At 39.4% G+C, this 72,089-nt stretch overlaps 2 protein-coding genes and 1 pseudogene across 2 annotated transcripts; all 3 read right to left on the bottom strand.

Moving 5' to 3' along the window:
* Window positions 1-23,075: 23,075 nt before the first annotated feature.
* On the bottom strand, window positions 23,076-24,820 carry LOC148551031 (uncharacterized). Its single transcript, XM_088494339.1, has 4 exons — window positions 24,782-24,820; window positions 24,575-24,682; window positions 24,091-24,462; window positions 23,076-23,243 (listed from the first exon to the last, which is right to left on the bottom strand). The coding sequence occupies exons 1-4, from the start codon at window positions 24,818-24,820 to the stop codon at window positions 23,076-23,078; spliced, it is 687 nt and encodes a 228-aa protein (XP_088350465.1).
* A 1,537-nt stretch (window positions 24,821-26,357) lies between these two features.
* Window positions 26,358-29,782, bottom strand: LOC148551032 (uncharacterized; annotated as a pseudogene).
* Window positions 29,783-49,802: 20,020 nt separating this feature from the next.
* LOC148551033 (uncharacterized) lies at window positions 49,803-50,404 on the bottom strand. Its single transcript, XM_088494698.1, has 2 exons — window positions 49,927-50,404; window positions 49,803-49,822 (listed from the first exon to the last, which is right to left on the bottom strand). The coding sequence occupies exons 1-2, from the start codon at window positions 50,402-50,404 to the stop codon at window positions 49,803-49,805; spliced, it is 498 nt and encodes a 165-aa protein (XP_088350824.1).
* Between the last annotated feature and the right edge of the window lie 21,685 nt (window positions 50,405-72,089).

The raw sequence follows: 72,089 nt of genomic DNA on the forward strand, positions 1-72,089 counted from the left end.
AAGATTCATCTTAAAGTATATCTAAAGTATTAAAGAATAACTCAAAACCATAACATTATAAAGGGTAATCTAACTTAGGGAATTTTCTAATCTAACAGTCTCCGCTGTCCCACAGCCTTCACCAACCTATCCTCTATGCGATCCCATTGCTGCCGCCTTCCGAACCTCCTCAATCCCAGTAGAATACACAAATAATATCAATGTAAGTAAAGCACAAGTATAGGCATATATGGCAAGTAATTCAAGTAGGCAACTAGGCATGTTATACAATTAGACAAGCAATTACAAGTCGGCAAAGCAAACAAACATATAGCAGATGCACATGATGAATGCCTATCCTATTGGCTGTGATATCACATTGTCGGTTCAACTGCCAACCCGACACATCTCCATAGAGATGTCACCCTTCGGAATCATGATTAGGAACCCCTGAGATATGGTGCTCGGAACACCATCCAAAATTTTGTGCTTGCACACTCTTTCCACGGACCTCACATCTCAATGTAAGCGGGATTCACCACCGTCCTTATGCCGCCTCCACGACCTCAACAGGCGGGATTAACCACTGTCCCTGCCAAGCGCATAGCGTCTCATAATTCTGAATATAAAGCAGTAATTTAGTGGTTTTCAGAAAACATTTTTCAGTATATCATGGATCATCACTCCATTCTGAGTCCTCGACTCAACTCAACCACTATCAATTTAACATTTTCATTCTGAACTCATCAATTCCTCAATTTCTCAATTCATATATCATTCTTCCTTCTCACTCCACCAAACTCATCCTCAGTACACCAAAATCCTAAGCCTCCATTCTCTAACTATTCAAAGAAATACCAAATAAAATCTTCCTAGGACCTTTCCCAGGTTTGATATCCAAAAATAAGCCTAAGAGTCTTAAAATGGTGCGACAGAAGTTTACAAGCTTGTTGGAAAGGTGAAACAGTTAAAGACAGAAGTTTGGTTGAAAGACAGGGCATGTGCGTACGCACAGGGGTGTGCGTGTGCATGCCCTAGGAGATTTTCAAGATGTGTGCGTACGCATAGAGGTGTGGGTACACACATGTGCAAAAATTTATAATTCTGTTCACTCGTACGAGGGGTGCTAGCGCCCTCAACAGAATGCACCTTCCAACGTGTGCGTGCACACAGCTTGCAAAACTTGGTTAGTTATGTGTGCGCACAGGTCGTGCTAGCGCTCTCCACAGCAAGCCTTCCCCTGTGTGCGCTTACACACAAGGCTGTGCGTGCACACAGCTTGCAAAACTTGGTTAGTTATGTGTGCGCACAGGTCGTGCTAGCGCTCTCCACAGCAAGCCTTCCCCTGTGTGCGCATATGCACAAGGCTGTGTGTACGCATAGGTTCAAAAGCTCATAGGGGTGTGCGTGCGCACACAAACCAGAAATCACAAAATTCTGCAACATTGCAGAATTTCAGATTTTGACACCAAACTTTCAACAATCATATCTTCTTCTACCAAATTTGGATTTCCACGAAATTTAAATCATTTTAAAGCTGGTTCAAATATCTTTCATTTGATATAAATGCATTAAATCTCAAGCACGGTAGCACAAGATATGGTCCATGGAAATTCATCAAAATTTCAGTTTTACCAAAAGTTCACAATTCTCAATTTTCCAATTTCACAACCACAACTAAACCACCATCTCATCAAACTCCCAAAACACATCAATTTCACAATTTTCATACCCCAATTCACCACTCCACCTTATGAAATCAGCAATCCCCATTATCAAATACATAACAATACATTCATGTTCAACCAACACATTAATCAAACATCATTCCACTATTACCAACAATCATCATAATCAATTTCAATCTCAATCCTCAATACCATACTATTAACATCAACCTTTCAATTCATCAACAACCCAAATAATCAAATCATCATACCTCATCTTACAACAATTCCAACAACCAATTTAATTCAATCCTATCCTATGGGTCACTAGCTTAAGTGTCCAGAAATATTATATATTACATAGAGGAAACCGAAACCATACCCTAGCCGATTTCCAATATGCCAAAACCCCGAAACTGAGTGCAGTTTAAGCTTACAACCACAATCCGAGCCACCAATCAACTTTAACAAGCATCAACTCAACTTCAAAGGCTTCCAAACTCACAATAATCAAGCTATATACACAAAATTTATAACTAATCAACCTAGGGTTCATCATAATCATTATTTCACAAGTGTTCGAGAACAACTCACCTTACCCAACAGTTTTAGAAGCAAAAACCCAATAGGAATCAAAGGCTAGAGTGTAGCTAAACACCAAAAATCACAAAATTCCATTCAATACAAAATCCTAAAATTTCAAAATTTTGGAAGGAAGAACTGAGAGGGATTTCGTGATTTCCTTACCAGTTTCTTGGGTGAGTTTTGTAGAGCACTTCGCGAGGATCGCATGGCCGCAAACGGTGCGCCAGTCGAAGCTCCGTAGCCCAAGTTATGAGCTTGGGAAGATGAGCATGAATAGTAACAATGGGGGTTTCTCTTATTCTTGTTTCAGCTGGTGTATGAGTTGTGTTTAAGTGGGTTGTGTGCTGAATTGGCCTTTAATGAGAATATATATATATATATATATATATATATATATATATATATATATATGTTGGGCTTGGGCCCAACTTGGGCCCGGTCCAACTCGTTAGCATTTTTAGTCCATTTGGCCCAATTTTGGGCAAAACCTTTAAAATCAATGCCCGGTTTTCCATTTCTAATATTTTTATAAGGTTTTCCACTATTTTTAATTGTTCTCGCACAATACCGGGTAGACTTAAATCGGTTCGACCGGTTCGGCTGCTGGTTCGCGATTTTACTCGATTTTTCGCAGAAAATACATTTTCTGACACAGAAAAATCTACTGAGTCCAAAAATCATATTTAAATCCTCAAATTCTCATTCTAAATTTTCGGATCCTATTTTGGGCAATATTAATCATTTAATTAGACGGTTAATTAGTCTCGGTTCTTACATTCACCCCACCAAATAAGAAATTTTGCCCTCAAAATTTAGTGATTACCTGAGAACAACTCAGGGTAATCCTTTCGCATCTCGGACTCCAATTCCCAAGTATGCTCTTCAACTCCTGCTCGGTTCCAAGCAACTTTAACCAATGAAACTTCCTTTCCTTGCAGCTTCTTCACACTAGTGTCATCGATACGCACCTGTGTTACTTGAAAAGTCAAGTTCTCCCTCAACTCGACCGACTCAGGCTCTAACACATGAGCCGCATCCGACGTGTACTTACGGAGTTGTGACACGTGGAATACGTTATGCAAGTTAGACAAGTGGGGCAGCAAAGCTACTTGATATGGAACCGGCCGAATTGCCTCAGAATCTCAAATGGTCCGATGAACCTCGGATTTAGTTTCTTGGTTTTAATCGCTCTTCCAATTCCAATTGTCGGTGTAACCCTCAGAAATACATGCTCTCCCACTTCAAATTCCAATGGTTTCCTTCTCTGATCCGCATAACTTTTTTGTCGACTCTGTGCCATTAGAATTCTCTCTCGAATCTTCTTAATCGTCTCAGTAGTCTCTGCTAACAAATCAGGACCCAATACACTTGCTTCACCAGACTCATACTAACAAAGTGGAGATTGGCACTTTCGTCCATACACGGCCTCATACGGAGCCATCCCAATGCTCGCATGAAAGCTATTGTTGTACGCAAACTCCATCAATGGCATGTAATGTTCCCAACTTCCAGGTTGATCCAAAACACACGCCCTTAGCATATCTTCCAATCAAACTCCAAAATCATCTCTAACCCAACCATTGGTAAATAAATCAGGTCATGCACGAAATCTCTACCCTCAAGCTTGAAACCTACTCGCCTACAACTTGACCTAGTTACCACCGTTTGATGCGGAGTATGTACATGCAAATCAAATGCTAATTATGACACTTTCAAGCCTAGTTCCTCAACCTTAGCAAACGAAATAAATGAATGCGAAGCTCCAGTATCATATAAGGCAACCAAGATTTTATCACCAGTTAAACAGTTACCTCTCATCAGAGGATCTGCTTTAGCAGCATCCATAGCGTTCACAGCAAATACTCGCCCTTGGTATTGACTCTGACCCGCATTCGGGTTCTTCCCACGAGTACAATCTCTCTCAATATGATTAGGCAAACCACAGTTGAAGCAACCACCTATACCAATCTTGCAAGATTCATATGGATGAAAACGCCCACAACGCACATAAGTCAAATCTGGAGAAATCTTATTCTGATTCCCTCTTCCTTTTACATACTGAAACTGATTATAAGTGTTCTTTCTGAAGCCTCCTTGACTTTGAGGTGCATGTCCTCCTCTCTTGAAATTCTGCCCCCTCGGCTGAAAGTACTTGCCATGTCCCGTACTAGTGTTTCCTCTATGAGTGTCCTTTGACGAAGCTACTATCTTTTTATATTCTTCAATAACTCTCGCCTTGTTCACTAGATCGGAGAAAATCCGAATCTCCAAAGGAGCCACAGCAGTCATGATGCTGTCCTTCAAGCCCCTTTGATACTTGATGCACTTCCAGCTTTCATACGTCTCCGAAGCACCCTAACACACCCTAGAGAACCTACAGTGCTCCCCAAATCGGCTAGTATAGTCCGCCACAGACAAGAAAGCTTACTTCAGCTGCATAAGTTCCATCTCCTTTGCTTCCCTTGCAGACTCAGGAAAGTACTTCTTATAGAAGGCCGTTTGAAATACATCCCAAGGGATGTCGGCATTCTGAAGATGTAACAAGCGGCATTCTCCTTGCCACCAATGCTGAGCCTCCCCCAAAAGCTGATATGCGGCAAACTATATATACTGGTTGTTCGGGACATGCTGTGCTTACAGCGTGTGCTCCATGGCCTGAAACCAGTTATCCGCTTCTGTAAGGTTGGTTGAACCTCGGAAACTTGGCGGATAAACCCTGAGAAAAGTAGCCAAGGTCATCGGAGTACCTCCCATGTTATTATCATTTCCTTCCGCATTGTCATTGCCGGTTCGCAAGATTTCCCATTGCCACCATGAATTTGGCATGGTTATCGGCCGGTTGCTCATTCCTACTCTCTACTTGTGAACGTGTACGTCCTCGTCCACGAGTGGCCATTAGGGTTCCTGTCAACACCAAACAATCGATATCAAGGTGATCAGTCTCAATATCAAAAGCCTAGTGCTTCAATTATCCCAAATAGGTACTCACAAACAAGCATGCTAAGCAATATCAAATGGATAGCCTAATAGCATCAAAGAAAAGACACACAAAGTATGCAATGAAGCACAATCAGTCCATCCCTCAGGCTTACGAGGACGAACCGCTCTGATACCACTAAATGTAACACCCTAATTACCCTAAGCCTTACCTCGCATCGTGAAGCCAAGGTTAATCAAAGGTTACGACAAGTCTAAAGCTTATACATATAATATGTGGAAGAAGTAATTATTCTAGAAGCCCGATGAAGGATACAGCTCAAAAACAGGATTTAAAAAGCGCAAAACGTACACACAAAGCTACTAACTTAACGCACAAGATATAGATATGATATAACAAAATATAAGAGTATAATAGCATAAGGATCTAGCCACAGCTCATAGAGTTTAAGCCGGCTAGCTATATACAGAACAAACAGAAATCTGAAAGTTAAAACAGCTTATACAAATTTTTCTCTCTCAAAATAAGCCTCTAGGAAAAAGTAAGATACAAAAGTGAGAGATATAAACAAAATAATAAAAAAGACTACAAAATGTATCCAGGATCCTCCGCTTCTGTCCCCATCAAAGCAACTCACCGAGGTGGGTTGCGACCTGCATCTGAAAAATAACAGAATATGGTATAAGAACCGGAGGTTCTCAGTATGATAACAGTACCCAGTGATGTAAGATATAAGACTCTGGGACGCCAGAGGCAAACCTAGAACTTCGTATCCATCATAATATTCATCTTAAAGCATATCTAAAGCATTAAAGAATAACTCAAAACCATAACATTATAAAGGGTAATCTAAGTTAGGGAATTTTCTAATCTAACAGTTCTCCGCTGTCCCACAGCCTTCACCAACCTATCCTTCATGCGATTCCATCGTCGCTGCCTTCTGAAACTCCTCAATCCCAGTAGAATACACAAATAATATCAATGCAAGTAAAGCACAAGTATAGGCATATATGGCAAGTAATTCAAGTAGGAAATTAGGCATGTTATACAATTAGGCAAGCAAATACAAGTCGGCAAAGCAAACAAACATATAGAAGATGCACATGATGAATGCCTGTCCTATTGGCTGTGACATCAGATTGTCAGTTCAACTGCCAACCCGACACATCTCCATAGAGATGTCGCCCTTCGGAATCATGATTGGGAACCTCCGAGATATGGTGCTCGGAACAGCGTCCAGGATTTTGTGCTTGCACACTCTAGTGATCCGAAGGGATGCAAGGGGGATACTCTTGCCACGAACCTCACATCTCAACGTAAGCGGGATTCACCACCATCCTTACGCCGCCTCCGCGACCTCAACAGGCGGGATTAACCACTGTCCCTGCCAAGCGCATAGCGTCTCATAATTCTCAATATAAAGCAGTAATTCAGTGATTTTCAGAAAACATTTTTCAGTATATCATGGATCATCACTCCATTTCGAGTCCTCGACTCATCTCAACCACTGTCAATTTAACATTTCCATTCTGAACTCATCATTTCCTCAATTTCTCAATTCATATATCATTCTTCCTTCTCACTCCACCAAACCCATCATCAGTACACCAGAATCCTAAGCCTCCGTTCTCTAACATTTTAAACAAATACCAAATATAATCCTCCTAGGATCTTTCCCATGTTTAATACCCGAAAATAAGCCCAAGAGTCTTAAAATGGTGTGACAGAAGTTTACAAGCTTATTGTAAAGGTGAAACAGTTAAAAACAGAAGATTGGTTGAAAGACAGGGCATGTGCATACGCACAAGGGTGTGCGTGCGCACGCCCTAGGAGATTTTTAAGATGTGTGCATACGCATAAACGTGTGCGTACGCACAAGTGCAAAATTTTATAATTCTGTTCGCTCGCACGAGGCGTGCCAGCGCCTTCAACAGAATGCACCTTCCAACGTGTGCGTGCGCACAGCTTGCAAAACTTTGTTGGTTATGTGTGCGCACAAGTCATGCTAGTGCTCTCCACAGCAAGCCTTCCCCTGTGTGTGCGTACGCACAAGGCTGTGCGTGCACACACAAACCAGAAATCACAAAATTTTGCAACATTGCAGAATTTCAGATTTTGACACCAAACTTTCAACAATCATATCTTCTTCTACCAAATTTGGATTTCCACGAATTAAATCATTTTAAAGCTTGTTCAATTATCTTTCATTTGATATAAATGCATTAAATCTCAAGCACGGTAGCACAAGATATGGTTCATGGAAATTCATCAAAATTTCAGTTTTACCAAAAGTTCACAATTCTCAATTTTCCAATTTCACAACCACAACTAAACCACCATCTCATCAAACTCCCAAAACACATCAATTTCACATTTTCATACCCCAATTCACCATTCTACCTTATGAAATCATCAATCCCCATTATGAAATACATAAGAATACATTCATCTTCAACCAACACATTAATCAAACATCATTCCACTATTACCAACAATCATCATAATCAATTTCAATCTCAATCCTCAATACCATACTAATAACATCAACCTTTCAATTCATCAACAATCCAAATCATCAAATCATCATACATCATCTTACAACAATTCCAACAACCAATTTAATTCAATCCTGTCCTATGGGTCACTAGCCTAAGTGTCCAGAAATATTATATATTACATAGAGGAAACCAAAACCATACCTTGGCCGATTCCCAATATGCCAAAAACCTAAAAATGAGTGTAATTTAAGCTTACAACCATAATTCGAGCCACCAATCAACTCCAACAAGCATCAACTCAACTCCAAAGGCTTCCAAACTCACAATATTCAAGCCATATACACACAATTCATAACTAATCAACCTAGAGTTCATCATAATCATAATTTCACAAGAGTTCAAGAACAACTCACCTTACCCAACAGTTTTGGAAGCAAAACCTCAATAGAAATCAAAGGCTAGAGTGTACCTAAACAACTAAAATCACAAAAATCCATTCAATATAAAACCCTAAAATTTCAAAATTTTGGAAGGAAAAACTGAGAAGGATTTCATGATCTCCTTACCAGTTTCTTGAGTGGGTTTTGTAGAGCTCTTTATGAAGATCGCGTAGCCACAAACGGTATGGCGATCGGAGTTCCATAGCTCAAGTTTTGAGCTTTGGAAGATGAGCATGAATAGTAACAATGAGGGGTTTCTCTTCTTCCCCTTTCAGCCGGTGTATGAATTGTGTTTCAGTGGGTTGTGTGCTTAATTGGCCTTTAATGAGAATATATATGTTGGGCTTGGGCCCAACTTGGCCCCGGTCCAATCCGTTAGTGTTTTTAGTCCGTTTGGCCCAATTTTGGGCCGAGCCTTCAAAATTAACGCTCGGTTTTCCATTTCTAATATTTTTCTAAGGTTTTCCACTGTTTTTAATATTTCTCGCATAGTACCAGGCAAACATAAACCAGGTCAACCGGTTCGGCTGCCGGTTCGCAATTTTACTCGGTTTTTTGCAATTTTACTGAGTCCAAATATCATATTTAAATCCTCAAGTTCTCATTCTAAATTTTCGGATCTTATTTTGGATGGTTAATTAGTCTCGGTTCTTACATGTACCGCGTAGGCGGGCATGGTCTGTGTACACGAATATGTCAAAATTTCACTCCTGCGCACATGGGGCATGCATGCGTACGCAAAAATGCTGTATTTACACTCAATCATACACGACTAAAGGTCTGTGTACGTGGGGATCCCTTTCTGTTTTCATGAGCACATGTATGCGTACGGTGCTCGCGTACGCGACTTTGGCATTTATACACCCATGCATAAGCGAGCATGGGCATGCATGCGCATGACCCTTGTTTTTATTAAAAGTGTGTTTTTAAGTTTTTAACCTATTCTCTAGCTTTCCAAACCTCTTTAACACCTGTTTAAGGTTCATTAAAGAGTCTTTAAGCTTTAGATCAAGGGAGAAAGTGTTGAAGGATTTAGGTAGATAATTGATAAAAAGATTGAGAAGTGACTAGTCGAATTATTAAAGTAACAAAGTGATGAATGAAACATAATGTGTAACTGATAATGATGACGATAAATATGATGATTTAGAGATGGAATGAAACATGAATTCATGATAACAATGACAATGATGAATAACGAATTAAAAGTTTAACTTGACTTGTATAATTGAGACAAAGAGTTGACCCTCTATCGTAAGATGTGACCAGACACTTTAACTCCTCCGGTTCTCCCATCGGCATGCACACACACACACACACACGCACGCATGCACGCATGCACGCACGCGTGCACACACACACACACACACAGATATATATATATATATATATATATATATATATATATATATATATATATATAATTGACCTTAGGGTGTCACCTCCCATGTATAAATTTGAGCTTGGAATTTTGTCTCCCGCAAAGATGAGCTTGGGATCTTTTCCATGGATATTGTTGAGCTTGGGGATGCGCGTGCAGAGGGACTGCCCAAGGTTAGCTACTAGAACATGTAGGGCTGGCTGTATAACTGACAGTTGAGCTCAAAAGCCATAGAAAAGGCATATATCATACGAATTTGTGTGTTTTTTTCTTGAATGTGTATTACTTTGGTTTGCCTAACTTCTTAGACATGCTAAATTTCTACTTGATTACTTGCTATACATAAATCCTATTTGTGCATTCTTTGTTTGATTTTGTGAGGGGGGAAGGGGGTTTCCACCAGTGTTAGGAGGCTAAAAGAGGTAAATGTGAAGAAATAGAATAGAGCTAGGAAGCCCATAGTTAGAATACCAAACTTTCTGGTTTAGAATTAATATTAAGTTTATATCCTCAGTTCTCATTCCATACATATTTCTGCTGCTTTTCAGATGCAGATCGAAAGGCACCTCACTGAGGATCCTGGAGGCCTTTTTGGAAGTGAAGAACTATACACTTTTGGCATTTTTGTATTTTGATTATGTGGTGTGTGTGTCTATATATATATATATATATATATATATATATATATATATATATATATGTATATATATACATGTATATATATATATATATGTATATATATATGTTCTCTGCCTTGTATTTTGTATTTTGTCCCTCTTAGAGGTTGATATGGAGAAACAGGTGTTTATTTTATGTCTTGGGTTGTATATATGTATATGTTTACATACTCTGGCCAGCCTTAGCTTTGTAGGTCGAGTCTGGAGCTTAATATATGTATTTTTAGAACTCTGATCTATATCTACATATGTGTTTAGCTTCCTTACGATATTGCTTATCCATTTATGCCTATCCTTGCGAGTGTGCATCGATTTTCTGTTTTCGATTTTCTTTATCTTCTTCTTCAAGGCTCCTCATTATGATTTTCTTTCAACTATATTTGTTTGTACGCTTTTTTCTTTTAGAGGTTGTAATACCATGCCACCTCTGCTTTACGATTTAAGCGTAAGGCTTTGTGTGGTAGGGTTTAACAGGTGGTGACGTCGGCGGCAAGCTTCGGAGGTGGCCACATTGACTGCTGCTGTCAGAGGTGTGAGTAGATAAAGAGATAGAGAGAGAGAGAGAGAGAGAGAGAGAGAGGGGAAAGAGAACGACTTTGTAAAGTGAGGGAAAAAGTTTTCACGTTTGAATTTATCCTCAAATTAACCATCGGATTAATCTGCTGGTAACATCTTTTGCGTGCCCGAAATGCAACGTTTTACTAAACAACGTTATCGTCAGATCTAGCCCTTAGTAAATCTGACGGTAGTGAGCGCGTCAAAATTTATTTTCTCCCCAAATATTACCATCGACATTAGCGTCAGAAATAATGTTCTGACAATAATAAATTAACATGATGAATCTATTGCCAAATTCGACGGTAAGTACGATAGAAAACTCACCGTTAACATCTAATGCTAAATCCGACAGTGAATCTGATGATATTCAGTGTTTTTATTGTAGTGCCGGGTTGCGATTTGAGACACCTGAGTAAGACACAAGGATTGTGGTTTGTCCCACTTGCTGCAGGTTAAGTGGGGATGGTGGCCTCATCCCGCCCACAGTGAGGATGGTGGTGTTATCCTACTCACGAGAAAAATAGAATTGATTAATTGATAAAGAGATTAGGATTAAATTGATTAATTGATAAATGGATATCTGATGCAAAATTTTTCAAAACCACAACTCGGCAAGTGCACCGAATCATATCAAGTAATATCACAGTGAGTGAGTTATCGTTTTTACGAGGATTAAAGGACTAAGCAACAATGATTAATTGACTATTCTAATTAGATAAATCAAGAAACAGAAGAATGAATGAGGAATTATAGAAATCGTATAAACAAAGACAATAAAATAGCAAACAATGAGTGAATGATGACAATGATGGTGAGGATGTTAAGATTTTAGAGATGTTCACTCTCTAGGTAAACAATCCTTATGTTCCTTTATTTGAGGCAATGCAGAATCAATCACGACACATCATTATTAATCAAATTCCAATTCCTTGGCAATTAAATTTCTCTTTAACCTAATTAATTGCTAATTCCTTAGTCAATTATTTAAGAAAAGAGGTTAAGAACAAAATCAATTTAATTTCAAATAAGATTTAAGAATATTCCTAAACAATTGAAATTTACAAGAAAGAATGATTTCTAAAAGTTTTCTAATCCGAATTTTATGTCACTTACTTAAACTAGAGCAATTGAGAATCCCAAAGTGTCGCACACTCTTTGAAACACTATTCCTAGTTATATAAAAAAGTAGCGAGAAAGAGTTTTCAAGCTAATTCCAATATTACTTTTTCCAAAATAATATTTAGATCCTAAAATGAAATTAGAATGTTTTCCAACAATTCTAAATCTTTAGGGATGAAGAACGAAAATTCAGTTATGAAATAGATCAAAGCATAAACCTAAATAAAGTAAAACATTTAGATTAATAATTCATAAAAAGATGAATAGAGCTCCTAACCTTAATAAAGGAGATTAATTTCTCACGGTGGAATGAAAAGAAAACTGTAAAGTGTGGTGTTTATGGTGATGTCTGTGGATAAAGTTTTCGGACTTACTAAAAATTAAAAACTAAACCTAGAATTTAAACTAAAACTAAATCAAAACAAAATCAAATCTAATCCAAATCAAATATTTTCTTAATGACTCTTAATTAATTAATGATCTTCCTTGTAATTAAAATTCAGAACTTGATAAGCCTTTTTGAAATCATGAGCTTGAAACTAAATCTTGGGCCAACCAATTAAATGTTTGCAGAATTAAAGGATTAGTAAAGGATTTAGAAGGATCAGTAAAGGATTTAGAAGGATTACGAAGTCCCTGGGAGTGGTCCATAATGCAAGTGTGAGGTGCAACAAATCTTGCGTGAAGCACAAGCCCAAAATGGAGGAATTGGAGGCTTTTGTGATGCTATGTGAGCCGCTGGATGTGGTGCTTGAGGCACATCATATAGTGCATAAAACGCATGAAGGAAAGTCAGGCCCTGAAGGTAAGGATGGAGGCTACGTGAGGCACAAGGAGCTGTGTTAGGCAGAGATGTTGCTGCGTGAGGCGCAAGGTTGAGGGCACTTGAGATGGGACTAGATTCAACTTAAGAGGAAGCTGCCTTAGACGCATCTCCACTATAAACTATTATATATCGTTGAAAATTTATTGAAGTTGTATTTCTAATGTCATTGGGATGGCTTCATTTCGACCTCTATAGATCAAGTTATACTTGCAAGAGTAGGAAAAGGTCAGGGTTGCCAATTCTCTTTGAACTTCCCTTGACTTGTTTTCAATTCGTGGTTCCCTGGAAGGTTGCTTCCTTCAACCTTGGCTTTCTTGTCCTTATCTTTTTCCTTATTCTTGCTCATGTTCAACACTTTCCTATACATACCAAAGCTCAAAGCAACTTCAAGAAATATTGATTAAAAGCACTAAAATCTTAATTAAGAATAAGGAAATCTCTAACTTTATTGAAAGAAATACAAAAGAAAACAACTAAAGATACTCATGCATCAATAAAGAATGGGGGTTAATAGGTTTAATAAATTAGGAAATTGCTAAAATATGTTGATATTGATTAATTGTGGCCTAATGGCTGAATTTACAAGTACGAAGGTTTGTCCCACTTGCGTGGCAAAGTCTGGGTGTTATCCCGCTTTAATGTTGAGTGGATATTTATTTTGAACAAGGACAGAGGTTTGTCCCGCTTGCATATTGATGTGGCACTACCTCCAGGTGAAGGTGTTAGGGCACTCTACCTCAGAGTTATTCCTCCTGGGGATGCAGTTGCAGTGAGAAAGTGGAGAAGGTGATAAGGCACTCTCCCTAGAAATATTTTCCCCCACCACATCTTTTGATTTTCGGTTGGAAGTGGGAAAGGTGGTAGAAAACTCTCCCTCAGAATATTTTTTCCACATTCTCTTTTGATTGTCGGTTGGGAGTGGGAAAGGTGGTAGGCTACTCTCCCATGGAATATTTTTCTTACATCCTCTTTTAATTGTGCATGCTGAAAGTGGGGAAGGTGGTTGGGCTCTCTTTCTCAGAATATTTCCCCCCACATCTTTCTCTGGTTGTAAGGTGGTTGGGCACTATCCCACATCCATGGAAAGGTGGTAGGGTACTCTCTCTCGGAACATTTTTCCCTGAGTATACCTCCAAGAGAAGGAGGTAGGGCACTCTCCCTCAGAATTATTCCTCCTAGGGATGCACAATAAAGAGACTGATCCAGGAGATGTCAACCAGATTTGTGTCGGGTTTGGCAGAATAACCGACACGTGGGCTCACGGCTAGTAGGACAGGCAGGCATCATGTGCATTTGTTTGCTATTGTTTGGGTGTGTATATTTTATTTGGTTTGTCTATCTAAATATTTTATTAATTGCTAACGTATTACTTGCTATACTTGCCCTCTAATTGTGTTTGCTTTGTACTATGTATTGTTTGTGTATGATTTTACTATTGGGACCTGAGACATGGGAATGAATGAGATCGGTGGTAGTTTAAAATATGTTAAAACTAGAAAATTAACCCGCATTGATTAATGTTTGTGATTTAAATTATTGAATTAAGCATTGGATTGAATAATTGGATATTGAAGTAATGTTGAGATTTGATTGTAAATGATTGAGGCTAGAGACGATTAATGATGACTGAAACTTAGTGAATAACCATGTTTAGATTAGAAAGAACCCTAGACTTGAACCTTGAATTTTGGGAGATTAAGATTTCCTAAGGGATTCATGTTGATTTACATATTCTCTCTTTGGAATTATTACCCTACAAGGAACCTTTGGGTTCTCACCTGTTAGGGATTTGTTGATTTACAGATATAGGACATGACGCACCTCAATGAGTGTGTTGGACTCTTGATGTAGCGAAGAAGTCATCTATTGGAGTTTATTTTGCATTCTGTTGTGTCTTTTCTCCGCTATTGAGTATTGTATTATGTATTCCTCTTAGAGGTTTTATTTTGGAAAAGCAGGTTATTTTTTATATTCTTTGGGTTTGTATTATGTTCTAGCCGGCCTTTTCTTCATTGTTCGAGACTAATACTTTATGTATTTTACCTCTGGATCTTACATATATATAAATATATATTATCTCTTTTGTTTCTATATATCGATGCTTTCTTATTTTTAATGCAACGCTTCGCGTGTGATGACGATTATCGCTTTTGTTTATCCTCTTTTCACATGCCCCTAGTTATATCATTATTCTTTAAAATACTATGTATGTAAATTTTTTATTTAGGTGTTGTAATGCCTCATCACCTTTGACTTATGACTATAGTGTAAGGCCTTGTGTGATAAGGTGTTATATTATGGTATCAGAGCAGTTCGTTCCTGTAGAGCCTGAGGAATCGACTGACTATGCTTCTCATATCTGGATAATGTTTGTGTGCTATTTACAATATCTGACTGACAAATATAGAATAATTGTTCATGACCATGCTTTTGGGACTTTGAAGTACTAGACTTGAGATATTAAGACTGTTCACCTTGATATCAATTGTTTGGTGTGAATAGGACCCGAATAGCGTCTCATGGACATAGACGAGGACAGAGAGATTATGAGGGACCCAGACTGGCAAACAATCCTGTTGACTTCATGGCTGCTTTGGAGAACATGGCTATCGTTATGTAAGCTACTGCTAAGGTTTTGGGATAGCAGGCCAGAAATGGAAACAGCGGAGGTAATGGAGCTAATGGGGGAAATGGAAAGCCAATGACTTTGGCCACATTCTTGAAGGTGAATCCACTAATCTTCAGGGGTACTGAAAGAGCGGAAGATTGATGGTTTAGAAGTTATGGTAAATACTCGTTGCAAGTATAGTTACTAAACCAAGCAATCAACCTTTCTTACAAACGTTTTGGTTGTCACAAGTAACAAACCCCTTAAAATTGATAACCGAGTATTTAAACCTCGGGTCGTCTTCTCAAGGAACTGCAGGGAAGTATGTTCTTATTATTGGTTATGGAGATTGTAAATTCAGGGTTTTAAGAATGAGGAACAAATATGACAAATGATTTAAATAGCAATTAAAATAAATAAATACTGTAAAGCAAACTTTTGGCAAGGTATGAGAAATTGGAAGTCCAAATTAGTTACCCTTCTCAACAATAAAGAAGACTAAATCTTAATTCTACTTAGTTAACCTTTGCTGAAGCGAAGGAAAGTCAAGGGATTAATTAGTTTGATCTTCGAATCCTATTTATTTCCTAAGAAAAGATTGGGATTATTGAAGTTCAATTCAATTGGCAAGATAACAATTATCAATTATGCTGTTGAATTGGATAACTCCTGAGTTACTGATTTCTTAACCAAAACCAAAAGGGAAAAAGTAAATCTACTGAAATAAAAATGTCTTCAGATGGGAAGCAATAATCATGTAATTAAAAGAAAGCAATAATAACTGAAATACCTCAAATAACATTAATAAGGGAAATTATTATCCAACATGAAGGGTTCATAAACTAAATTGGAAAAATAAATAAAAAAAAAGAACCTGGGATTGAGAGTTACTCCTAAAACTAAGAGAAGTCCTAAACCCTAAGAGAGAGAGAGGAGAGAACCTCTCTCAAAACTAGATCTAAATCATGGAAAGTAACTAAATTGGCGAACTCTCCCTGAATGGATGCATTCCCACACTTTATAACCTCTGGTCTATGCCTTCTGGACTTGGATTGGGCCAAAAAGGGCTTCAGAAATCGCTAGAAGCGTTTTCTGCAATTTCTGGTGCGTGGCCTCTGTTACGCGTCCGCGTGGGTCACGCGGTCGCGTCATTCGGAGCTTTTCTTGCCACGCGGTCGCGTCAGTCATGCGACCGCGTCATGTGCGTTCTGCTTAGGCGCGCGGTCGCGTCAGTCATGCGGCCACGTCGCTGCTTCTTTGCGCTTTGGCATGCGTCCGCGTCGCCCATGCGATCGTGTGGATGCATGCCAGTTTCTTCAGAAGCTCCGTTTTGTGCTTTCCTTCCATTTTTTGTATGTTTCCTTTCCAGCCTTTAAGTTATTCCTACCTTAGAAGATCTGAAAACTACTCAACACACTAATCACGGCATCGAATGGAATTAAAGGTGATTAAAATAATTAATTTAAAAGCATAGGAAACATGTTTTTCACATACATCACATAATAAAGAAGGGAAGGTAAAACCATGCAATTAACATGAATAAGTGGGTGAAGGATTGAATAAATCACTCAAACTAAGCACAAAATATATCATAAAATATGGGTTTATCAACCTCCCCACACTTAAACAATAGCATGTCCTCATGCTAAATCCAAGGTAATAAATAAGGTTAAAGTGATGGAATGTCATGCAGTGCAACCTAATCTAAATGCAACTACCTAAATGCATCATACAATTCTAATTTATTCACTCATATATAAAGCTTACAGGTAGTTAAATTAATTCACATTCTCAAGGAGTCATATATGTATATATAGCCAAGCCTTAGATAATCAATAAGCACTTTTACCATTGAGATGGGAGAAAAAGCATTTTATGAACTTGCAAGACAATCAGATAATTCAAACAGAGATAAATGTTAATGAGCTATTGAACCCTCACTGGATTTGTGTTTACTCTCTAGTCACTCAGTGTTTATTGGGTTAATCACTCTATTCCTCTTTTTATTCTTCCTTTCTATAACTTTGTTCTTCATCTAACCAATCAATAATTATAGAATACAGTCATACCAAAAATCATGAGGTCTTTCATTAAGGTTGTAATGGGGCCAAGGTAAAGGTAAGGATATATGTATAAGGCTAAGTGAGCTAATAAGTGAATCCTTAATTAGACTAAGATCTCACCTAACATACATACTTAGTAAAACAAAACTTCTTTACCTATTTTCCCATATTTTCCCACTTGATGTTACATGCTCATGTTTCAATTTTTATTTTTATCCCATGTGCATTGCTTTTATTTTGCATTTGGGAAATTCTTTTGTATCCCCTTTATTAAATACTAAAAAATAACTTTTCTTTTTTTTTCTTTTTTTTAATGCACATGGTAATTTAGTCACTTTGATTTCTCATGAGCATGCTTCCCAAAATTTCTTAATTAGAGTTATTTTATTCCTTTCAACTTTTCTACCTTTTGTTTTTATCATCCATGTTCCCAATAGGTTTCCCACATTTTAAACTATTCATAATTTTCTATCTTAAGTTAACCAAGGATTCAACTTGGGATTTTATTTTGTTTTTTTTTTCTACTTAAGGCTAGTAGTGTGGCTAATAGAATAAAAGAGGATTTAAAGGCTCAAGGGGGCTAACAAGGGTGATGTAAAAGGTAGGCTATTTTGGGATAAGTGAGCTAAAATCAAATAATGGCCTCAATCACTCTCTTGGTATATATCTACATTCTATAATCGGACATATAGATTAAAACAAAGTAAAGAATACCAGAATATACAAGAAGGGCGGAACACACAAGAATAAAAATTATGGTTTGAATGTAACCATACAATTAAGCTCAAAACTCACAGGCTATGTGTTCTCTAGCTCAAAAATCATTTATCACTTATGTATGTCATGCAGGTTTAGTTAAAAATTCTCATTATTCTCAATGTAAAACTTATATTGAATGGCTTTAAAGTTCTAGTGTTTCTCCTTGATGAAGTATTGTTAACTAACATGTAATGCTATATATACAAGGTGTGGATTGTTTTGATTCTGTTAAAGTCTCTAGTTTACTTTCCTTTTTATATTTTCCAATTTAAACTAAGCTATCTTATGCTAAAAAGGGTAAACTATACTAATTAATCCACAATTTCTATAAGTAATAAGTTAGAATTGCAACTAAACTAAGTGGCTAAAATATGAACTAAAAATGCAAAATGCAGAAATAGAATAAAAATAGATGAAAGTAGTAATGTATAAGTACTCAGAAAATAAAATAAAAAATAAAAGAAAATACAGAAAAATATCCAAAATAAAAGAAAAAGAGTCTGTAGTGGTTCACCAAAATAATACGCCAGAGATGGCGACCTCTTGACACTTAAAATGTAGCATCGTCCCCGATGCTCACTCAAGCCGGGTGTGAAGGGGTGTCATCACTGGAAGGGATGGTAGTTGGGGTCTCAGTGGTGGCTGGCTAAATGTCCGGCTGCTGGAGAGGAGGGGCTGTCTAAATGGGGATCTCAGGATCTACAGCCTGGATCTGATGTGGGACCTCTGCCTGTGGGGCAGCCTGCTCGGCCTCTCCCTAGGGATGGGTCTCTGCCTCGGGCGCATCCGCCTCCTCCATAGATGCCTCGGATGGTGTGTCAGGCTCGAAGGGGATGTCGCCGGATCGTATCATCAGCTTCAGGTGCTCATAGCGTCGCTTGTTGTGACACTCCATCTAGTCAAGTCGTCGAAACAAGCGGTGCACCAGATGATAGACAGGCTCTGCGGCAGGTGGAGGTGCAGTGGTGGTGGCAGGGGTAGGTGGTGCAGCAGTGGAGGAAGAGGGACCGGCAGATGGTGTAGCTGTATCATCAGCAGTGGTAGTCAGGAATGGAGGTCTGTAGCCCAAGGCCAGGAAGTTCCTGCTGTGTGGGATAATCTTCTTGCATTCTGTAGCAGGTGGCCTCTCATCAGCATCCTCCCATGGCACGTCAGCTCGACGGCCCAGCTGTGTAACCAGATAGGGAAAGGGAAGAGTGCCTCGGACGTGGACCCTGGCCATATAGTACTGGATAAAGCGTGGCAGGTACAGGTCCTTGCCCTCCATCACACACCAAAGGAGGGTGATCATAGCGGCTGGTATCTCAGTCTCGTGAGTACTCAGCATAATGTAGTTACTGAATATCTGATGCCATAGCTGAGCCTCATCATTCAGGTAAATTCGCTTGATCCCTTTCGGTATGGTGGTGTTCTGACCCATGATCCAAGGAACTGTCGGGTCAAGGGCGATCCTCACCTTTACTGCATCCCAGTCAAATCGCATATAGCGCATATCCTCCTTAGCTTTCTGATAGCCATCTGTCTAATCAGTCTTAGGCAGAAGTTTCAAAATCTCTTCTATTGCCTCCTCAGTAACCAGAATCTGCTTCCCTCTGAGGTTCACTGCATCTAGGGAAGTTTTGAAGTAGTTGCAGTAGAATTCCCTAACCCAAGATGCATTAACCTCAGTCAGAGGTCTCTCCAGAAAGAACCAGAGGGATATCTCACCTTATACTTGCTCAAAATTAATGTTTCTTGGCCCTCAAGTCAAGTTAAGCATGATTCCTAAGGAAGAACATCAAGAAAACACATGTTTAAGCATGTTTCCTTGAAAACCGCATTGAAGAGGGAGGGAGACAGCCATCTCACCTTATTTCCAGCCATGATATGTTATATGGTTATGTAGAGGAAGAAGAGAGGATCATTTTGGTGAAATCGGAGTTTTGATTTGAGTTTTAGTTCAGAAGAAATCAAGCTTTGAAGACTAAATGTTCATGAAAGTTTCTCTCTTTTCTCTCCTGTTATTTTTGGCATAAATAAAGAAATGAGACAGCCTTGGAGGTCTTGGGGGGTGTAAGATGAGTTTTGATTGGTTGGCTTGGAGGTGGGTTAAAATAATATTAAAATATCTCTGGTGTATAACTACTAAAACAAGGTGTATCAGAACACTTGTAAAAACATCTCTAAAAATTCTTTTCTAAGCTACTAGCATAAATGACACTAGTAACATATTTAATATGAGAATAGAGCATGTATGATGAGGCCTTAGCATTGCTAAAGTCATCAGGGAGTGTTGGTGCTAAGCTGCACCAGTAAACTGTGAACTCGGTTAAACCGATTTTCTGTTTTTAACTAAAACTGACCAGGTAACTTTATAATATCATTCAAGAAGCTTCTAATACTCATATAATAATGATATTATACTTTTATCTCTCTTCTCTCATGAATCGAGTCCGGTTCATCAAATTGAGACTATCTACGAAGAACAGAATCAAAACTCCTAACCGATATAGTTTAAAACTAGGTTTTTCGCGATTGCATTGTCGGGCTTATCTCCACTAAGGTCCTGAATTAAAGATAACATAATGATAATGAAGATTGAGATTCTTGACGATATAGCAGAGGTTCTCCCCTTACTGATCTTCTGAAAAAATCCGTACTTTCAGAAAGGATCTCGCGTACTCGAAAACCAGGGTTGTTACACTCAGTATGGTAACAGTGCCTGACACTCGTTCTTGCAACCAAGGGATGTTGTATTGGTAAGATTTTTCTCTTTAATATTACCTCGTTGTGAGTATAGCCTACCAACAACAAGCCTTGGGGTCAAATTTAGAAGAGGGATTTGGTTGTCACAATTTCAACCCCAATAGAAATAACCGAAGTATTCAAACCTCGGGTCGTCTCACGAAGAATGGGCAAACATGCGCTTCGACATTAGTTAGAAATCCGGGGTTGAGAGTTATGAACATAAAAGTAAATGGAAAACTTAACAAACAAGTAATCTTAAATTGCAACAAACGAATTCAACTATGTAAGCAAAAACCAAGCAATTCCAATGAGCAAGCAATATTCTACTCAATTCTACCTTAAGCTAAACGAATAACTACTACTAAGATACGTGAAATTGGAAATCGGGTTTCAAATATGAATGCTAAAAACAACTTTTGGCTAGGCATGGGAATTGGGGTCACAATCATTGTCCAACACTTCATCTTGACAATTATGAGGAACCAAGCTCATTAAGTCTACTCCCAAGTCTTAAGTACGTGATATCTATCCCTAAACTTAAAGTACGTCAAATGGCCCTGGCCACATCAACCCATAAGTCCCAACCTACCTACTAATTAGATTAGTAGTGGGTTGGCGTCAATGAGTATCAAATTGACCACCTAGGGCTCCCAAATCATCAAATCCATTAGACCCAATGACTCAAGTTTACCCAATTCCCTTGACCTAGGCCAAGAGTGTGAAAAACTACTCCATAATCAAGGTAAACAATTCATCAAACACTTGGTAAGTGCTTATGAAAGACATGTTCCAAATAGTAATTAAATTGAATTCTACAAATACCCACTAACAATGATCAACATACAATTAAACAATCAACAAGATTAAACATAGAAATCATCAATGTAACATCAACAAAACAAGATTCACAACATTCATGAAATGGGTAGAATAACAATTAACAAGAATCATAAAACTATCACTAGATGTAAGAAAGATTATAGCAAGGAAATTAAATTGAACAATTAAAACTGTAATCAACAAAATCCAATTCACAAATCAACAAGGAAAAATCAAAATGGAAACTAGATCTAGAGAGGAACAAGGGTTTCTCTCCCTAGAATCAACCAAGAACCAAGAAAAACTCTCAAAATATGTCTATTTTCCAAAATGACTCTCTCCTCCTTTCCCCTCAGAATTCTTGGGTCTTTTCCATGCAGAAACAGCTTGAAATTGGGCCTCCTTGGCCTCAGAAATCGCTAGGCACGATTTCTCTTAATGAGGTCACGTGCAGCTTCCCACGCGTGTGCGCCATGCGTGCGCGCGCGCCGATAACTTTTGTGATCACTACAAGAAAACACGTTTTTTGCCACGCTTTTAAAGCGTGGCGAAAAGCTCAAAAAAGCGTGGCGATAGCTTTTCGCCACGCTTTTTGAGCTACCGCCACGCTTTTGAAAGGGTGACCTATCAAAGGGTGGCGGTTGCTCTATCGCCACGCTTTTTGCAGCCTATTGCCACGCTTTTTGTTTGCCACGCTTTTTTACAAACTGCCACTTGTAAAAGCGTGGCTATAGGTGGGAAATACGGCCACGCTTTTAAAGCGTGGCGATAGGCAGAGATATGGCCACGCTGTAAAAGCGTGGCGATAGGCAGAGATATGGCCACGCTGTAAAAGCGTGGCGATAGGGTAGATCTGGCCACGCTTTTCAAGCGTGACAGTAGACCAAATACGGCCACGCTGTAAAAGCGTGGCGATAGGGTAGATCTGGCCACGCTTTTTAAGCGTGACAGTAGACCAAATATGGCCACGCTTTTAAAGCGTGGCGAAAGCATGGTAGTAGAGGAGATTTGGCCACGCTTGAAAAACGTGGCTACAAAGCTTAGATACAGCCACGCTTCCTAAGCGTGGCAATAGACAGAGATATGGCCGTATGGCCACGTTTTTAAAGCGTGGCGAAAAAGATGGTCAGTAACCTAATTCCCTTTTTAATCTTCATAAATATATAAAACCTAATATGAATTCATAGATAATTTTATAATTTAGTCAATAACCAATTATCAAGTAATCCAACTTTCATAAAATTGTCACCAAAATAAGTGTGTGATCACATAACAACATACACTAACAAAATACCAAAAGTGAAAATCATAACTACTCATGAATTCTTAATACATGAATTAGAATTCCTAATCAAAGTCATCTTCAAAATACCAAAAGTGTGAAATTCCTAATACATGAATTAGAATTCCTAATCAAAGTCTTCTTGTACTTCATGCATCATCATTGCAAGGTAAATTGTTTTGACCTGTGCCCTGCAAAATAAAAAACACAAATGAACAACTACAAATTGATTTGGCTTTCCTGGCCAGAGCACCCCAAAATCCATTCTCGGACTCATTCAGGTTCTTCATGGAAGTATATTCATAGGCTCTTGAATCCTATATTTACAAGTAATACCATTTTGAATAATCAGAATGGTGCACTAAAAAGAATGCGAGTTTAAGAGAAGCAAAGAGAATGTAGGCATATGCTAAACAAGCATCTTCAATCTTCAATGCATTGATATAACATATTCAAAAAAACAGAAAATGCATAATATTTTCAGTAGATGTACGTTATTTTCATCTGCTTTTTGAGCATGACAAGCTTGGAACTATAATTATATGGACATCATCAAAGCAACTAAACAGCAGGCAGAAGCTTTAACATGTAGACTAATATCTAAATGGAAGAAGTCATCAAATGTATTACAGACATAAACAATCATAGTAGAAAAATACAGACATACACAAAAATATTACACTCTAAAAGACCAGAGACATTACTGGTAATAAAGTCTTTTAAGGAGTCAAAATAACAGAGTTCATATCCACAGTCCACTGCACTTTAACTTATCTCCTCTAGGTCCAGGCTGATCTCCATTTTCACATTGCCACTATTTATTCAGAGTTTTAGACCATATTGCAAGCTTTTTTATTTCTAATCCAGCGGTTTCAGTCACTGAATCTCCATTTACTAGCAGGATATTTTTCTTTCTTCACTTACAATCCTAAATTAGTTCTATCCTTAGTCAACTAGAGACCAACTAACCTGGTCAAGCTAAGTAGGACTTCTATAGATAAAACTCCTCCAGCTAGTAAATACAAGACTTGAATAGACTTTATTAAAGTGAAATAGCACTCACCTTTTGTTGAAATTGAAGCCTACTATTTGACTATTTCTCTCTCAATTTTATCTCTTTTTTAACAAAATAAAGAATGTGAATCATGCCACAATTTTACCTACATCATCTTTGTGTGGAATGTGAGTTGCTTCGGAGGAGCGAGGAGTATTTTTTGCTTTGCTACTTGAGGTATCCACAGGAGAATCTTGGGCAGCTTGAACTAAGGCTGTTACCTCTTCATTGCTCATTCCAGGGTTGAGTTGGTGCACCAATATCTTTAATAAACCACACACACCATCCATCTTCTTCTCTAATGATGAGACCTTAGTGTTATATTCAACTTTTATGTGGCGAATCTCCTCATCTTTTTTAAGAGAGCTTCTTGTAATCGAAGCCCCATAACAACGAAGTCGACCTGGTTGGTCCTTTCCTAACACTCCTACAAATGCATCCTCTTCATTTTCTCCTGCTTCTAAGCGGCTCTGAAGTTCAGTCTATCAAAAAGCAACAACCAATAGAGTTCAAAGTCGCATTAACTCAATTTAGATAGAAATCACATCAGAATTCATAATGTACATATCCAAAATACAAATACAAACAACTCACAATTGTGGCTTGTGTTTTAGCATCAATTTCTTTTCCTTTTTTACTTGTACGAGTTGCTATGAAAACTTCAGCCCTTGATGGTTCTTCACTGTTCTCTTTAGAGTCACGCTAAAATACATAGAGAAAAGTTTACATGAAGCATACTAACTAGGCAACTACACCATGAATACATATAAAAGAGAAATCACAAAGAATAAGTTATATTACCAGCTGCTTACGCACTATTCCAAAATTTGTGGATCCCATTCGGTGAGGACATGTTTGTTTTAACCTATTTTCAGTATTCTTAGCAGAGATAGCCTAAATATAAAGAATCAATGAAGAATCAAATTTCTTCCAAAACACTTAAGTTTAGGAACATGAAGAATCAATGATAGTATGCTTGATGGTATAGGAAAAAATAAAAGGCAATGTTACCTTGATGGCCGGAAGACTCCAATACCGAATTAGTTTGCGAAATTGAACCTCGGGAATCTCTAATGGCCGGTTCTTTATCATTTCTTTCTTTGTCTTGTACTTCACGAAATGCTCTTTTTTTATTTCTCTCTTATATTTTTTCCATGCACCACAAAATCCCCGCATTACCCACGGCTTTGAACTTATGGGAAGAATGAACTTTTGCTATGCAACACAACACATTAGAATATCAACAGTTAGCACAAATAACGTGACAAATAAATTAACAAAAAATTATCTATAATGCCATATTTACATACATTGGCATACTCCCACATTTCCTCTTTGAGTTTACTAGGCACACCATGCCAACTAGTATATAACAAAGTCACAAAACGAGGGTTTCTAACTGTTGTGCCCAATAGTTGGTTGAGGTCAGATACAACCTCGTTGGTTGGACCTATAGGCTGCCCTTGAAAAAATTCCACCTCCCGTCGATCATTAAAATCTGTGGCATGAAGCTTTTTGCACGTAGTTTTCCCACGGGTTTTCTTCTTTATTGTGCCTAAGTCCGAATAAAATAACATAATTCAATTGAGAAGTAATATAAGCTCTAATTAGACAATAAAGTAAACAAGAAAAGTACCTTCATTACTAGTTTGTCCTCCACTACCCGCATCATTTGCATTATCATCAAGCTCATTTTCTTCATCTTCCTCATCTTCTTCATCTTCCAAATTTATCCCATGTACCTTAAAATACATGTCAAGACTCATTCCTTTTTTATTTGAAGTTGCACTCATCTCGCTTGTATCTTCTCCGTCATCATCAGAATTTATATTATTTTGATCCATGGCATCAGGTTCAGCAGTCCTTTGATTCCTAGTTTTAGAGTTCTTTTCAACTTCAAACATTGTCCCATTTCCATTATGCGTGCATTCTTGAAAAAGTGCCGTTGGTTGAGCCTTCCTTGTTTTCTTCGAAGTCCTAAGTTGCTCTTCAAATGCATCCTCCACTATTGTGATGGGTTGTTTGCTTGTTGGATCCTTTGGAGCTTGAGCTTGCAAGCTAACCTTCTCATTTTCAGCCATGATCCTTTCTCTCTTAATATTGTATTGTTTGAGCAATTCAGCACTTGACTTCACTTGTGTAACCTCAAAGGAATTGTTTTTTTTTGGGCTTTTTCCTTTCATTTTTTGGCCTAAGGTAAGTATCCGTTTTCTCTTAGTGATCTCCCCTTTTTCCATTCTGCATACACAAAATAATAACAATTAATAAAATGCTAACTAAATAATAATTAAATGAGCATAATCAACTGAAGCAAGTAATTAACTAAGCAAAACAACTAAGGAAAGTGGGTTGTTTAGGATTCTACCAAAAACACTTGTCAAGATGTTTCAGAGTCAAAGTCATCCATGTACTCATATTCGCTTTCCTCGTCTTCCTCACAATATTGTTTGGCAAACATGTTTTGATCCATATCTATAATAGTTGCTCGTAGATCATTCCTCACTAGATCAATTTCACCATTATCATTTGGAAGACTTGGAATCACTTCAGGTTCGCATGGCTCCCTTGCATATATTATGGGAGAATCAGACTCAAGGTCATCACTTACCCTAAATAAGTCTCTTGGAATTGTTTTCATAACATAGTGCTTGTCCCTAACATATGGGTCTTGCACATAAAAGCATTGGTTTACTTGAGATGCCAACACAAATGGTTCTTCTTGGTAGCATTTTCTATTGAAATACACATATGAAAGACCAAAGTTGTCTTTTGCAACTGTATACCACTCACACTTAAACAAGACTACCTTAAATTGGCCATAATAATCTAACTCAAACATATCAACTATTCTACCATAGTAGGCTACTTTTGCTTCAATTGGGTTCTTATCTTTCACACTAGCAAAACTAGGAGTCAATGCCTCTAATGTGACACCACTATTTTGAGTTTTACGTCTCACATCACGGTGCCTTGTATGGAACCTATACCCATTGATAATATAACCTGAAAATCTTTTTGCAACTTGATTTGGACCCCTAGCCAACCCTTTTGCTCAATCAGGCACATCCTTTTTCATGGCACGAATTTTAAACCATTCTGAAAATTGTTGACTGCGGTCCTTGGCTTTCTCCCACTTTGTTCTTCGTGGATTGTTATCATTAACTGCCTCCTCATGCTCTCTGAAGAGATTAAATATTCATAGTCTTAGTTTTTAGTAAGGTTAAATATGATGATTTCAATCTAACAAATGATAATGAATCGAAGAAAATACCTCATGTAGACTTCGATCTTATCACAATTGTTTAGAATGTATGCATGACCTTGTATTTCTGATTTTTCATCTAAAATAAACAAATCTCCCATTCTTCCACCAAGAGGACATCCTTTGCTTGGAAACAAACTAGGAGTTCGCACCTCATCTGAAACACACTCATCGTTGTTCCGAGGGTTTCTATTAAATCTTGTACGAACATCTTCATGCAAATATCTTGAGCAAAAATTGATACACTCATTTGCCAAATATCCCTCGGCAATAGATCCTTCTGGACGACTTCTATTACGAACATACGATTTTAGTGTGCACATATACCGTTCAACAGGGTACATCCAACGATATTGAACTGGACCACCTAACCTCACCTCATTTGCCAAATGAATAGGCAAGTGCACCATTATGTCAAAAAAGCTAGGAGGGAAAATCCTCTCCAATTGGCACAATGTCTCAGCAATCTCTGCTTCTAAGTTAACTACCTCATCCAAGCTAATTACTTTCTGACATATTCGGCGAAAAAATGAACATAATCGAACTAGAGCGATGGCAACATGGTCAGGAAGTATGCTCTTGATTGGTACTTGCAACAAGTAATGCAACATGAAATGAGCATCATGGGTCTTATAACCAGAAATCTTCTTTTCTGTTTCATGCACACATCGAGCAATATTGGAAGCGCTACCGTCTGGTAATTTTGCCGCTTTCAACACACTACAAAAGATTGTTTTCTCTGCTGGAGTCATTGAAAAGCATGCCTTTGCTAACTTAGTTTTTTTTCCATCCTTCGTATCTCTTGGTTGAAGGTTCTTCCTGATACCCATATCTTTAAGGTCAAAACGAGCAGCTGCATGATCTTTCGTCTTTCCGGGAATATCTAAAAGAGTTCCAATTATGCTATCAACTATATTCTTCTCTATGTGCATGACATCAAGGTTGTGTCTAAACATGTTGGACTTCCAATATGGTAACTCAAAAAAGATTGACCGTTTTTTCCAATTTGATATGCCATTCTTTGATCTCTTTTGCTTCTTCCCAAAAGAATTATCCACCTCTCGCAATATATCAAATACAGCTGAACCTTCTAACAACTGTGGTGGAGACCTGAGTTCAGTTTTTCCATTGAAAGATCTTTTGTTATGCCTCCATGGATGATTCATGGGTAAAAACCTTCGGTGATCCATATAAACAGTCTTGTGACTATGTTTCAGATAGATAGAAGAAGTCTCATCATTACAGAATGGACAAGCCAATTTTCCCTTTGTACTCCACCCAGATAACATAGCATATGCAGGGAAGTCATTAATTGTCCACAAAAGGCACGCTCTCATGTTGAATGTTTTGTTTTCTTTCGAATCATATGTTTCGACACCTGACTCCCATAATTCTTTTAATTCTTCAATCAACGGTTGAAGATAGACATCAATGTCATTTCCCGGTGATTGTGGTCCAGGAATAAGTAAAGATAGCATAAAATAATCAGGCTTCATGCTCATCCAAGGGGGTAGATTATACACCATCAGAACAACAGGCCATGTACTGTGTGTACTGCTCAAAGTTCGGAATGGATTGAATCCGTCGCTTGCTAACCCAAGTCTCACATTACGAGGCTCCTTTGCAAAATCTTCATGTCGATTGTCAAATGCTTTCCAAGATTCACCATCGGCAGGATGCCTTAAGGACCCGTCTTTAACGCGCTCATTGTGATGCTAAGACATAGCTTCGACAGTTCTTGTGCACATAAAAAGCCGTTGAAGTCTGGGAATCAAAGGGAAATGCCTTAGAGTTTTCGCAGCAACTTTGCGAGGCTTTCTAGATGAGGTAACATCATCCTCTTCTTCATGATGCTCAATATAACGGGATGTTCCACAGACATGACAAGATGAGTCATTCTCATACCCGTTCCGATACAACATGCAGTCATTGCGACATGCATCGATCTTTTGGTAGTCAAGACCCAAGTTCTTCACCATATTCTTGGTTTTATCAAAAGAAATAGGAATATTCAAATATGGCATTGCTTCTTTCAATAATTCCAAGAGAGAAGTAAATGACGCATTACTCCAACCATGCAAGCATTTTAACAAGTAAAGACGAATGGTAAAGGATAATCTTGTGAATCCTTTACACCCGGGGTATAGTTCTTGGCTTGCCTCGTCTACCAATTTATAAAATTCTTTTGCACATTCGTTAGGCCCCATGTTTTGTCCGTCAACTTGTGTATTATCTCGAAATCTATCACGTAACAACTCATCAATGTTATCATTGCAGTTATATTCACCGCCTATGTCAATGTCAATATCCATAGCAAAAAGTGATTCCCCATGATTAAACCACCGCTTATAACCTTTTACAAAACCGTGGCATATTAGATGATCGTATACGTCATCTCTCTTTAACCAGAATATATTACAACACTTTGCACAAGGGCATTGAATTTCTTCCCCTTGAGGAACTCCCTTTGATGAGAAAGCAAAGTGTAAAAATCTTTCTACACCAACTTGATATTCTTTCTCATGACGTGGTGTATCCATCCAGTCTTTCGACATATCCATCGAAAACCTATATATTTCACGTAGATAGCTAAGTTTCTAAATTGAAGTCCTTACTGTTCGTCTCACTAACTGCAAATCTAGCTTCCTACTTAACTAAGAGACAATATTGTGCAAGCCTCGAAAATAATTTGAAGGCATTAGACATAAAATAACAGAGAAAATTGAATTTTAGCAATGCTTAAAGAAGTGCCTAAAGTGATGAGTGCCTCAGGAAAGCACCAAGTTGCACGCATGACATCAATAATAAATTAATAGATGTATTTAAATTTGCATAAAGCAACCTTAATTACTGTCTTAATCCGTTCCACAACAGCAACAAAATGGTAGCACAGCAGAAGTAGAATTAGAGAGGTAGCAGCGTCAGCGAACAGCTACTCGGCAGCAGCAGATTATTATATTACCACAGGAGCAGCAGAACAAAGAAGTGGCAGTAGTAGTGGATAGATAACTATCGAAAGCCTGAACAAAAATAGACTAAGCCTTAAGTAAATATTAAAATATAAATATGTTTAATATTTTTTAGTATAAATAAATCATTTTTTAACAAATAAATTTTATTAGTAATTATTCACATGTTCGATCATGAGATAAAATGAAACAATTATCTCTCCTCAAGTGGCTCCAAACATCTAACACTATAATAAGCTACATTGAAACCCAAACAAGTAATTAAAAATAGCAAGAGAGTAGAATGTCCTTAAATGACCTAATTCATTTAATAGTATTTAATAGCATTCCCAATTTTAAAATATTATTTTTCTAAATCTATTTTTTCTTAGACAAAAAAGTGAAGGAATAACCATTTTTATCTAAAGCTTTTTTTTCTATATAAAAGAATTATACAACAAAACTTACTTAAGTTGGTCAAGTAATTAATTTATTGTCTATTTAAGTAAGTGTTAAAAATTTGAATTCCTTCTTATATATATAATAATCTATTGGCTAACAACAAATTTTAAAAAGAAATTTGTGACGAATTAGTTCTTACCCTTATAAATTGAAAGATGCTATGAAAAATAAAAAACTATATAATTTTATAAAAAAATAGAATGACATTATAATTATAAATATAAATAAATGATATAAAGGGAAAAGGAAGAAGAACAGTGGAATGTGGATGTATGTGCTCCAATTTATGTGGCGTGGAAAAAAAAAGGAAACAAGAAAAAAAAGAAAAAAGAATAATGAAAGTTTTATGTTCAGTGTGGATGAAGCTACTACTTTGGTCCAGGCTCCACACCTTAAAACTAAGCAATAAACTGCAAAATCTGTGACTAATGGCAGAGAAGACTGAGTAGGGAACGACAGAGACGAAGGCACCAGCAGGGAGGAAGGACCAAAGCCAAAACAGTGGAACCTCTTCAAACTTGTTCTTCTTCTCTCTCAATAGCTTCAGTGTTGTTATTGCTTGTTACTGCAAAAATAATACTTCCAATGTTATTCTATATATTTTCAGGCTTTTTTTTTATAAAAGAAAAGAAAAGGACGTGTGTACTATACTTGAATTAACAATAGACAATATAATAATAGTGCATGATTGAGAAATGCAAATACAAATTCAAATGGCTGTTCAGAATTTCAGATTATATTAGATAATGGCAACACAATGCAAGCATTAGAAACCACATCAAAGTAGGCACACAATATTTTCTATCACAAACAAATGAATAACCTCAATCTCTCAGAATTAGCAGAAATCCTTCTCACTGAAAATATCAATTTAATTTCTATTTACTTTCAGATATCCAATGTTTTAGGCCACAATCCCATGTGCTTTTGTACAATGTGAAATTAATTTAATTATTTACTTAATAGTGAAAAGAAAATGAAAAACAAGATCCATGAATAATTGTTGCAAAAGAATCCAAGTACAATTGCATGATCACACAACAATTTCCCAATGCCAAGCAAATTTAGGCAAACACCCCCCCAAAAGAATCCAAGAATGAACATCATATATGCATGCATAGAAAGTGAGCAGAAGAGAAAATGCAAATTGAGAAATCAGCAGCAGCCAATGATTAAGGATGTAATGAGCATGAATGCATAATAAGCACAAAGAATCTCAACAAGGAAACGAGTTGCTAACACATGGCACAAAGCAGCAACACTTAATAAACAGCAGCAGTAAATAGCATGTTTCCCAGGTTCAAGCAAGCACCAAACAGAATTCATATGACTTAACCAGTTCCACAAACTGAAATCATTGCAGTTCATATAATATGGACCAAGCAACAAGCAGAGCAGAACTCAGCAACAACAAACCAAGAACAATTAATGAAACAGTAACACTTCCACAGCATCTATTTTGGAAAATGAAAAAAAATACAACAAACAGCAATCACAGGTCCAGAATTCAACACCAAAACAGCACAATAAACAAGTTCATCCAGGACAACTTTCAGAGGAAAGACAAATTCATTCCGAACAGCAGCAGTAAACAAAACAAAACCTACATCCACTAACCAGTCCAGATTCTCTAACCACCTAATTCAACTAAACTAAATTAGTTGAACTAAACAAGCTAAACAGAACGAGCTAAACCAGATTAATCCTCAAACAGAAATAAAATCAAATGAGATGAAAGGGGAACCTGGAAAGCAGAGAATTGGAGCAGGGGAAGGGAAGGGAAAACAGTAAAACAGGGTCTCGTAGTGGCTCTTAACAGAATCTTGGACAAGTGCCCCGAGAGTGCCATGCTGAAAAAGAATAAAGGTAACTAATTAGTTCAAATAAACGACATCATATCAAGTATTGATAAGTAAGACGATTGTATGAATATCTTAATATTCATTCACAAAGTCACAATTCACCAATAGAAATGACATCATATAAAGTCAGTAACTTAAAATCTCTTTAGGGGAAAGCTAATAATAAATAAGGCCATTAGAGGTGAAAATACTGTTTAGGCAAAAGGCAACAAACAGTGAGAATTAATGGAATACCAAAACCAGCAAGAAAACACACTTTTTATGTGACTTCAGCATCTTTCATCAGAAGCGAGTTTTTATGCAAAGTGGAGAGAAGAATCCAAAACAAAATACAATTGACGCTAATAAGTAACGTTAAATAGTCCTTAAAACGGGACAGAAAGTTTGAACCATGTTAGATAACATTTATATTTAATAGAAATGAGTTACGTTAGTCCCTTTAAATGAGCACGGGAGTTTCAACCATATCATCTCACAGACGCACACACACACTGGCACATATAATCACTTAACAAGCATCAAGCGAAGAATTAAAAAGAAATAAAAAAAAATGCTAAGATGCTGGTCTTAACAATGCAACTGTTTTAGGCTCCCAGGCCACCATTGTATTATTCAAGACACACAAACAAAGTGATGATGAAATAATGCTCATTCATCATCGTCCATACAAATTAAGTAATACTCTTAACTTAAAAAACACTGATCCACCAAATAAAATTAAAATAAAAAAAACTAGTATAAAATTAATGTTTGGTTCTAGTCAACTTCTATAATTCGATTTATCAGCATAAAACATGGTTTTGACTTCAATCATTCACAACTGCACAAGGAAGAAGATATATTTCACTCTTTCTGACACCAACACGAGTAAATTACAGAAGCCTTGTGTCTCACGTGGCTGAGACATTTCATTCATCATCATCAGCATTCATCATAGTAGGAAAAAGACCATGGAATCCATTATTACCCGCAAACAACATATATTAACAGTCAACATAAGATATCGAAAATCAAAGGAGAATATAGTGAATAGAGTGCACCTTTGTGGCTTTCTCATTCCAGAAAAAAACCACGTACGTCCACAGCATCGCAAGCAACGCGTCTTCAGCATTATCATTTAACCAGGGACATGAAAATGAAAATGAAAAGGAACATGCAATCAGAGAGAACGAATCAGGGGAAAATGAAAATGAAAAGGGAAAGCCCTAAACGTAAAAACAACGGAAAAATCGAGAAAATAAAAAGAGGAAAACCGATCATACCTATGGAATTTGAGGGCTTGGAGGAGAAGAAGAGGGAGGAGCTTGCCGTCGCCCATGTTTGCTGGAGCTTGAAGGTGAACAGAGAGATCCTCACTGATTCGAAGAAGAACAAGAAAGAGAAGAAGGGTATGAAGATTACCAAGATGAAGAAGAAGTGGTTTCCATCAGTGACGAAGGCGAAGGCGAAGGGCGACGGGCGAAGGGCAACGGGCGACGGGCGAAGGGCGAAGGGCGATGGGCGAAGGGCGAAGGGAGGAGCTCGGACGGCGAAGGGAGGAGCTCGGACGGCGAAGGGCGAAGGGCGAAGGGAGGAGCTCGGACAGCGAAGGGCGACGGGTGAAGGGAGAAGGGCGAAGGGAGGAGCTCTTCGATACAGGCGAGTAGGGTTAGTGGCTTCGAAGGGGAAAGAGAGATTAGGGTTGGGGACCGGGTTGGGGGCCGGGTTTGGGCCGGGTTGGGAGCCGGGTTTGGGATCCGGGTTTGGGTCAACCGGTTTGGCCCATCTCACCACGCTTTCAAAACGTTATTCTTGCTCTCTACGGCCACGCTTTTGAAGCGTGGCAAAAAAGAAACTTTTGGCCACGCTTTTAAAGCGTGGCAAAAGTGTACCAGCATATAGCCACGTTTTCTAAGTGTGGCCGTAATGAAACCCTGTGGCCACGCTTTTAAAACGTCCTTGTATCTATCTACGGCCACGCTTTTGAAGCGTGGCAGAAAAAAAACGTAGCCTTTTCTGTAATCAATTGCCACCCTCACAAAAGCGTGGCCGTTGATCCTTTTCGCCACGCTTTTGAAGCGTGGCAAAAAAAAATGTGGCCAAATCTCTAATCTATCGCCACTCTCATAAAAGCGTGGCCATAGACCACTTATGGCCACGCTTTTGAAGCGTGGCAAGAAAAAAGCGTGGCCATAGGCCTTTTTTCTTGTAGTGGATCCACGCGTGCGCGCCAGTTGCGCGTGTGCGTCGATGGAAATCTCCCAATCTGCACGGATGCGTCCATCCTTGCGCACCGCTTCTATCAAGTCCCACCCACGCGAGCGCGTGGAGTGCGCGGACGCGCCGATGCTGCTGCTTCCAATACTTCAATTCTTCATGTTCCTCCATTTTTGTGCATGCTTTCTCCCTCTCTTCTGAGTCAGTCCTAACCTATAACTCCTGAAATTACTCAACAAAGATATCACGGCATCGAATGACAATAGAAGAGGGTTAAAATATGGCAAATTTAAGGTAAAACAAGCATGTTTTTCATCATAGAGCAATATTGGGAAGTGAACACAAAACCATGCATTTCTTGTGAATAAGTGTGAGAAATATTGATAAAATCTCCCAAAATGAGCACAAGATAAACCATGAAATTAGGGTTTATCAAATCTCCCCACACTTAAACCAAGCATGCCCTCATGCTTAAAAATAAAAGGACCAAAGATTATGATGGGAAAGGGTTTATGAAATGCTAAGTATCTAAACGGATGCATGTAACTAATGTAAAGTCATCTACCTACTTGGTCAAAAGTGAATCCATCCTTCAAGAATACATGTGAGCATATAGGGTGAAGATAGTATACAGTTCACGAGTTCTACCAGATTGAGTATCACTAAAAAGTGCATATGACTTTCTGAAAGAACGCTTGTGAAAGCCGGGAACAAGCATTGAGCATTGAACCCTCATCGGAAGTGTATCCGCTCTATTCGCTCAAGTGTCTAGGGTTCGTCACTCAATCTCCTCCTAATCATGCTTTCCAAGATTTGTCTTTCATCTAATCAATCGACAATTACTTAATGCATGCTTACAAGTATCATGAGGTCTTATTCATGGGTTGTAACGGGGCTAGGGTGAAGGTAAGGATGTATATGGCTAAGTGGGTTTAAAATTTGAGTCCTTGATCAACCTCGGATCCCACTAGACACCTAAAACCACCTATACAACTACAATATATTCCTAGCTACCCTTGAATTTCTACCCTTTTGCATACTCATGGCTTCTTTTCAGTCCACCTACTATATGCATTGTTTTTATTACTTTATCTTGGGGTATTATTTTTTTTTATTTTTTTTTATATATGACATTATCAATATCCCCTTTCATTTCTTGGGGTTTCTTAGTGAACTAAAGTGTCAATGCATACGGTGCAATCATTTAACACATGAGTATGTTCCCAAAATCCTAGAGTTTTCAATTACACTACAATTACACGCCTATATATCTACCCGAAATCCCAAAGTATACCCCTCCTGTATGAATAATACACAACCTAACTTACCTAAGCTAATCAAGGATTCAAATTCAGGGACATTCATGGTTTTTCGCTTAGGGTTGTTGGCATGCTCTGTTTAAGAACAAGAGGGTTTATCAAAGGCTCAAAATTGGTTAGCAATGGTAGATATAAGGGTTAAGGCTATTTGGGAAAAGTGGTTAATGAAACAATGGCCTCAATCACGCAAATGCATTAATACACAAAGCAATGGACATATAGAATTAGACAAATCAAGGATCACATTCATGGAGAGAGATATGCACACAAGAATGGAAATAATGGTTAAAAGATGTAACCATGCAATAGGCTCAAAACTTTCATGCTTGTGTTCTTAACTCAATCACTATGTTCCAAAATACATTCTTAAAGCAAGTTTACTGCAAAAAATATTTCAAAATTTTGGTAGGTCACCCAGAACACAGTTTCTTGGAGAGAAAGTTATTGCTTTGACCAAGTAATTCTATAAAACTAACAATCATGAAAGGGTCTTTACAAGAAATAAACTAACTATGCGTGCCATATACTAATATCTATGCAAAACATAACTCCATGGTTATTGAAGAGAAGAGAATGTTACCCATGGAGATCGGTCGAACGACCTCCCCACACTTAGAAATTAGCACGGTCCTCCGTGCTACGAATGATACTTAAGGGACAGTCGGGACCAGAGTTTTCACTATCTCCCCCATCAGAACTTTCATCGCTTGGGTTCGAGGTGGAGGTGAATATCTCGGGCTCCTCCATGCTAGGGGCAACACGACTCAGAAGCTCCTTGAGGTGGGTGTATCGGCGGTGGTTGCGCTGCTCATACCTATCCAGCTTCCGGTGAAGGTCTTCTATCCTTTGATCTGTGGATCTCAGTGGTGGTGAAGATGAGCTTGAGGGACAAAGAAGTGGCGGGACCATGTCGAGGCTTGGTTTGTTCATGGGAAGATATAGGTATTTTCCGCTTGGGACCACATCGCCCTTAGCCGGAACCATGATCTTCTTATCCTTGGCTTCCCAAGAAACACCCGCAGCAGAAACTAAGTCAGATACCAAAGCTGGAAACGGCAGGTTACCTCGGTCGTGGACTTGACTCATTGCTTGCTTGACAAGAAATGGGATGCTCACCGGCTTCTCCGTGAGGATACACCAGAAAAGCAAAGTAAGGTCCGCTGTGATGGATGACCTGTGAGTGCTAGGTAGCACATAGTGGGAAAGGATCTGCGCCCAGGCTCTAGCTTCCACAGAGAGGAAGCGAGCATCGATACTTTTGGGCCTCATCCGCTGGCTACCATGGATCCAAGATGCTTCAGGCTTAGCGATGACTTGGAGAATTGAGTCCCAATTAAATTTGTACTCCACTCGCTGACGCAAGACTTCTTGGTATCCATCCATGTCAATTGGCACTAGTAAAACATTGAGCACCTGCTGAATAGCCTCTTCTGAAACTGAAACTTGCTTCCGGCGCATATACACCGATCGAAGAGAAGAGAGATGGTAGTTAGTGTAAAATTCTTCCACCCAAGAGAGGTTGATTTCCCTTGGTTTCCTCAAAAGAAACTCCCATCCTCGCTTTTCGATACGGGGTAGAATATAAGGAGCAACCCTATCCGGCGGAGCGAGTAAGTGCTCAGGATGATAGTTCCTTGCCGCTATGGACGGGAACCGAAGTTCACAAAAGCGGTTAGGGAACCTTGATGAGTCTCTCGCCGGTTTGCCCTTGTTATCCTCATCAATAAGATCGGGTGTCTTTCCCTTCTTTGATAAAGGTTTGGCTCCTATTGAAGAACGCGCCTTAGAATTCGATCTTTGGGGCACCCTTTTTGCGGCCGGTTTCCTCGAAGCTACCTCCTTGCCCTTTTTGGTGGCCATCCTAAAAGGAAAAGGGAGAAAGGAAAACATTAAACCAAAGAAACAATTTGATGAAAACATGCAAGTGATATGTCATGCCCATGATGAATCTGAATGCAGGGGTTATATCACTCGGCATGTGATGCAAGAGAAGGTAAGGCATGCAAAAGCATAAGAAGAGTAGTCTCAAGCATCTTTAGCAAAAGTAAGTCATGTTCAATTAATATGGGATTGGTAAGTATGAACCTTAAGCACATAAATTAGACTCAATGCATTGAAGAAGAAGCAAGTGAATGAGGAGGGAGCACCAATTTGAAAGTGTATGACTAAAATGTTCCAAAATGGTAGTTGTGCATTTCCTCGAACACTTGGCGTGCAATAATCAAGCAATAAGCAATTATGAAATACTAAACCAATCTAAAGCCTAAAATAGAACATCAATCCCCAAATAAACATCACACAATGGTAAAAGAGTGATAAAAGACTTAGTAATGCAATATAAGTTCAAGTTCAACATCCATGGATAAACAAAGAAAAGATAGAGAAAAGAAGCAAAAAAAAGCAAGAGATGTCATTAACAAGCAAAAGGGAAACTAAGAAAGATAGCAAGAAGCATTTAATTAGAAGAAAGAACATAAGAAAAGGTAAAGGGGGAAAAAAATCAAACCTTGAAGAGTATGAAAAAGCAAGGTTGAATCTTCTTTTGTGAAGATGAGAGAGGAAGTAAGAGAAGTGTAGCGCCACCGGAAAAGATGGTTGTCACCGGTGAGTGGCCGGAGACAAAGGTGGTGGGTTGTGGGAGAAGAAGAAGAGAAGGGAAGTGATGAAGAGAGGGGAAGAGTGAACTAAGAAAGAAAAAGAAAGGGGATGTGAGTGAGAAAGGAGTGAAACGGCGCGAAATATTAATCTGATTCGCGCATATTGCGCGCGCGCGCAGGGTGCGCTGGCACGTCGTGAAGGTGCTGGCTGATGGCGCGTGCGCGGCAATGGCGCGCGCGCGCGAGTGGAGTTGTGCCCCAGGCACAAAAGTGGCATAAACCCGGCTCAAGTCTCTGGTTTTTGTACCAGGGTGACCCAGGGAGGCATGCTCGCGGATGCGCACTATGCGCGAACGCGTGCTTGTGGTATTGAGATCTGGTGCGGGCGCGCACTACGCGCGGACGCGTCAGTTTCGGTATAAAGTTGGCCCAATTGTGGCACAACTCTCTGGAAAATGTACCAGAGACTCCACACAGCCCAATCGGCGCGCGCGCGCACTGTGCTCGTGAGCGTCGATGGTCAACTGGCAATGTTGCGCGCAGGCGGCATGTACGCAAACGCGTGGGTGCCTGGCGCGAGTTGGGCACAAAGTTGGCCCAACTCTCGGGTTTTTGGCCTGAAAAGGGGAATTCGCAACCGGCGCGCGCGCACTGTGCGCTTGCGCGTCGGTGCTCTTTTTTAAAGAAAAAATTTGTGTTTTCTTTATCTCTTTCACAACCTATCTAAAAGAACATTCTACCTATCTAACAGAACCAACAAAGCTAGCATCCCTAAGCACTCAACCAATCATCAAAAGAGCATAAAAGTCAAAGAACTAAAGATACTACAAGATGGTATAAACAAGGAAGATCTTACCACGGTGGGGTGCCTCCCACCAAGCACTTTTCTTTTACGTCCTTAAGTTGGACGGTCCTCTTCTTAAGCTTCATCTCCACTTGGTGCATCCTCCAATATGTACACCTCTAGCTCCCTTGGAGGTTTGCAACCATGATATTTCTTCACCCTATGCCCATTCACCTTGAAAGTTGCTTCACCTTTGGGATCAAACAATTCCACCACTCCGTAGGGCTTCATTTCTTTCACCTTAAAAGGTCCTTCCCACCTAGAACGGAGCTTGCCAGGCATAAATCGGAGCCTTGAGTTGTAGAGGAGGACTTCATCTCCTTCTTTAAAGTCCTTCTTCCGAATGTGATGGTCATGGAATGCCTTAGTCTTCTCCTTATAAATTCGGGCATTCTCATATGACTTGTTCCTCAAACACTCAAGCTCTTCTAATTGTAACTTCCTAGCTTCACCCGCCTTGGCCAAATCCATGTTGCACTACTTTACCGCCCAGTATGCTCGATGCTCAATCTCCACCGGAAGGTGGCATGCCTTGCCATAGACGATCTGAAAGGGACTCATTCCTATCGGAGTCTTGTAGGCTGTTCTGTACGCCCATAGTGCATCTCCTAGCAGGAAGCTCCAATCCTTTCTTTGTGGATTGACCACTTTTTCCAAGATTCTTTTGATATCCCGGTTGGAAACTTCTGCTTGCCCATTTGTTTGCGGATGATAAGCAGTGGCAACCTTATGCGATACTCCATAGCGCTTGAGCAATGCTTCTACCTTCCTGTTACAAAAGTGGGATCCTTGGTCGCTCACGATTGCTCGTGGCGACCCATAACGGCATACAATGTGATTCCTAATGAAAGAAACAACGGTGTTGGCGTCGTCTACGGCCTCCACCAACTTTGACACGTAGTCAACCGCTAACAGAATGTACAGATACCCACTAGAGTTAGGAAACGGTCCCATAAAGTCAATGCCCCACACATCAAATATCTCACAGAACAACATAGGTTGTTGAGGCATTTCATCCCTATGGGATGTGTTTCCTGACTTTTGACACTGATGACAAGACACACATAGCCGGTTAGCATCCTTGAATAAGGTTGGCCACCAGAATCCGCAATCCAACACCTTTTTAGCGGTCCTTTGTGGGCCAAAGTGGCCACCATAGTCGGACGAATGACAAGTTTCCAGAATTGGTTGAAATTCGGATTTCGGGACACACCTTCGGATTACTTGGTCTACACCTCTCATCCACAAGTGAGGGTCATCCCAAATGTAGTATTTGGAATAACTCCTCAACTTGTCCCTTTGATTTTTCGAAAAGTTAGGAGGGAAGATTTTTGCAACCAAGTAGTTTGCCATTGGGGCAAACCAAGGAGAACTAGCTAACATAGCATGCAAACTTTCCAATGGGAATGAGTCATTGATCGAAAATGGATCAGTTTTTAAATTCTCAATGCGGCTTAAGTGATCCGCAACCAAGTTTTGAGATCCACTCCGGTCCCTAATCTCAATGTCGAATTCTTGCAAAAGCAGAATCCAACGTATGAGTCTAGGCTTTGACTCATTCTTTGTCAATAAATACTTCAAAGCTGCATGATCCGTGTATACCACTATCTTTGAACCTAGCAAATAAGATCTGAATTTATCTAAGGCATGAACAATGGCTAAGAGTTCTTTTTCGGTAGTGGTATAGTTGGATTGTGCGGCATCTAGTGTCTTAGAAGAATAAGCAATGACATAAGGAAGTTTACCCTCACGCTGTGCAAGCGCGGCACCCACAGCATAGTTTGACGCATCGCACATTATCTCAAACGGCAACGTCCAGTTGGGGCCTCGCACAATCGGTGCTATGGTGAGAATTTTCCTCAACTCTTTAAAAGCTTTTTCACAATCACTGTCAAACTCAAAATTCACATCTTTTTGGAGTAGCGCAACAATGGCAAGGCAATCTTGCTGAAGTCCTTGATAAAGCGCTTGTAAAATCCTGCATGTCCCAAAAACGAGCGGACCTCCCTCACAGATGAGGGGTGAGGCAAAGTAGTGATAACATCGACCTTGGCCGGGTCCATAGAAATGCCTTCATGAGATACTACATGTCCTAACACTATACCTTGTCTTACCATAAAGTGACATTTTTCAAAATTTAAGACAAGGTTGGTGTCAACACATCTAGCTAGGACCTTGGCCAAGCTCTCCAAACAACAATCAAATGAGACACCATAAACGCTGAAATCATCCATAAAAACCTCTAGACAATTCTCCATTAGATCGGAGAAGACACTCATCATGCACCTCTAAAAAGTGGCGGATGCGTTACATAGTCCAAATGGCATCCTTTTATAGGCAAAGGTTCCAAACGGACATGTAAACGTGGTCTTCTCCTGATCTTCAGGAGCAATATGTATCTAAAATTATCCAGTAAATCCATCAAGAAAACAGTAGGGAGATTTACCTGCCAAGCGGTCTAGCATCTGATCGATGAAGGGTAAGGGGTAATGGTCCTTCCGTGTGGCGGCATTCAATCTTCTGTAGTCATTACATACTCGCCACACATTTTGCACTCTTTTAGTGACCATTTCTCCGTCTTCCTTCTTGACCGTTGTGATGCCCGACTTCTTGGGAACAACTTGAACCGGGCTCACCCACTCACTGTCGGAAAGAGGGTATATGATATCCGCATCTAGTAGCCGGGTGACCTCTTTCTTCACTACATCAAGGATGGTTGGGTTGAGCCTCCTTTGTGATTACCGGACCGGCTTGGCTCCATCTTGGAGAAATATTCTATGCATGCACTTATGCGGGTCAATCCCTACAATATCCGCAAGGTTCCATCCTATCGCTTTCTTGTACTTTCTTAGAACGTCTAGGAGTTTTTCCTCTTCCTCACTTGAGAGCTCACTAGCTATAATAACCGGAAACCCACAGTCTTCTAGGAATGCATATTTCAGATGAGAGGGGAGGGGTTTCAGTTCACTTGCCATCTCAAGATGAGGTTCTTTTTCATCAAGCTCATGGGACTCATTCTTGACAACTTCTTTAAGTTCATCCTCTTGGTCATCTATCTCCTCAACGGTGGGGTGGCATGAATTGTCATGATCTTCTTCTTGTACTTCCACCACCACTTAATCAATTATATCACATCGGAGCATAGAATGTTCTTCGGGAGGATGTTTCATGGCTTCCTCTAAATTGAACTTGATAGTCTTATCTCCAACTCCAAAGGAATATACACCAGTAAAAGCATCTAGCTTGAATTTGGAGGTTTTGAGGAAAGGTCTACCAAGTAGAACGGAGGATGAGCTTCTACCTTCTGTTGGGGGCATCTCAAGGATATAAAAGTCAACCGGAAAAATCAAATCCTTAATTGCCACAAGTACATCTTTAGCTATTCCCATTACTGTGATCACACTTTTATCGGCTAAGGCAAATCTCGCCGCCGACTTCTTCAAAGGAGCTAAATTCAACCGCACATAGATGGAAAATGGCATGATGCTAACACAAGCTCCCAGATCACACATACAGTCATGAAAAGTGTATCCACCAATACAACAAGACACTAAGCACGGTCCAGGATCACCACATTTTCTTGGAATAGGTTCCATCAAGGAAGAGATCGAACTACCCAAGGATAGTGTCTACAATTCCCCTATTCTACTCTTGTGTGTACACAAGTCTTTCAAAAATTTTGCATACTTGGGGATTTGTTGAATAGCGTCAAGGAGTGGTATGGTTACCTCGACCTTTTTGAACACTTGGATCATGTCTAAATCAAATTCCGGTGTCTTCTTTGCTTTCTTCACCATGGAAGGAAATGGAATAGGAATTGATTCATCGATTACGGCTTTCCTCTTGGGTTCCTTGGGGTTTACTCCTTCTTCCTCATGCCTTTTGTCTACCACCTCTTCTTTATATGGAGCTCCAATAACTACCTCTTCCTCATGCATCTCTCCCATGATTCTTGGGGGTATTTCCTCCAATGTAGTCCCCGACCGTAGAGTGATGGCATTGAGACCGCCTCTTGGGTTTGGTTGGGGTTGGGATGGAAGGTTGGATGAACTTGAGGGTTGGGTGGTGTTGTTATTGAGAGTTGGTGGTTGGTTTGACATGTTCATCTTTGAGAGTATGTTGGTGAGGTTAGCCAACTGAGTGTTCAAGGCCTCAAATTGAGCCTTGTTGATCTCATCTCGTTTTTCCATAGCGGCTCTAAGCTCATCAACTTGATTGTTGGAAGATGTAGGAGTTTGGTTTTGTTGTCTATGGTGCGGTGTTTGGTACTTGGTGTAATTGTTTTGGTTTTGGTTGGCTTGGTAGTTGGTGTTATTGTGGTGATATTGGGATGAAGATGGGTTGTTATTGTGGTGAGAAGAAGGGTTGTTCCATCTTTAGTTCTGATTGTTTCCTTGTGAATTATCTCTCCACCCTTGTTGTTGATTGCTACCTTGGTTAGACTTGCTTCGGAAGGTGACGGTTCTACCACACCCTTAAGAGGGTTATTCCTTGCTCTTGTGTGTTGCGTAGATTCGGCGACATCCTTTATCAAATCCCAAGCTTCTTCTTCCGTCTTGTTTTTCGAAAGGGACCCGCCACTAGAGGCGATAAGCAATCTTCTATCTTCCGCACAAAGACCTCCGGTAAAGTAGCTAATGAGCAAGCAAGTGGTCATTCCGTGATGTGGACATGACTCCAATAACCTCTTGAACCGAGACCAATACTCATATATGCTCTCTTGGTCTCTTTGCATTATGCCCGAAATCTCTTTCCGGATGTATTCGGTCTTCTCCGGTGGGAAGAACTTGTCAAGAAACTCTCTTCTCAAGAAATCCCAATTAGTCACAATATCATCCGGTAGCGAATAAAACCATGTTTTTGCTTGTGCTTCAAGAGAAAAAGGAAAGGCAAAAACCATGATGGCTACCTCATCGGCTCCATGCCTTCGAGCCGTGGAACAAGCTACATGAAAATCCTTCAAATGTCGGATGGGGTCTTGACCCGGCAACCCATGATATTTAGGAAGTAGATTTATCAAGCTACTCTTCAACTCAAAGTTTGGATCAAGGTTAGGATATCTTGCTTGTAACGGTTGAAGTATGATATCCGGAGCTCCTTGCTCATGCAAAGTGATCCGGCGTGGCTCCGCCATGTGTGGCTCACCTGTAGGATGCAAAGATGTATTAGCAGTGTCAACAGAAGAATAGGAAGTATCAGACTCCAAGTCACCCTCGGCGGTGTCTAGCAATTCGGTGTTTTCCTCAAGAGAGGCTGAAGTACTAGGCGTGTAGTCCAATCGCCTTCTAGCTTGCCGAGTGTGTAACAAAGTTCTTTCAATCTCGGGATCAAAATTGGCTAAGCTAGAATTCGGTTGAGACCGAGTCATCAAACTTGAAAGTCATAGTACAAATGCAAAAGAAATTTAAACTCTAGCTAAGTATTGAAAGAGCAAAATATCTACAATATTCACATATTCACATAACCAACATCGAGGCATACGTTGCAACCATTCCCCGGCAACGGCACCATAAATTTGACACTCGCTCTTGCAACCAAGGGATGTTGTATTGGTAAGATTTTTCTCTTTAATATCACCTCGTTGTGAGTATAGCCTACCAACAACAAGCCTTGGGGTCAAATTTAGAAGAGGGATTTGGTTGTCACAATTTCAACCCCAATAGAAATAACCGAAGTATTCAAACCTCGGGTCGTCTCACGAAGAATGGGCAAACATGCGCTTCGACATTGGTTAGAAATCTGGGGTTGAGAGTTATGAACATAAAAGTAAATGGAAAACTTAACAAACAAGTAATGTTAAATGGCAACAAACGAATTCAACTATGTAAGCAAAAACCAAGCAATTCTAATGAGCAAACAATATTCTACTCAATTCTACCTTAAGCTAAACGAATAACTACTACTAAGATACGTGAAATTGGAAATCGGGTTTCAAATATGAATGCTAAAAACAACTCTTGGCTAGGCATGGGAATTGGGGTCACAATCATTGTCCAACACTTCATCTTGACAATTATGAGGAACCAAGCTCATTAAGTCTACTCCCAAGTCTTAAGTACGTGATATCTACCCCTAAACTTGAAGTACGTCAAATGGCCCTGGCCACATCAACCCATAAGTCTCAACCTACCTACTAATTAGATTAGTAGTGGGTTGGCGTCAATGAGTATCAAATTGACCACCTAGGGCTCCCAAATCATCAAATCCATTAGACCCAATGACTCAAGTTTACCCAATTCCCTTGACCTAGGCCAAGAGTGTGAAAAACTACTCCATAATCAAGGTAAACAATTCATCAAACACTTGGTAAGCGCTTATGAAAGACATGTTCAAAATAGTAATTAAATTGAATTCTACAAATACCCACTAACAATGATCAACATACAATTAAACAATCAACAAGATTAAACATAGAAATCATCAATGTAACATCAACAAAACAAGATTCACAATATTCATGAAATGGGTAGAATAACAATTAACAAGAATCATAAAACTATCACTAGATGTAAGAGAGATTATACCAAGGAAATTAAATTGAACAATTAAAACTGTAATCAACAAAATCCAATTCACAAATCAACAAGGAAAAATCAAAATGGAAACTAGATCTAGAGAGGAACAAGGGTTTCTCTCCCTAGAATCAACCAAGAACCAAGAAAAACTCTCAAAATATGTCTATTTTCCAAAATGACTCTCTCCTCCTTTCCCCTCAGCATTCTTGGGTCTTTTCCATGCAAAAACAGCTTGAAATTGGGCTTCCTTGGCCTCAAAAATCGCCAGGCACGATTTCTCTTAATGAGGTCACGTGTAGCTTCCCACGCGTGCGCGCGCCGATAACTTTTGTGATCCACGCGTGCGCGCCAGTTGCGCATGTGCGTCGATGGAAATCTCCCAATCTGCGCGGATGCGTCCATCCTTGCGCGCCGCTTCTATCCAGTCCCACCCACGCGAGCGCGTGGAGTGCGCGGACGCGCCGATGCTGCTGCTTCCAATACTTCAATTCTTCATGTTCCTCCCTTTTTGTGCATGCTTTCTCCCTCTCTTCTGAGTCAGTCCTAACCTATAACTCCTGAAATTACTCAACAAAGATATCACGGCATCGAATGACAATAGAAGAGGGTTAAAATATGGCAAATTTAAGGTAAAACAAGCATGTTTTTCATCATAGAGCAATATTGGGAAGTGAACACAAAACCATGCATTTCTTGTGAATAAGTGTGAGAAATAATGATAAAATCTCCCAAAATGAGCACAAGATAAACCACAAAATCGGGGTTTATCAGTGCCCAGCGATGTAAGATATAAGACTCCAGGACGCCAAAGGCAATCCTAGAACTCATATCCATCACAAGATTCATCTTAAAGTATATCTAAAGTATTAAAGAATAACTCAAAACCATAACATTATAAAGGGTAATCTAACTTAGGGAATTTTCTAATCTAACAGTCTCCGCTGTCCCACAGCCTTCACCAACCTATCCTCCATGCGATCCCATTGCCGCCGCCTTCCGAACCTCCTCAATCCCAGTAGAATACACAAATAATATCAATGCAAGTAAAGCACAAGTATAGGCATATATGGCAAGTAATTCAAGTAGGCAATTAGGCATGTTATACAATTAGACAAGCAATTACAAGTCGGCAAAGCAAACAAACATATAGCAGATGCACATGATGAATGTCTATCCTATTGGCTGTGATATCACATTGTCGGTTCAACTGCCAACCCGAAACATCTCCATAGAGATGTCACCCTTCGGAATCATGATTAGGAACCCCTGAGATATGGTGCTTGGAACACCATCCAGAATTTTGTGCTTGCACACTCTAGTGATCCGAAGGGATGCAAGCATGATACTCTTTCCACGGACCTCACATCTCAATGTAAGCGGGATTCACCACCGTCCTTATGCCGCCTCCACGACCTCAACAGGCGGGATTAACCACTGTCCCTGCCAAGCGCATAGCGTCTCATAATTCTCAATATAAAGCAGTAATTCAGTGGTTTTCAGAAAACATTTTTCAGTATATCATGGATCATCACTCCATTCTGAGTCCTCGACTCATCTCAACCACTATCAATTTAACATTTTCATTCTGAACTCATCAATTCCTCATTTTCTCAATTCATATATCATTCTTCCTTCTCACTCCACCAAACTCATCCTCAGTACACCAAAATCCTAAGCCTCCGTTCTCTAACTTTTCAAAGAAATACCAAATAAAATCTTCCTAGGACCTTTCCCAGGTTTGATATCCAAAAATAAGCCTAAGAGTCTTAAAATGGTGCGACAGAAGTTTACAAGCTTGTTGGAAAGGTGAAACAGTTAAAGACGGAAGTTTGGTTGAAAAACAGGGCATGTGCGTACGCACAGGGGTGTGCGTGTGCATGCCCTAGGAGATTTTCAAGATGTGTGCGTACGCATAGAGGTGTGGGTACGCACAAGTGCAAAAATTTATAATTCTGTTCACTCGCACAAGGGGTGCTAGCGCCCTCAACAGAATGCACCTTGCAACGTGTGCGTGCACACAGCTTGCAAAACTTGGTTGGTTATGTGTGCGCACAGGTCGTGCTAGCGCTCTCCACAGCAAGCCTTCCCCTGTGTGCGCTTACACACAAGGCTGTGCGTGCACACAGCTTGCAAAACTTGGTTAGTTATGTGTGCGCACAGGTCGTGCTAGCGCTCTCCACAGCAAGCCTTCCCCTGTGTGCGCATACGCACAAGGCTGTGCGTACGCATAGGTTCAAAAGCTCACAGGGGTGTGCGTGCGCACAAGGCTGTGTGTGCGCACACAAACCAGAAATCACAAAATTCTGCAACATTGCAGAATTTCAGATTTTGACACCAAACTTTCAACAATCATATCTTCTTCTACCAAATTTGGATTTCCACGAAATTTAAATCATTTTAAAGCTTGTTCAATTATCTTTCATTTGATATAAATGCATTAAATCTCAAGCACGGTAGCACAAGATATGGTTCATGGAAATTCATCAAAATTTCAGTTTTACCAAAAGTTCACAATTCTCAATTTTCCAATTTCACAACCACAACTAAACCACCATCTCATCAAACTCCCAAAACACATCAATTTCACAATTTTCATACCCCAATTCACCACTCCACCTTATGAAATCAGCAATCCCCATTATCAAATACATAACAATACATTCATGTTCAACCAACACATTAATCAAACATCATTCCACTATTACCAACAATCATCATAATCAATTTCAATCTCAATCCTCAATACCATACTATTAACATCAACCTTTCAATTCATCAACAACCCATATAATCAAATCATCATACCTCATCTTACAACAATTCCAACAACCAATTTAATTCAATCCTATCCTATGGGTCACTAGCTTAAGTGTCCAGAAATATTATATATTACATAGAGGAAACCGAAACCATACCTTAGCCGATTTCCAATATGCCAAAACCCCGAAACTGAGTGCAGTTTAAGCTTACAACCACAATCCGAGCCACCAATCAACTTTAACAAGCATCAACTCAACTTCAAAGGCTTCCAAACTCACAATAATCAAGCTATATACACAAAATTTATAACTAATCAACCTAGGGTTCATCATAATCATTATTTCACAAGTGTTCGAGAACAACTCACCTTACCCAACAGTTTTGGAAGCAAAAACCCAATAGGAATCAAAGGCTAGAGTGTAGCTAAACACCAAAAATCACAAAATTCCATTCAATACAAAATCCTAAAATTTCAAAATTTTGGAAGGAAGAACTGAGAGGGATTTCATGATTTCTTTACCAGTTTCTTGGGTGAGTTTTGTAGGGCTCTTCGCGAGGATCGCATGGCCGCAAACGGTGCGCCAGTCGAAGCTCCGTAGCCCAAGTTATGAGCTTGGGAAGATGAGCATGAATAGTAACAATGGGGGTTTCTCTTATTCTTGTTTCAGCTGGTGTATGAGTTGTGTTTAAGTGGGTTGTGTGCTGAATTGGCCTTTAATGAGAATATATATATATATATATATATATATATATATATATATATATATATATGTTGGGCTTGGGCCCAACTTGGGCCTAGTCCAACTCGTTAGCATTTTTAGTCCATTTGGCCCAATTTTGGGCCAAACCTTTAAAATCAATACCCGGTTTTCCATTTCTAATATTTTTATAAGGTTTTCCGATTTTTAATTTTTCTCGCACAATACCGGGTAGACTTAAATCGGTTCGACCGGTTCGGCTGCTGGTTCGCGATTTTACTCGATTTTTCGCAGAAAATACATTTTCTGACTCAGAAAAATCTACTGAGTCCAAAAATCATATTTAAATCCTCAAATTCTCATTCTAAATTTTCGGATCCTATTTTGGGCAATATTAATCATTTAATTAGACGGTTAATTAGTCTCGGTTTTTACATTCACCCCACCAAATAAGAAATTTTGCCCTCAAAATTTAGTGATTACCTGAGAACAACTCAGGGTAATCCTTTCGCATCTCGGACTCCAATTCCCAAGTATGCTCTTCAACTCCTGCTCGGTTCCAAGCAACATTAACCAATGAAACTTCCTTTCCTTGCAGCTTCTTCACACTAGTGTCATCGATACGCACCTGTGTTACTTGAAAAGTCAAGTTCTCCCTCAACTCAACCGACTCAGGCTCTAACACATGAGCCGCATCCGACGTGTACTTACGGAGTTGTGACACGTGGAATACGTTATGCAAGTTAGACAAGTGGGGCGGCAAAGCTACTTGATATGGAACCGGCCCGAATTGCCTCAGAATCTCAAAGGGTCCGATGAACCTCGGATTTAGTTTCTTGGTTTTAATCGCTCTTCCAATTCCAATTGTCGGAGTAACCCTCAGAAATACATGCTCTCCCACTTCAAATTCCAACGGTTTCCTTCTCTGATCCGCATAACTTTTTTGTCGACTCTGTGCCATTAGAATTCTCTCTCGAATCTTCTTAATCGTCTCAGTAGTCTCTGCTAACAAATCAGGACCCAATACACTTGCTTCACCAGACTCATACTAACAAAGTGGAGATTGGCACTTTCGTCCATACACGGCCTCATACGGAGCCATCCCAATGCTCGCATGAAAGCTATTGTTGTACGCAAACTCCATCAATGGCATGTAATGTTCCCAACTTCCAGGTTGATCCAAAACACATGCCCTTAGCATATCTTCCAATGTCTGAATAGTCCTTTCCGACTATCTATCCGTTTGTGGATGATATGCCTTGCTGAGACATAGCTTCGTACCGAAAGCCCTTTGGAAAGCTCCCCAAAACCTTGACGTGAATCGGGAATCACGGTTCGACACTATGCTCGATCACACATCGTGCAACCTTACGATCTCCTTGATGTACAATCTTGCCAACTCTTCCATAGAATAGTTTACTCGGATAGGCAAAAATGAGCAAATTTGGTTAAGCGATCCACAATCCCCCAAACCGCATCAAATCCTGATCTAGTCCTTCGTAAATCGGTCACAAAATCCATTGCGATTCCTTTCCACTTCCATTGAGGAATCTCAAGTGGCTGTAGCATTCCCGACGGTTTCTGATGCTCTATCTTTACCTTCTGACAAGTTAAACACTTGGATATGACCGTAGCTACATCACCTTTCATCCCAGGCCACCAGAACATTTTCTTTAAATCATAATACATCTTCGTACTTCCGGGACGAATAGAAAATCCACTGTTGTGAGCTTCCGTCAACAAGTCTTGTCTTAAACTCCCGACACCCGGCACACAAATTCTCCCTTTATATATCCACAACCCTTCATCATCCTTAGTGAATTCTCCATGCCTCTTCTTACCAACTGGTTGAAATAACTGCTGAAGCTTTTGCTCATCTTGCTGAGCCCTCTAAATCTCTGTTTTAAATGTATTGGAAATCTGCAACTGATTCAAACAAGCTCTTCCGGTAACTTCACCAATAACCAGCTTAAGATCCACTAACTCTTCTTCCTTGATTCTTATCGAAGCTATTGTTAAGGACTTCCGACTCAACACGTCTACTACCACATTCGCCTTTCCAGGATGATAACTTAGTTCAAAATTATAATCCTTTAGCAACTCCATCCACCTCCTCTGACGCATATTAAGCTCTTTCTTATCAAAGATGTATTTGAGACTCTTATGATCAGAAAAGACGCTAAACCTCACTCCGTACAAGTGGTTCCTCCAAATCTTCAACGCAAACACAATCACCGCTAATTCCAGGTCATGAGTTGGGTAATTTACCTCATGTGATCTCAGCAGACGCGATGCGTATGCCAACCACATTCAGGTGTTGCATCAACACGCAACCTAAACCCTTCAGTGACGCATCACAATACACTACAAATGGTTTATGCGGTTTCGGTAAGATTAAAACAGGCGCTGAAGTTAACCTTTGTTTCAAGGTCTGAAAACTTTCTTCACACTCCGACATCCACACAAACGGCACCTCCTTCCCTGTCAACTTAGTCGTCGGTAGTGTAATCCGAGAAAATCCTTCAATAAATCTCCAGTAATATCCGGCTAAGCCCAAGAAACTCCTAACTTCTGTCACCGTCATTGGTCTTTCCCCTTCCATCACTGCCTCTACTTTCAAAGGATCTACAGCTATTCCTCCTTTGCTCACCACATGACTTAAAAACTTTACTTCTTCCTTCCAGAACTCGCATTTGGACAACTTAGCATACAATTTCCTCTCCTTTAAGATTTGCAACACAATTCTTAAGTGTTCCTCATGCTCCTTCACCGTCTTAGAATAAACTAAGATCGTCTATGAAAACCACCACGAATTTGTCCAAAAAGGGACGAAGTACTCTGTTCATGTAATCCATGAACACAGCAGGTGCATTCATTAACCCAAAGGACATCACTGCAAACTCGTAGTGTCCATAGCACATCCTAAACATAGTTTTTGGAATATCCTCCTCTTTCACCCTTATCTGATGGTAACCGGATCACAAATCAATCTTGGAAAATACTCCAGCTCCTTATAGTTGATCCATCAAGCCATCTATCCTTGGTAGCGGGTACTTTTTCTTCACAATCACTTTATTCAACTGTCGGTAATCCACGCAAAGTCGCATTCCTCCATCCTTCTTCTTCACCAATAAAACTGGCACTCCCAACGGTGATACACTCGGTTGAATGAACCTCTTGTTCAGAAGTTCCTCCAATTGAGTCTTTAATTCTGCCAGCTCTATCGGAGCCATTATATACGGCATAATCGATACTGGTCCGGCTCCCGGCACCAATTCAATCGTAAATTTAATCTCCCTTTGAGGTGGGAACTCAGGAATATCTTCCGAGAACACTTCCGGGAAGTCTCTAACTACCAAGATTTGATCTAGCTTCTGATTATCACCAAACGCATTTGCAATCAACAGGATATAGCCCTGACACTCTTCTCCACTGTAGTTCACCATTACAGAGTTCAGGTAATACCCCTCAGCTAACACTGCTCCATTTTCTCCTTCCAACATAAACTAAATTGACTGCTCAAAGCAATCCAACAAAACTCGATTCTTTGAAAACCAATCAAACTCCAAAATCATCTCTAACCCAACCATTGGTAAATAAATCAGGTCATGCACGAAATCTCTACCCTCAAGCTTGAAACCTACTCGCCTACAACTTGACCTAGTTACCACCGTTTGATGCGGAGTATGTACATGCAAATCAAATGCTAATTCTGACACTTTCAAGCCTAGTTCCTCAACCTTAGCAAACGAAATAAATGATGCAAAGCTCCAGTATCATATAAGGCAACCAAGATTTTATCACCAATTAAACAGTTACCTCTCATCAGAGGATCTGCTTTAGCAGCATCCATAGCGTTCACAGCAAATACTCGCCCTTGGTATTGACTCTGACCCGCATTCGGGTTCTTCCCACGAGTACAATCTCTCTCAATATGATTAGGCAAACCACAGTTGAAGCAACCACCTATACCAATCTTGCAAGAGTCATATGGATGAAAACGCCCACAACGCACATAAGTCAAATCTGGAGAAATCTTATTCTGATTCCCTCTTCCTTTTACATACTGAAACTGATTATAAGTGTTCTTTCTGAAGCCTCCTTGACTTTGAGGTGCATGTCCTCCTCTCTTGAAATTCTGCCCCCTCGGCTGAAAGTACTTGCCATGTCCCGTACTAGTGTTTCCTCTATGAGTGTCCTTTGACGAAGCTACTATCTTTTTATATTCTTCAATAACTCTCGCCTTGTTCACTAGATCGGAGAAAATCCGAATCTCCAAAGAAGCCACAGCAGTCATGATGCTGTCCTTCAAGCCCCTTTGATACTTGATGCACTTCCAGCTTTCATACGTCTCCGAAGCACCCTAACACACCCTAGAGAACCTACAGTGCTCGCCAAATCGGCTAGTATAGTCCGCCACAGACAAGAAAGCTTACTTCAGCTGCATAAGTTCCATCTCCTTTGCTTCCCTTGCAGACTCAGGAAAGTACTTCTTATAGAAGGCCGTTTGAAATACATCCCAAGGGATGTCGGCATTCTGAAGATGTAACAAGCGGCATTCTCCTTGCCACCAATGCTGAGCCTCCCCCAAAAGCTGATATGCGGCAAACTATATATACTGGTTGTTCGGGACATGCTGTGCTTACAGCGTGTGCTCCATGGCCTGAAACCAGTTATCCGCTTCTGTAAGGTTGGTTGAACCTCGGAAACTTGGCGGATGAACCCTGAGAAAAGTAGCCAAGGTCATCGGAGTACCTCCCATGTTATCATCATTTCCTTCCGCATTGTCATTGCCGGTTCGCAAGATTTCCCATTGCCACCATGAATTTGGCATGGTTATCGGCCGGTTGCTCATTCCTACTCTCTGCTTGTGAACGTGTACGTCCTCGTCCACGAGTGGCCATTAGGGTTCCTGTCAACACCAAACAATCGATATCAAGGTGATCAGTCTCAATATCAAAAGCCTAGTGCTTCAATTATCCCAAATAGGTACTCACAAACAAGCATGCTAAGCAATATCAAATGGATAGCCTAATAGCATCAAAGAAAAGACACACAAAGTATGCAATGAAGCACAATCAGTCCATCCCTCAGGCTTACGAGGACGAACCGCTCTGATACCACTAAATGTAACACCCTAATTACCCTAAGCCTTACCTCGCATCGTGAAGCAAAGGTTAATCAAAGGTTACGACAAGTCTAAAGCTTATACATATAATATGTGGAAGAAGTAATATATTCTAGAAGCCCGATGAAGGATACAGCTCAAAAACAGGATTTAAAAAGCGTAAAACGTACACACAAAGCTACTAACTTAACGCACAAGATATAGATATGATATAACAAAATATAAGAGTATAATAGCATAAGGATCTAGCCACAGCTCATGGAGTTTAAGCCGGCTAGCTATATACAGAACAAACAGAAATCTGAAAGTTAAAACAGCTTATACAAATTTTTCTCTCTCAAAATAAGCCTCTAGGAAAAAGTAAGATACAAAAGTGAGAGATATAAACAAAATAATAAAAAAGACTACAAAATGTATCCAGGATCCTCCGCTTCTGTCCCCATCAAAGCAACTCACCGAGGTGGGTTGCGACCTGCATCTGAAAAACAACAGAATATGGTATAAGAACCGGAGGTTCTCAGTATGATAACAGTACCCAGTGATGTAAGATATAAGACTCTGGGACGCCAGAGGCAATCCTAGAACTTCGTATCCATCATAATATTCATCTTAAAGCATATCTAAAGCATTAAAGAATAACTCAAAACCATAACATTATAAAGGGTAATCTAAGTTAGGGAATTTTCTAATCTAACAGTTCTCCGCTGTCCCACAGCCTTCACCAACCTATCCTTCATGCGATTCCATCGCCGCTGCCTTCTAAAACTCCTCAATCCCAGTAGAATACATAAATAATATCAATGCAAGTAAAGCACAAGTATAGGCATATATGGCAAGTAATTCAAGTAGGAAATTAGGCATGTTATACAATTAGGCAAGCAAATACAAGTCGGCAAAGCAAACAAACATATAGAAGATGCACATGATGAATGCCTGTCCTATTGGCTGTGACATCACATTGTCAGTTCAACTGCCAACCCGACACATCTCCATAGAGATGTCGCCCTTCGGAATCATGATTGGGAACCTCCGAGATATGGTGCTCGGAACAGCGTCCAGGATTTTGTGCTTGCACACTCTAGTGATCCGAAGGGATGCAAGGGGGATACTCTTGCCACGAACCTCACATCTCAACGTAAGCGGGATTCACCACCATCCTTACACCGCCTCCGCGACCTCAACAGGCGGGATTAACCACTGTCCCTACCAAGCGCATAGCGTCTCATAATTCTCAATATAAAGCAGTAATTCAGTGATTTTTAGAAAACATTTTTCAGTATATCATGGATCATCACTCCATTTCGAGTCCTCGACTCATCTCAACCACTGTCAATTTAACATTTCCATTCTGAACTCATCAATTCCTCAGTTTCTCAATTCATATATCATTCTTCCCTCTCACTCCACCAAACCCATCATCAGTACACCAGAATCCTAAACCTCCATTCTCTAACATTTCAAACAAATACCAAATATAATCCTCCTAGGACCTTTCCCATGTTTAATACCCGAAAATAAGCCCAAGAGTCTTAAAATGGTGTGACAGAAGTTTACAAGCTTATTGTAAAGGTGAAAGAGTTAAAAACAGAAGATTGGTTGAAAGACAGGACATGTGCATACGCACAAGGGTGTGCGTGCGCACGCCCTAGGAGATTTTTAAGATGTGTGCATACGCATAAACGTGTGCGTACGCACAAGTGCAAAATTTTATAATTCTGTTCGCTCGCACGAGGCGTGCCAGCGCCGTCAACAGAATCCACCTTCCAACGTGTGCGTGCGCACAGCTTGCAAAACTTTGTTGGTTATGTGTGCGCACAAGTCATGCTAGTGCTCTCCACAGCAAGCCTTCCCCTGTGTGTGCGTACGCACAAGGCTGTGCGTGCGTACGCACAAGGCTGTGCGTGCACACACAAACCAGAAATCACAAAATTTTGCAACATTGCAGAATTTCAGATTTTGACACCAAACTTTCAACAATCATATCTTCTTCTACCAAATTTGGATTTCCACGAATTAAATCATTTTAAAGCTTGTTCAATTATCTTTCATTTGATATAAATGCATTAAATCTCAAGCACAGTAGCACAAGATATGGTTCATGGAAATTCATCAAAATTTCAGTTTTACCAAAAGTTCACAATTCTCAATTTTCCAATTTCACAACCACAACTAAACCACCATCTCATCAAACTCCCAAAACACATCAATTTCACATTTTCATACCCCAATTCACCATTCTACCTTATGAAATCATCAATCCCCATTATGAAATACATAAGAATACATTCATCTTCAACCAACACATTAATCAAACATCATTCCACTATTACCAACAATCATCATAATCAATTTCAATCTCAATCCTCAATACCATACTAATAACATCAACCTTTCAATTCATCAACAATCCAAATCATCAAATCATCATACATCATCTTACAACAATTCCAACAACCAATTTAATTCAGTCCTGTCCTATAGGTCACTAGCCTAAGTGTCCAGAAATATTATATATTACATAGAGGAAACCAAAACCATACCTTGGCCGATTCCCAATATGCCAAAAACCTAAAACTGAGTGTAATTTAAGCTTACAACCATAATTCGAGCCACCAATCAACTCCAACAAGCATCAACTCAACTCCAAAGGCTTCCAAACTCACAATAATCAAGCCATATACACACAATTCATAACTAATCAACCTATAGTTCATCATAATCATAATTTCAAAAGAGTTCAAGAACAACTCACCTTACCCAACAGTTTTGGAAGCAAAACCTCAATAGAAATCAAAGGCTAGAGTGTACCTAAACAACTAAAATCACAAAAATCCATTCAATATAAAACCCTAAAATTTCAAAATTTTGGAAGGAAAACTGAGAAGGATTTCATGATCTCCTTACCAGTTTCTTGAGTGGGTTTTGTAGAGCTCTTTATGAAGATCGCGTAGCCACAAACGGTATGGCGATCGGAGTTCCATAGCTCAAGTTTTGAGCTTTGGAAGAAACAATGAGGGGTTTCTCTTCTTCCCCTTTCAGCCGGTGTATGAATTGTGTTTAAGTGGGTTGTGTGCTTAATTGGCCTTTAATGAGAATATATATGTTGGGCTTGGGTCCAACTTGGCCCCGGTCCAATCCGTTAGCGTTTTTAGTCCGTTTGGCCCAATTTTGGGCCGAGCCTTCAAAATTAACGCTCGGTTTTCCATTTCTAATATTTTTCTAAGGTTTTCCACTGTTTTTAATATTTCTCACACAGTACCAGGCAAACATAAACCAGTTCAACCGGTTCGGCTGCTGGTTCGCAATTTTACTCGGTTTTTTGCAATTTTACTGAGTCCAAATATCATATTTAAATCCTCAAGTTCTCATTCTAAATTTTCGGATCTTATTTTGGGAAATATTAATCATTTAATTGGATGGTTAATTAGTCTCGGTTCTTACATGTACCGCGTAGGCGGGCATGGTCTGTGTACACGAATATGTCAAAATTTCACTCCTGCGCACATGGGGCATGCATGCGTACGCAAAAATGCTGTATTTACACTCAATCATACACGACTAAAGATCTGTGTACGTGGGGATCCCTTTCTGTTTTCATGAGCACATGTATGTGTATGGTGCTCGCGTACGCGACTTTGGCATTTATACACCCATGCATAAGCGAGCATGGGCATGCATGCGCATGACCCTTGTTTTTATTAAAAGTGTGTTTTTAAGTTTTTAACCTATTCTCTAGCTTTCCAAACCTCTTTAACACCTGTTTAAGGTTCATTAAAGAGTCTTTAAGCTTTAGATCAAGGGAGAAAGTGTTGAATGATTTAGGTAGATAATTGATAAAAAGATTGAGAAGTGACTAGTCGAATTATTAAAGTAACAAAGTGATGAATGAAACATAATGTGTAACTGATAATGATGACGATAAATATGATGATTTAGAGATGGAATGAAACATGAATTCATGATAACAATGACAATGATGAATAACGAATTAAAAGTTTAACTTGACTTGTATAATTGAGACAAAGAGTTGACCCTCTATCGTAAGATGTGACCAGACACTTTAACTCCTCCGGTTCTCCCATCGGCATGCACACACACACACACACACGCACGCATGCACGCACGTGCGCACACACACACACACACACACACACACACACATATATATATATATATATATATATATAATTGACCTTAGGGTGTCACCTCCCATGTATAAATTTGAGCTTGGAATTTTGTCTCCCGCAAAGATGAGCTTGGGATCTTTTCCATGGATATTGTTGAGCTTGGGGATGCGCGTGCAGAGGGACTGCCCAAGGTTAGCTACCAGAACATGTAGGGCTGGCTGTATAACTGACAGTTGAGCTCAAAAGCCATAGAAAAGGCATATATCATACGAATTTGTGTGTTTTTTTCTTGAATGTGTATTACTTTGGTTTGCCTAACTTCTTAGACATGCTAAATTTCTACTTGATTACTTGCTATACCTAAATCCTATTTGTGCATTCTTTGTTTGATTTTGTATGTGTATGTTCTCTGAGAGACCCTCTCTTGGCAGAAGTGTGAGGGGGGAAGGGGGTTTCCACCAGTGTTAGGAGGCTAAAGGAGGTAAATGTGAAGAAATAGAATAGAGCTAGGAAGCCCATAGTTAGAATACCAAACTTTCTGGTTTAGAATTAATATTAAGTTTATATCCTCAGTTCTCATTCCTTACATATTTCTGCTGCTTTTCAGATGCAGATCGAGAGGCACCTCACTGAGGATCCTGGAGGCCTTTTTAGAAGTGAAGAACTATACACTTTTGGCATTTTTGTATTTTGATTATGTGTGTGTGTGTGTCTATATATATGTACATATATATATATATATATATATATATATGTACATATATATATATATATGTTCTCTGCCTTGTATTTTGTATTTTGTCCCTCTTAGAGGTTGATATGGAGAAACAGGTGTTTATTTTATGTCTTGGGTTGTATATATGTATATGTTTACATACTCTGGCCAGCCTTAGCTTTGTAGGTCGAGTCTGGAGCTTAATATATGTATTTTTAGAACTCTGATCTATATCTACATATGTGTTTAGCTTCCTTACGATATTGCTTATCCATTTATGCCTATCCTTGCGAGTGTGCATCGATTTTCTGTTTTCGATTTTCTTTAGCTTCTTCTTCAAGGCTCCTCATTATGATTTTCTTTCAACTATATTTGTTTGTACGTTTTTTCTTTTAGAGGTTGTAATACCATGCCACCTCTGCTTTACGATTTAAGCGTAAGGCTTTGTGTGGTAGGGTTTAACAGGTGGTGACGTCGGCGGCAAGCTTCGGAGGTGGCCACATTGACTGCTGCTGTCAGAGGTGTGAGTAGATAAAGAGATAGAGAGAGAGAGAGAGAGAGAGAGGAAAGAGAACGACTTTGTAAAGTGAGGGAAAAGTTTTCGCGTTTGAATTTATCCTCAAATTAACCATCGGATTAATCTGTTGGTAACATCTTTTGCGTGCCCGAAATGCAACGTTTTACTAAAGAACGTTATCGTCAGATCTAGCCCTTAGTAAATCTGACGGTAGTGAGCGCGTCAAAATTTATTTTCCCCCCAAATATTACCATCGACATTAGCGTCAGAAATAATGTTCTGACAATAATAAATTAACATGATGAATCTATTGCCAAATTCGACGGTAAGTACGATAGAAAACTCACCGTTAACATCTGATGCTAAATCCGACAGTGAATCTGATGATATTCAGTGTTTTTATTGTAGTGCCGGGTTGCGATTTGAGACACCTGAGTAAGACACAAGGATTGTGGTTTGTACCACTTGCTGCAGGTTAAGTGGGGATGGTGGCCTCATCCCGCCCACAGTGAGGATGGTGGTGTTATCCTACTCACGAGAAAAACAGAATTGATTAATTGATAAAGAGATTAGGATTAAATTGATTAATTGATAAATGGATATCTGATGCAAAATTTTTCAAAACCACAACTCGGCAAGTGCACCGAATCATATCAAGTAATATCACAGTGAGTGAGTTATCGTTTTTACGAGGATTAAAGGACTAAGCAACAATGATTAATTGACTATTCTAATTAGATAAATCAAGAAACAGAAGAATGAATGAGGAATTATAGAAAACGTATAAACAAAGACAATAAAATAGCAAACAATGAGTGAATGATGACAATGATGGTGAGGATGTTAAGATTTCAGAGATGTTCACTCTCTAGGTAAACAATCCTTATGTTCCTTTATTTGAGGCAATGCAGAATCAATCACGACACATCATTATTAATCAAATTCCAATTTCTTGGCAATTAAATTTCTCTTTAACCTAATTAATTGCTAATTCCTTAGTCAATTATTTAAGAAAAGAGGTTAAGAACAAAATCAATTTAATTTCAAATAAGATTTAAGAATATTCCTAAACAATTGAAATTTACAAGAAAGAATGATTTCTAAAAGTTTTCTAATCCGAATTTTATGTCACTTACTTAAACTAGAGCAATTGAGAATCCCAAAGTGTCGCACACTCTTTGAAACACTATTCCTAGTTATATAAAAAAGTAGCGAGAAAGAGTTTTCAAGCTAATTCCAATATTACTTTTTCCAAAATAATATTTAGATCCTAAAATGAAATTAGAATGTTTTCCAACAATTCTAAATCTTTAGGGATGAAGAACGAAAATTCAGTTATGAAATAGATCAAAGCATAAACCTAAATAAAGTAAAACACTTAGATTAATAATTCATAAAAAGATGAATAGAGCTCCTAACCTTAATAAAGGAGATTAATTTCTCACGGTGGAATGAAAAGAAAACTGTAAAGTGTGGTGTTTATGGTGATGTCTGTGGATAAAGTTTTCGGACTTACTAAAAATTAAAAACTAAACCTAGAATTTAAACTAAAACTAAATCAAAACAAAATCAAATCTAATCCAAATCAAATATTTTCTTAATGACTCTTAATTAATTAATGATCTTCCTTGTAATTAAAATTCAGAACTTGATAAGCCTTTTTGAAATCATGAGCTTTAAACTAAATCTTGGGCCAACCAATTAAATGTTTGCAGAATTAAAGGATTAGTAAAGGATTTAGAAGGATCAGTAAAGGATTTAGAAGGATTACGAAGTCCCTGGGAGTGGTCCATAATGCAAGTGTGAGGTGCAACAAATCTTGCGTGAAGCACAAGCCCAAAATGGAGGAATTGGAGGCTTTTGTGATGCTATGTGAGCCGCTGCATGTGGTGCTTGAGGCACATCATGTAGTGCATAAAACGCATGAAGGAAAGTCAGGCCCTGAAGGTAAGGATGGAGGCTACGTGAGGCACAAGGAGCTGTGTTAGGCAGAGGTGTTGCTGCGTGAGGCGCAAGGTTGAGGGCACTTGAGATGGGACTAGATTCAACTTAAGAGGAAGCTGCCTTAGACGCATGTCCACTATAAACTATTATATATCGTTGAAAATTTATTGAAGTTGTATTTCTAATGTCATTGGGATGGCTTCATTTCGACCTCTATAGATCAAGTTATACTTGCAAGAGTAGGAAAAGGTCAGGGTTGCCAATTCTCTTTGAACTTCCCTTGACTTGTTTTCAATTCGTGGTTCCCTGGAAGGTTGCTTCCTTCAACCTTGGCTTTCTTGTCCTTATCTTTTTCCTTATTCTTGCTCATGTTCAACACTTTCCTATACATATCAAAGCTCAAAGCAACTTCAAGAAATATTGATTAAAAGCACTAAAATCTTAATTAAGAATAAGGAAATCTCTAACTTTATTGAAAGAAATACAAAAGAAAACAACTAAAGATACTCATGCATCAATAAAGAATGGGGGTTAATAGGTTTAATAAATTAGGAAATTGCTAAAATATGTTGATATTGATTAATTGTGGCCTAATGGCTGAATTTACAAGTACGAAGGTTTGTCCCACTTGCGTGGCAAAGTCTGGGTGTTATCCCGCTTTAATGTTGAGTGGATATTTATTTTGAACAAGGACAGAGGTTTGTCCCACTTGCATATTGATGTGGCACTACCTCCAGGTGAAGGTGTTAGGGCACTCTACCTCAGAGTTATTCCTCCTGGGGATGCAGTTGCAGTGAGAAAGTGGAGAAGGTGATAAGGCACTCTCCCTAGAAATATTTTCCCCCACCACATCTTTTGATTTTCGGTTGGAAGTGGGAAAGGTGGTAGAAAACTCTCCCTCAGAATATTTTTCCCACATTCTCTTTTGATTGTCGGCTGGGAGTGGGAAAGGTGGTAGGCTACTCTCCCATGGAATATTTTTCTTACATCCTCTTTTAATTGTGCATGCTGAAAGTGGGGAAGGTGGTTGGGCTCTCTTTCTCAGAATATTTCCCCCCACATCTTTCTCTGGTTGTAAGGTGGTTGGGCACTATCCCACATCCATGGAAAGGTGGTAGGGTACTCTCTCTCGGAACATTTTTCCCTGAGTATACCTCCAAGAGAAGGAGGTAGGGCACTCTCCCTCAGAATTATTCCTCCTAGGGATGCACAATAGAGAGACTGATCCAGGAGATGTCAACCAGATTTGTGTCGGGTTTGGCAGAATAACCGACACGTGGGCTCACGGCTAGTAGGACAGGCAGGCATCATGTGCATTTGTTTGCTATTGTTTGGGTGTGTATATTTTATTTGTTTTGTCTATCTAAATATTTTATTAATTGCTAACATATTACTTGCTATACTTGCCCTCTAATTGTGTTTGCTTTGTACTATGTATTGTTTGTGTATGATTTTACTATTGGGACCTGAGACATGGGAATGAATGAGATCGGTGGTAGTTTAAAATATGTTAAAACTAGAAAATTAACCCGCATTGATTAATGTTTGTGATTTAAATTATTGAATTAAGCATTGGATTGAATAATTGGATATTGAAGTAATGTTGAGATTTGATTGTAAATGATTGAGGCTAGAGACGATTAATGATGACTGAAACTTAGTGAATAACCATATTTAGATTAGAAAGAATCCTAGACTTGAACCTTGAATTTTGGGAGATTAAGATTTCCTAAGGGATTCATGTTGATTTACATATTCTCTCTTTGGAATTATTACCCTACAAGGAACCTTTGGGTTCTCACCTGTTAGGGATTTGTTGATTTACAGATATAGGACATGACGCACCTCAATGAGTGTGTTGGACTCTTGATGTAGCGAAGAAGTCATCTATTGGAGTTTATTTTGCATTCTGTTGTGTCTTTTCTCCGCTATTGAGTATTGTATTATGTATTCCTCTTAGAGGTTTTATTTTGGAAAAGCAGGTTATTTTTTATATTCTTTGGGTTTGTATTATGTTCTAGCCGGCCTTTTCTTCATTGTTCGAGACTAATACTTTATGTATTTTACCTCTGGATCTTACATATATATAAATATATATTATCTCTTTTGTTTCTATATATCGATGCTTTCTTATTTTTAATGCAACGCTTCGCGTGTGATGACGATTATCGCTTTTGTTTATCCTCTTTTCACATGCCCCTAGTTATATCATTATTCTTTAAAATACTATGTATGTAAATTTTTTATTTAGGTGTTGTAATGCCTCATCACCTTTGACTTATGACTATAGTGTAAGGCCTTGTGTGATAAGGTGTTATATTATGGTATCAGAGCAGTTCGTTCCTGTAGAGCCTGAGGAATCGACTGACTATGCTTCTCATATCTGGATAATGTTTGTGTTCTATTTACAATATCTGACTGACAAATATAGAATAATTGTTCATGACCATGCTTTTGGGACTTTGAAGCACTAGACTTGAGATATTAAGACTGTTCACCTTGATATCAATTGTTTGGTGTGAATAGGACCCGAATAGCGTCTCATGGACATAGACGAGGACAGAGAGATTATGAGGGACCCAGACTGGCAAACAATCCTGTTGACTTCATGGCTGCTTTGGAGAACATGGCTATCATTATGCAAGCTACTGCTAAGGTTTTGGGATAGCAGGCCAGAAATGGAAACAGCGGAGGTAATGGAGCTAATGGGGGAAATGGAAAGCCAATGACTTTGGCCACTTTCTTGAAGGTGAATCCACTAATCTTCAGGGGTACTGAAAGAGCGGAAGATTGATGGTTTAGAAGTTATGGTAAATACTTGTTGCAAGTATAGTTACTAAACCAAGCAATCAACCTTTCTTACAAACGTTTTGGTTGTCACAAGTAACAAACCCCTTAAAATTGATAACCGAGTATTTAAACCTCGTGTCGTCTTCTCAAGGAACTGCAGGGAAGTATGTTCTTATTATTGGTTATGGAGATTGTAAATTCAGGGTTTTAAGAATGAGGAACAAATATGATAAATGATTTAAATAGCAATTAAAATAAATAAATACTGTAAAGTAAACTTTTGGCAAGGCATGAGAAATTGGAAGTCCAAATTAGTTACCTTTCTCAACAATAAAGAAAACTGAATCTTAATTCCACTTAGTTAACCTTTGCTGAAGCGAAGGAAAGTCAAGGGATTAATTAGTTTGATCTTCGAATCCTATTTATTTCCTAAGAAAAGATTGGGATTATTGAAGTTCAATTCAATTGGCAAGATAACAATTATCAATTATGCTGTTGAATTGGATAACTCCTGAGTTACTGATTTCTTAACCAAAACCAAAAGGGAAAAAGTAAATCTACTGAAATAAAAATGTCTTCAGATGGGAAGCAATAATCATGTAATTAAAAGAAAGAAATAATAACTGAAATACCTCAAATAACATTAATAAGGGAAATTATTATCTAACATGAAGGGTTCATAAACTAAATTGGAAAAATAAATAAAAAAAAAGAACCTGGGATTGAGAGTTACTCCTAAAACTAAGAGAAGTCCTAAACCCTAAGAGAGAGAGAGGAGAGAACCTCTCTCAAAACTAGATCTAAATCATGGAAAGTAACTAAATTGGCGAACTCTCCCTGAATGGATGTGTTCCCACACTTTATAACCTCTGGTCTATGCCTTCTGGACTTGGATTGGGCCAAAAAGGGCTTCAGAAATCGCTGGAAGCGTTTTCTGCAATTTCTGGTGCGTGGCCTCTGTTATGCGTCCGCGTGGGTCACGCGGTCGCGTCATTCGGAGCTTTTCTTGCCACGCGGTCGCGTCAGTCATGCGACCGTGTCATGTGCGTTCTGCTTAAGGCGCGCGGTCGCGTCAGTCATGCGGCCGCGTCGCTGCTTCTTTGCGCTTTGGCATGCGTCCGCGTCGCCCATGCGATCGTGTGGATGCATGCCAGTTTCTTCAGAAGCTCCGTTTTGTGCTTTCCTTCCATTTTTTGTATGTTTCCTTTCCAGCCTTTAAGTCATTCCTACCTTAGAAGATCTGAAAACTACTCAACACACTAATCACGGCATCGAATGGAATTAAAGGTGATTAAAATAATTAATTTAAAAGCATAGGAAACATGTTTTTCACATACATCACATAATAAGGAAGGGAAAGTAAAACCATGCAATTAACATGAATAAGTGGGTGAAGGATTGAATAAATCACTCAAACTAAGCACAAAATATATCATAAAATATGGGTTTATCAATAGCATGTCCTCATGCTAAATCCAAGGTAATAAGTAAGGTTAAAGTGATGGAATGTCATGCAGTGCAACCTAATCTAAATGCAACTACCTAAATGCATCATGCAATTCTAATTTATTCACTCATATATAAAGCTTACAGGTAGTTAAATTAATTCACATTCTCAAGGAGTCATATATGTATATATAGCCAAGCCTTAGATAATCAATAAGCACTTTTACCATTGAGATGGGAGAAAAAGCATTTTATGAACTTGCAAGACAATCAGATAATTCAAACAGAGATAAATGTTAATGAGCTATTGAACCCTCACTGGATTTGTGTTTACTCTCTAGACACTCAGTGTTTATTGGGTTAATCACTCTATTCCTCTTTTTATTCTTCCTTTCTATAACTTTGTTCTTCATCTAACCAATCAATAATTATAGAATACAGTCATACCAAAAATCATGAGGTTTTTAATTAAGGTTGTAATGGGGCCAAGGTAAAGGTAAGGATATATGTATAAGGCTAAGTGAGCTAATAAGTGAATCCTTAATTAGACTAAGATCTCACCTAACATACATACTTAGTAAAACAAAACTTCTTTACCTATTTTCCCATATTTTCCCACTTGATGTTACATGCTCATGTTTCAATTTTTATTTTTATCCCATGTGCATTGCTTTTATTTTGCATTTGGGGAATTCTTTTGTATCCCCTTTATTAAATACTAAAAAATAACTTTTCTTTTTTTTTTTCTTTTTTTTAATGCACATGGTAATTTAGTCACTTTGATTTCTCATGAGCATGCTTCCCAAAATTTCTTAATTAGAGTTATTTTATTCCTTTCAACTTTTCTACCTTTTGTTTTTATCATCCATGTTCCCAATAGGTTTCCCACATTTTAAACTATTCATAATTTTCTATCTTAAGCTAACCAAGGATTCAACTTGGGATTTTATTTTGTTTTTTTTTCTACTTAAGGCTAGTAGTGTGGCTAATAGAATAAAAGGGGATTTAAAGGCTCAAGGGGGCTAACAAGGGTGATGTAAAAGGTAGGCTATTTTGGGATAAGTGAGCTAAAATCAAATAATGGCCTCAATCACTCTCTTGGTATATATCTACATTCTATAATCGGACATATAGATTAAAACAAAGTAAAGAATACCAGAATATAAAAGAAGGGCGGAACACACAGGAATAAAAATTATGGTTTGAATGTAACCATACAATTAAGCTCAAAACTCACAGGCTATGTGTTCTCTAGCTCAAAAATCATTTATCACTTATGTATGTCATGCAGGTTTAGTTAAAAATTCTCATTATTCTCAATGTAAAACTTATATTGAATGGCTTTAAAGTTCTAGTGTTTCTCCTTGATGAAGTGTTGTTAACTAACATGTAATGCTATATATACAAGGTGTGGATTGTTTTGATTCTGTTAAAGTCTCTAGTTTACTTTCCTTTTTATATTTTCCAATTTAAACTAAGCTATCTTATGCTAAAAAGGGTAAACTATACTAATTAATCCACAATTTCTATAACTAATAAGTTAGAATTGCAACTAAACTAAGTGGCTAAAATATGAACTAAGAATGCAAAATGCAGAAATAGAATAAAAATAGATGAAAGTAGCAATGTATAAGTACTCAGAAAATAAAAATAAAAATAAAGAAAAAAATACAGAAAAATATCCAAAATAAAAGAAAAAGAGTCTGTAGTGGTTCACCAAAATAATACGCCAGAGATGGCGACCTCCCCACACTTAAAATGTAGCATCGTCCCCAATGCTCACTCAAGCCGGGTGTGAAGGGGTGTCATCACTGGAAGGGATGGTAGCTGGGGTCTCAGTGGTGGCTGGCTGAATGTCCAGCTGCTGGAGAGGAGGGGCTGTCTGAATGGGGATCTCAGGATCTACAGCCTGGATCTGATGTGGGACCTCTGCCTGTGGGGCAACCTGATCGGCCTCTCCCTGGGGATGGGTCTCTGCCTCGGGCGCATCTGCCTCCTCCATAGATGCCTCGGATGGTGTGTCAGGCTCGAAGGGGATGTCGCCGGATCATATCATCAGCTTCAGGTGCTCATAGCGTCACTTGTTGTGACGCTCCATCTGGTCAAGTCGTCGAAACAAGCGGTGCACCAGATGATAGACAGGCTCTGTGGCAGGTGGAGGTGCAGTGGTGGTGACAGGGGTAGGTGGTGCAGCAGTGGAGGAAGAGGGACCGGCAGATGGTGTAGCTGTATCATCAGCAGTGGTAGTCAGGAATAGAGGTCTGTAGCCCAAGGCCAGGAAGTTCCTGCTGTGTGGGATAATCTTCTTGCATTCTGTAGCAGGTGGCCTCTCATCAGCATCCTCCCATGGCACGTCAGCTCGACGGCCCAGCTGTGTAACCAGATTGGGAAAGGGAAGAGTGCCTCGGACGTGGACCCTGGCCGTATAGTGCCGGATAAAGCGTGGCAGGTACAGGTCCTTGCCATCCATCACACACCAAAGGAGGGTGATCATAGCGGCTAGTATCTCAATCTCGTGAGTACTCAGCATAATGTAGTTACTGAATATCTGATGCCATAGCTGAGCCTCATCATTCAGGTAAATTCGCTTGATCCCTTTCGGTATGGTGGTGTTCTGACCCATGATCCAAGGAACTGTCGGGTCAAGGGCGATCCTCGCCTTTACTGCATCCCAGTCAAATCGCATATAGCGCATATCCTCCTTAGCTTTCTGATAGCCATCTGTCTAATCAGTCTTAGGCAGAAGTTTCAAAACCTCTTCTATTGCCTCCTCAGTAACCAGAATCTGCTTCCCTCTGAGATTCACTGCATCTAGGGAAGTTTTGAAGTAGTTGCAGTAGAATTCCCTAACCCAAGATGCATTAACCTCAGTCAGAGGTCTCTCCAGAAAGAACCAGCCTCTTTGTTTTGATCTGATCAGAGGTGTGTTGCTGGAGTTCATCTGGGATCTTAAAAGTCCGTTCCAGGTATAGGTTCCTGGAGTTTGCAAACACTGGATACTTCAGCTCACAGTATCGGTTTGCAAACTTTACTGGGTCATTGACGGGAAGTAGCTGGTCGGCCTTCTCCTGCGGGGTAAAGGCTTTCTCCCGAAAGGAGGCATCATACATGAGGCTGATGATAGACAAGGAGGCTTCTCCTCTTTTCCTTTTGCCAGTAGTGGCCTTACCTTTTCCCTTTCTCTGGGAATCTGACATCCTGAAAAATAGAAAACCAGGATATAATAAAAATAAAAAAGCAAATAGGCAAATAATCAAAGAAAACACAAAGTGGCGAAGGAGCAATAGGATAATGAATATGAGTTAAGTAAAATGTGCATTTAGGATTGTATAGGAGTGAAAAGTCTAAAAAGAAGAAATCACAATCTAAAATGTAATTGAATGCAAGTTAAATAGAAAAATTAACATCATGCCTTGATTAGAATGTTAAAATAAAGTGAAAGAAAAGCAAAAAAAAAAGAAGTTTTGAAAAGGTTAGGTTGGTTAGAGTTAAAATTAGTGAGTTAGTGAAAAATGGGTTAAAGTAAGAGGCATAATGAAAATAGTCCAAGTAACAAGTAATCACTGGTAGAAGATATAGGTAACTCATATTCAAACAAGTAAAACAGTTTGATGATGATTCAAATAGAGATAAAGAAAGCAAAAATAGGAATCAAACATCAAAATTGCAGTTTAGGAACCAGGAAATCAAAGAGGATAAGAATGCATGCCCTGGAATTCATGAATGGTTTGGTTAAAGCAGAGGAAAACAGAGTTCAAGATTCCAAAATCAAAACATGAATGAAAGTCAAAAAGATTTATAAAAATTTGGGCAGCATTCCGGCTAAAATTGGATTTTCCCAGAAAATAAACAGCAATCAAACAGTTCATATGAATTAAAAAAAATCAAGCTGCAGTTACATATAATGAATATAAACATGAAAATTCAGTGTAAAGAGCAGCAATATACAAGAAATACAGCATATGAACAAGATCACAGCAACAGCAGATTTGATAAAAGAGAAACAAGAACAGTGCAAGTAAACAGACCTAAATCCACTAACCACATCCCAGGCTACCTAACAACCTAAAATCCACTACAACATGCATATCTAACTAGCCTAAACATGAACATAAATGGAAAAATAATAAACTACGAACGGATAAAAGGGATTGCGTATTGCGGAACCTGGAAGGCCGAATAATGAGAATAGGCAGAAAGGTGGCTGGGGGTGGTAATGATGGTGGCGTCCGGTGCTGGGCACGGCGGTTGGCGGTGGTGGGTGGTGGCGCGGAGGGGAGCAGTGGCGGAGGAGGAGGGAGAAAGAAGAAATAGGAAGAAAGAAAGGGGAAGGAGGGAGGGGGTGGGTGGCAGCGGCGTCTGGGTGGTGGCGCGGAGGTGGCTGGGTGGTGGTTGTGGTTTGGAGGAGGAGAGAAAGAGGGGGGTGTGGTTCAGGGGGGCGCGAGAATAGGGTTTCGCGTGACCTGGGGGGTTATAATTTGAATCCACGCGGCCACGTGGGGTACGTGGTCGCGTGGCTGGAGTGAAAAAGGTGGTTGACGCGATCGCGTGGGTCGCGCGATCGCATGGAGGGGATAATAAGGGTAGGACGCGATCGCCTGGGGCATGCGATCGCGTCGTTGGAATTTGTGCTAAACGCACAAATCCAGCGTCATTCTAGACCAACTCTCTGTCTCCTTTTGGGATTTGTGTAATCCATGCGATGCGATCGCGTCGCTCAAGCGGTTGCGTGGGATTGATTGTGTGCAAGTGACGCGATCGCATGGGGCATGCGATCGCGTGGGCCATTTTGTGCTAGACTCACAATGGCCGCACAATTCCAGCCTAACTTTCTGGTTGTTGGATCTTTACGCCGATCTCCAGGTCACGTGGCCGCGTGGATGACGCGGTTGTGTGAGAAGTGTAGTTCGCCATTTGACGCGATCGCATGGGGCATGCGGTCGCGTCGCGCACCCTTTTTTTTATATGCAGAATGTGGAATGCAATATGCAGAATGCAGTGCTTAATGTGAATGCTATGCATGATTCCAAGTAGGGGTGTGCATGGTCCGGCCCGGCCCAAAGACCCGGCCCGGTCCCGAACACTTTAGGGGCTAATTTGGTGTGATTTCATCGGGTCTAGGGCCGGATATGGGTCTCAAAAATAGATCCGGTCATAATTTCGGGTCGGGTCCGGGCCATAGTTTGGGTCACCCGAAATCGGCCCGGTGGCCCGGTCATCATATATAATTAATATTTTGCGTTATTAGTGGTGGATGATGGCTATTATTATGTGAAATTTAAGTGTTGTAAACCTTAATATTTTGTGTTATTAGTCATTATATATAAGACTATAAGTTAATATTTTATGTTTAAAATGCATAAGACTTTAGACTAATGCATAATCTTGTGTTATTTGTATTGATTTAAATATTTAGTGTTATTAGGCAATATTAGTATTGATTATGGTTATGCTTTAATTTTAGAGAAGAGTTGGTTTTTAGTATATATTTCTAAGTGAATTTTACCATGTCAAATAATGATTGGAGTCTTGGAAATTTGGATATTTTTACATGCTAACTTACAAGAAGGTATCAAGGTAATATAATGTTAACGGCCCGGTTTTCACTCGGTTTTTACCCGGTATAATCGTGGCCCGAAAGTGTATAGGTTTCATCGGGTCTAGGGTCGGGTTCGGGTCTAAAAAATAGACCCGGTATATATTTCGGGTCGGGTCTGGGTCACACCAAACCCGGTTTCACCCGGTCCATGCACACCCCTAATTCCAGGTTCAATAAAATAAAACAAAATTCAAAAACAAACAAAACTAAATAAAATAAAAATTGCAAAAGAAACGATCATACCATGGTGGGTTGTCTCCCATCTAGCACTTTTAGTTAAAGTCCTTAAGTTGGACATTGGAGGAGCTTCCTGTTATGGCGGCTTATGCTTAAATTCATCCAAAAATCTCCACCAATGCTTGGAATGCCAATAGCCTCCG

Source organism: Arachis ipaensis, chromosome B7, assembly GCF_059453495.1.
Source record: "Arachis ipaensis isolate K30076 ecotype BB chromosome B7, ASM5945349v1, whole genome shotgun sequence".
NCBI classification, from domain to species: domain Eukaryota; kingdom Viridiplantae; phylum Streptophyta; class Magnoliopsida; order Fabales; family Fabaceae; genus Arachis; species Arachis ipaensis.

What these genes read in the sequence shown, in the direction of transcription:
- LOC148551031 (XM_088494339.1), bottom strand. Translation starts at nt 24,820, where the DNA reads ATGGGATCCACAAATTTTGGAATAGTGCGTAAGCAGCTG. An exon ending in CTAAAACACAAGCCACAATT is followed by an intron (nt 24,463 to 24,574) that starts GTGAGTTGTTTG and finishes GCTTTTTGATAG; the next exon opens with ACTGAACTTCAGAGCCGCTT. An exon ending in ACATTCCACACAAAGATGAT is followed by an intron (nt 23,244 to 24,090) that starts GTAGGTAAAATT and finishes TTGTAAATATAG; the next exon opens with GATTCAAGAGCCTATGAATA.
- LOC148551033 (XM_088494698.1), bottom strand. Translation starts at nt 50,404, where the DNA reads ATGGCACAGAGTCGACAAAAAAGTTATGCGGATCAGAGAAGGAAACCG. An exon ending in TTACCCTGAGTTGTTCTCAG is followed by an intron (nt 49,823 to 49,926) that starts GTAATCACTAAA and finishes TGCCCAAAATAG; the next exon opens with GATCCGAAAATTTAGAATGA.